Genomic DNA, 72,089 nt, shown 5'->3' on the forward strand with positions numbered 1-72,089 from the left:
AGTTAATTGTTCCAAGTCAAATCTGGTTTGCCTGCAACAGTAATGGTAATCTCCTGAATTTCCTCTTCCTTATCTTGCTCCCATTCTTCCTATTTTCCCCCTCTGTCCTGATTAGAGGGAAGTAAGTAAGCAGCTGGATGGGCCTTTGACTGCCAGCCAGTGCATATGCACCACAGAGTAAAATTTTATTTTAGAGCAGCTATAATTTAAAAAGCAGATGTGAAAAACTTCCTATTTTCATCCTTGATGAAACAAATTCAGCTATAAAACACAAAAAAAATGGACTCTGACTGGGGGGAAAGTATCTTTCCTTGGCTACTTATACTAATCAAAGCATTCTTACTAATGATAAAGAGTAGAAGTAAATGAACCAATCTAATAAATCTTTACATGATGGAGGAGAAGTGGTGCAAAACACAAATGAAATTTACTGAGATCCAACTTCTCATGAGTAAACAGCTAGTAGACTGCACAAAAACATTTATGAAGCCCCAGTATTTTTTAGCTAGACTGTGAAAAAGCTATCAGTTTCAATAACGTACTAACGGGATACAGGAAATAACGAGAACAGAAAGCACTGCAAGTATATCACCAGTTACTAATTATGAGCAGCTGGAAAACAGACATTATCATAAGTAGCCATAACATAAACATTATATATATATATGTATATATGTATACAGTGACACAGACAAAGTACAGCACTTTGCTGCCCAGCTTAAGCCTCTTCAAGTAAAAGAAATCTGAGTTTCACTCTGAAGAATATTACCATTTCCCCCATCTCTTTTATGAGCAATTCTTACAGTAAATAAGTCTTCCATGTTGTTTTAGTCTCTGAGGACCTGGCTGACTCAAGATACAAGAGGAAAGATTGTTATCAGAAGACCAAAAGAATAGCTTACGAGATCAGTGAGGATGGCACTGCCCTTAGGATGATGATGTTTTGCATTTTCCTTCAGTATTCAGAGCTGAGCTTCTTAATTTTTATTAGTACACTAGGATAGCTGAGTTTTTTTCAGTTTTCTATTCTCATTGTATCTTCACTGGATAGTGAATTTTTTTTAGTGAGGATGATGAAACACTGGAACAGGTTTCCTAGAGATATGGTAGATGCCACATCCCTGAAAATATTCAAGGTCAGACTGGACAGGGCTCTGAGCAACCTGGCTGAGTTGAAGATGTTCCTGCTCGTTGCAGGGGAATTAAGACTAGATGAAATTTAAACATCCTTTCTAAACCAAACCATTTTATGACTGTATGAAATAACTCATTAAATCCTCACTTTCTCTCAATGTATTGTTTGCACTTGCTGTATGTTCACTGTTCTACAACCTATATTACTGCTCATGTTTACAGTGTCACAATACAAACTCAATATGAGAACTAGTTCTCCAAGATAAAAGAGTGTATATAACCCCTTTTGACTGGAAGATAGCCTTCACAGATTGATGTTCTAAGGACAAAGACAGAGCACACAGATGATGTCAAAAAGCATGTTTGCAAAGCAGAAACTGTCTCCATCGTTGCTTTTCCAAGATTCCAAGCCTCAAGTAATGAATGCTAGAGAACTATGAAACATATGCCTAGACCCTAATCCTGCCAGAAGTTCTATATTAACCTAATGCTGAAATTATGCAAAGTTCTATGCGTTGATGGATACCTTTTTTAACAGAACCAAGACCTTATGTTCTTCTGCCTGCATTATTTTCACACAACGCTTTCCCTCCAATAATTGTTCCATTTTTAAATATTTACCATCTACCATTTGTCTAAACTAAGAATTAGTTTGATTGCATTTTTACATTAAATCCATTTACAACAACAGGCCTGTTGCCAACAGCTAAAGTGATCTTTAAAGATAAGGTTTGTGGAAGAGAAGGTCTTTAAGGTTACTCTTTTTTCCCAGTACAGAAATCAAATTGTCCTCCCACTTACTATTCTTTTTAATATCCCAATGAGAGAATTACTATTAATTATGAGATGCAGTGATAGAAACAATGTAAAATGTAAATGTGTAATACAAATCATTGTTATCCATAGATCAAACCCTTAGTTGAGATTTATGTTAACCAATCGATGTGCTTTATATAGTACTTCCCGGTGTAAAATTGAGCATATTGCAATACATCATTACTTAGCTAATTACAGGGTTTTAAAGTTTTCTTCTAAAGAATTCATCTCCACAGAATGCTATCTTTATCACTTTGGTATCCATTAGTGCTGCCATTTCCCATGTATCATGATGCTGTCCTAAGCCAAAATTCTTCGTAGCACTTATGAATCAGATACACAAAATCAGTTCAGGTTAAAACCAATCACCAGTCATTTGCCTGATAAGTTGTCTATCGTCCTTGTTGACTTTTGCTCAAGTTGGCTTAAAATATAAAATTCAGGAGCCAGTCCTGACTGCATTTGTGTTATCATTGTATGTAAGTTTCAACTTAACGTTTTAAAACGTAGAAGTAATTAACTCTCTTTTCAAGTGTGAAAATGACAGACACAAAACATGGTATATTCTTTGACTTTTTTATAATATCCGTATGAAGAACCTGTCCCTTTTTGTCTTCTATAAGATCTAACTTCAGTGGTAAACAGAAAGTTCCTGTCACTAGAAGCTTGTCAAGCAGACTGAACTGTCTGTATATAGAACTAAAAGGAGATGATGATATGAAAGGAATATAGCAAAAGTCTACAAACCTGTGAGGGTCATACTGGGCATGGAGGAACTGTTTAGCTGTTTATTCTCTGTTCCATTCCTCAGACGTGTGACCTTCATTTGAAGCTACTAGAACACCGATTCAGACTAATCAAGTGCAACTGAGTCTCCACATCATAGCAAGCAGATCTGCAGTACTCCTTGACAAAGAATGCTGTGGATAAAAAACCTGTCAGTTTAAGGGGAAACTGAACAAGTGTTTGAGATAAGCTGAAGCCAAGTTTAGGATGGCAAAGTGTTGCCTGTCTCATTATAGCTGTACATTTTCCAAATTTATGAAGCAAACACAATGCAAAGTCAATTGTATTGGTGTAAGTGCATTTCAAATAAATGTTCATTATATCAGAACTTCATTAGCAATATCTGTTGTTATATAATTTAAACATGGTATTTATTAGTTCTTTTTACTCTGAAATATAGTAAGAAGATACATATGACCTTTAAAAACGTTAGTGCTCTCAGAATGCGCCAGATGGCTTATCTTAAAAAAAGTTATAATTCCTTGTTTAGTATACTGACACTATTACCATAATTTGTAGTTGACTACTTTCCCTTTGAAACCTGTGACTGATTTACTATCTAATAGTTCTAAAGGAAATTCTTATCAAAGGTTAAAAAAGGTAACCTTTCAAGTCTGTAATTTTAAGTTTTTATTTTGGAAGGTGAATCACTCATTTCTGCATCATCATCCTTTGAATCATTTTCAGCTGTAAAAATGTTCATGTGGTCACCTTAACTGATTTGGAGGTCAAATTTGTTTTCCATTTCAACCTTCCACTTTTCTGCTATCCATTAATATTATTAACTCTAAATTTCATTATTTTCTGCAATGTGCTTTCTGAAATGCATAAATATAACACTCAGATTTTTTTTTTTTTTAATTTGGTAATACATACTTGAAATATATTTGTGTTAATTAATTCAGATTCATTACTCAGGTTCCTTAAATTTTTCACTTCTGGTTGTTTAATTCCCTTTGGTGTACTTCTCAGTCACCAGTTCTTATTCTGCCTTTTCTCATTGGTAGTATTCTGTAGAATGGCCAGATAAAAGCTTTTTGTACTGTTGAACCAAGACCTCTTTTTACCACATCTGAGCTTGTTTGACTCAGAATAGGGCTAGCCCATGTAATCATATAACCAGCACAAAATAAATGAACTCTATAGCCTCACCCCAAGTCTGTTTTACTTTCCTTTTTATATACCTGTGACCTAGTTCATACCTTTTCTATTACGTTTCTGCTATAAGATTATCCTTTGTTCCATATCCAGACTCATACACTAACGATTTCCTTCTGTTTCTTAGCATGAAAATGTTGTGTCCTGGGTTTCCTTTTCCTCTGGATTCCATAAACTCTTTGTTTTTTAAAATTTTTAACAAAACCATGAAAAGAAAAGATACGGCAAAGTTCATAGTAACATTTTTCCTGACATTTTTATTCATGATTAGCGAGGCATAATTAGCACAGTGTCATAAAATTATTGAGATACTTATGATCAGAATGAGCTGGGTATTTAATACATCCTAAATATAATCCTCAGGTGCTTGAAACAGCAAGAACTAGGGCTTTTGATAACCATGCCATCAGCCAAGGGACAGATTTCCTGCTATTATCTACAAATCCTAGCCTGCATTAGAATATGAAAGTGGACTAAAGGATTATATTCTTGCTATCCACTGAAGTATTCTTATCACAAGCAGTTGATACTATGCTGTTCTCCAAATCATTTCATGAGTGGCACTTTCTGAGCTCAGAGCTGTTATTATTGTATTTCATGACCATATTGTGATTTGTAGAAAAATGTAGCCCATCAAACAGTGTCAGATGTGTCAAAAAATTGATTTTCTGGACTTTTAGAAAGGTAGAGAGGCCTACTCGTGTTCTTTTAAATTCTGCAACTTCTGTCTCGCAGGATGGAAAAGATGAGGTGCGCATGAGATATAGCAAAAGCCACTAATTACAGTCAGTAGACATTTCACAAGAAAACTATAGTAGTAAAGGGAGAAAAGTTGTAGAATAAATGGTTGTTGGCCTCAGATTAAGGAAAAATAATTAGGTGACACACTCATAGGGGAAGAATCAGTAAAGCTACAGATGTGAATCCTAGATTTTGGTGCACTTAAGGTACTGAACCAAAATTAAAAATTATTGGGGAAAAAATGGTTTCCATGCATCTTGCAATGTTATATTTGACATTGTTGCACTAAAGCATTGGGGATGTATTTTGACACATGAAAAGAAAAAAGATAGATTATAAATTATTAGTTCAGGCTAGTTATATACAGAAAACTATACACAACCCCGAAAACAATACTTATTAAATAAGCAGAAAATTCTTCTTCTGAGAGGAAAAAACCCTATTTATTTATTTATTTACCATTTTACTTATACACTTACAGAATTTCTTCTGATACTGATAGCGAATATCTAGACTCTGCCTTTATTGGTAACTTATGAGTGATTACAGAAATCACATAGGGTTTTCCCCTATGTGAAATATTGATAATGATATTTCAGTCTTCTGGGAATTGTCACCTCTTTTATCCCTGGTAAAATGTCAATCCAGAGACTACACTCAAAGGGATAGAGGCACTGTGTCCTGCCCGCAGCATAGATTCACATTTGTCTTTGTCAAACCCTTCTGTTAGTGTTGAGAATAAATCATTTTCTGGCTGATCCATTCCCAGTGACTACTTCCATACAGCTCCAAATATTTTCTGAGAATACTTTGCAGCTCCTTTCAACTGCTGTGTTTGTGCTGAGCCGCCAGTCCTTGCTTTTCATACAGGCAACCCTTGCTTTCCATAAGGTAAGCAAAAATACATGTTTTGTCCTGTCCTCTCAGTTCTTTTTTGAGAGCCAAAGTGAAACAGTGATAGATATGGACATCAAAGCATTATAACAAATCTACTGATGCATCAGATCAGTATAGTCTCATATTACATACATATATAACTTCATATTGTGTCCCAGAATGCCATTACACTAATAACTAAAATTTCTTCATATGTGTCATCTATAATTCATTGCAAAGAAAGTATCTGTCACAAGCTTACTAGGATAAAAGGATGAAAAATAGAATCTGGTCACATTGGCTGGACAGTCTATTTATCTGAACTATTTTTAGCTGCCAAAATTTTCTGAGCAGTGGGAGGGATCACATTTACTGACACAGACAAAGGTTACCCCTTTTCACTGGCTGCCCTTTCTCAGCGGCACATTTTGCTCTATAGGTGTTAGGGGTATATAACAAAACATTCCAACCAAAATATTTTATATATACCATACAACTCTGTATGATACATCAGCCTGTCTCTTTCTTTCTTTACATACTCTACAGGAAACTGCAAACTATAGAATTTCTACAAAAAAACTAAGGATGTCCTTCTAATTAAGCAGTTTTAAAAGGGTGATAAGCATTACTATGTCCTGGACATGATTCTGATCTATTTTTTTACCACAATAAGATATTCTGCAGTAACATAAGTTAAGACAGAGAGGAAAAGAAATTGAAATAAGAATAACCACAACTGGCAATATCCTTTTCCCTAAGATCATGCACACAATGTAGTGTAGCTGACAAGTAACTCTTATGTTACAATAGTGAAGGTAAACATCTGAGCTTTAACTGGCAAAATGGTTCATGGTTAAAAAAGAGTCATGATGCTTAGTTTATAATATAAGAAATTAATTTGTTAAGTGATATTTCACTGCAATGAAACATGGAGCTTCAAGTGTACATATATACATACACATACATATAATCCCACAAAAAACGTTTGTCCAAAAGCTTCAGTAATAGGTCAGCTAGTTCACCCCATTGGTATGGAAAGATTAGCTAGACTATTCCTATTTTCTTTAAAAAAATATTATAGTGGATGGAGTGACTCACTTCCCTTGTAAGGAGACAAGTAAAAATATGTTCATTGTTATAAAAAAGTGATTTAACAAAGTTTGATAGGAAATGAAACAGTGGTATATCAAGATTCAATGGCAAGGTACACTTGATTATTTACTTCGTAGAGGAGAGGGTAAAACAAAGATGTCAAAGAAACACCACACACACTGAGTCATGAGGTTCAGAAATGTCCCTTTGTATTCTAAATTCCATCTCAGAGAAGAGTCTATGTGCAGCTTAGTCCCAGACATGGTCAACATTTTTGTCTAAAAGAGTGCATTCACAATCTCCCACATCACTCACCTAAACTTAATGTGCTATTAGTCACTGTTGCAGCAAGAAATTCTTGAGAGGTGTCTCTGCTCAAGAGAAAATCCTGGTGTGCAGGAAAGCTCAGCAAGCCCTGTGCTGTCCACTATTTATAAAGATGATAATCCATTTTCTTTGGTACTGGATTAGATTGCCCAGAGAAGCTGTGGATGCCCCATTCCTGGAAGTGTTCAAGGCGAGGCTGGATGGGGCATTCAGCAACCTGGTCTAGTGGGAGGTGTTGCTGCCCGTGGCAGGGGGTTGGAATTGGATGAACTTTAAGGTCCCCTCCAACTCAAACCACTCTTTGATTCTATGATTCTGTGATTGAATTATAGCCATATTTGACTACGAGCAAGATGTCTGGGTCCCCAGTCCACACAGCTCTTGCCTACCATGTTGCCATTCATGTCCCAAAGTATGTTGCTAATTAATCTCCCAAAGTCCAGAGTAAACTGGATGCAACGTCTCAACTCCCACGGGTAGTATGGATGAAGTGAGAGAGGGGTTGCAGTGGCAGAGGTCGTGCAGTTTCTCTAGCAAATGTGCTCTAATGCTTAACTATTTTTATCGTTAAAAAAAAAATCAAATATCCTGACATAAATAGTGTTCACTTCTTAACCTATTTACAGTTGACTTGGAGAAAACAGCTTATTACCTTACTCTTGGCAGGTATATTCTATATATAAATGTTATTGTTTGATCTTTCTTTCTCCTTTTTGTCTAGATAAAATAACCCAATTTCTTCAATAACTTAGGCAATTATTCTCTGTCCTCATTTCGTGCAACTGATTATTTCCACCTTGCAAATGTCCTTGTAGAATTGCATCTCTTTTTCTGAAGGTTTCTCCATTTTCTCAAAATTATTCTGAATTCAACTTCAATGTGCTTGCAGATTCCAAAAGGTTGATGTCATCTGTAAATTTAATCCGTGTACTTGCCATTCCATCATCCAGGCTGTTAATAAAACTGCTGAACATTACTGGAGCCATCACAGGCTCCCTGAGAATTCTGCTCAGTTCATTCCTCAAGTTTCACAGTAAACCTTTAATAACTGTTCTTTTTGTACAGCTTTACAATCAGGGTTTTGCTCACCTGAGAGGAATCCTATGGGGAAAATATTGTAGGCCATATCAAAAGAATTACAAAAATCAAGCTATATGGTGTCTACTACTTCTCACCTGCAACTGCTACATATTTTATCCTAGAAAATAGCCAGAGCGTGAATATGATGAAGAAAAGTTGGTGACTGCTCATTCACCTGGTCATTCTTGGAATGATTAAAAATTGTGTTTATTTTGGGATTTGCAGTCATAGGTACAATACAATACAATACAAAATATTTTTATACTAAATATATTCTTATATCCTGACATTTCAACTTCATCTTCTAACTAAATATACAGCTTCCAAGTATATATTTCAATAACATACTTCCAATACAACACCTCTCCCACTTCTTTTTTCAAAAATATTTCCTTTTAATGATATACATTACAAACGTCTTTTCCAGTTTCTTCAATCTCGCTAATCTTCCACATTTCTGGAGGTAAGCATTAAGCATCATCTTATAAAGTAGCCTGTCTACACAATATGTCATATTTGACTCTTAAAAGCATGTTGCTATAATTCTATAATTAGAATTTATACTGTCAGAATTATAAATGCAGCAAATTCACTTAGCTTACATATCATGTCATTATAAGTCATTAACTTTTCTTCATCGTTCTATGTATAAACCAGAGAAATAAAACAAAATAAATTCACTCAAATAATTAGTAGGACATATATTTCATGCAGACAGAATATTCATTCGTTCTTTTCAAAATGTGCTCTAGCAAAATTAGCCTCTTCTGGAAAATCCCAAAGTTTTCCAAGGGCATGTTACCTAAGAAAATGTTAAGGTGGTTTGTTAGTTAAAACATGTTCATTTTTTTTAAACAGATATGTTTACATTTATTTGTGTCTTCCCTTCCCTTCCCTTCCCTTCCCTTCCCTTCCCTTCCCTTCCCTTCCCTTCCCTTCCCTTCCCTTCCCTTCCCTTCCCTTCCCTTCCCTTCCCTTCCCTTCCCTAATTTCCTTAATCATGTCATGGTTTAACCCTAGCCACCAACCAACCAAGCTGCACACAGCCACTCACTCACTCACTCCCTCACCAGTGGGCTCAGGGAAAGAATTGGAAGGGTAAAAGCTGGAAAACTCATGGGCTGAGGTAAAGACCATTTAATTGGGAAAACAAACGCCATGCACACAAGTAAAGTAAAACAGGGAATTCATTCAGTGCTTCCCACAGACAGGCAGGTGTTCAACCCTCTCCAGGAGACCAGGGCACCCTCACACATAACAGTGACTTGGGAAGACAAATGCCATCATTCCAAGTGTCTCCCCCTTCCTCCTTCTTCCACCCACTCTATATACTGAGCATGATTTCATATGGTCTGTGTAGTGGTTTGGTCCAAAATACTCATTACTGTTTATCTTCTGTGAGATAAGAATTAGGAGAAATGCAAAGCAGGCACCAAACTTGAAAGAATATAAGGAAGTTTATTAACAGACCTAAAAGAAGAAAAAAAATTATACCACACCTTCAGAACTCTCCTCCTCTCCCCACCTTCTTCCCTTCTCCCACTGACAATGTAAAAAGACAAACCTTAAGATGTTCAGTCTGTTTATCACTTCCATAATAACCTTGTTCAGTCCATTTAGGAAGAGGAGTTTCTCTCTGCTCGCATGTGAGTCCCTTACCCCAACTTGCAGCTTTTCCCACAACTGCTTTCGAGGGTCCACTCTTGAAGGTTTTTGGGGTACAATTTTAAGGTTGAGCCGTTCAGAAACAAAAGTTCTCTTCACCAATCTCTGGGAGCATTTCATCTCTAAGAACAGAGGCCCTTCTCCTTCCCTGGGAGCAAAGGGTCTTCCTCATCTTCATCTTTAGGACTATCTCTGGGAGCATCTCTAGGAACTGAGGTTTTCTCCTTTCCCATTTGGAGCCAAAGTCCTCATCGCTTCCATCTCTCCCTGTCCAAACTTCTCATGAAATTACAGCTGCGTCAGCATCTGCCTATCTCAACGCAGGTGCTTTTGCTTACGAGCTGAACACTCCACCTCCCATATCTTCATGGAATTACAACGGGATACTCTGATATATCATAGCTTCACAACAGAATTTCAGGTTTAAGCATCTCCTCTCTCTCTTCCCTCAGGTTTTCAGCTCTTCACAGCACTAAAAGGGTTAATCTCACCTAGGCCTTGCAGCTGGAATGTGGCTTATCGAAGTGGAGAGGGGGAAAAGCAAAGCTGCTCCGGCTGCCCACGGCAAGGCAGTGGGGGGGGTTCCACAGGTGGAACAAGGCCCATCGGCTCCAGGATGGCCGTGGCCCGGCCCGGCCTGGCCCAAGCAGGGCCTGGCCGGGCCCACTGGCCACCACAAGGGGCCTGCAGCCACCTGTCCCAGCACCGGAAACGAGAGAGAGCTTGGGGGGGAGTTTGTCTATTCTTAAGTGTGGATCACAGAGGTGGTCACAACTTTAAGCGGCTCAAAGAATTGTCCATATTCAAAGTGGCCAGCTGATAGGTTCTATCAGGTCCCAGAGGAAGCTATAAGCGCCCCTTAGCAAGGACATCCCTTCTGGGACTATGCTTGCTAACCTGTGATATTCTGGAATACCCTTTTGATTAGTTTGAGTCACCTGTCCTGGCTGTGTCTCCTCCCAAACTCCAGTGTATCCCCAGCCTCCTCATCATCATGGCAGTTGGAAAAGCAGAAAAGGCCTTGACTGTGTTTAAGCCCTGCTCAGTAATAACAAAGCATCTCTGTATTACCAACCCTGTATTTAGTATAAATACAAAACCTAGCCCCATGCCAGCTATTGGGAAGAAAATTAACTATATGCAGAGAAACTGTAAAAAAACCAAGCACTATTGGATGACCTGCTTTTTAGTAAAAAATGGGCATTTATTTGTTAAACCCCTCAGAGACCCTCACTGTAGATTTGAGACCAGAACCAGCCCTTGAATACAGGCACAGGGAAAAAGATTAACTGAAGAGGTGAAAACCTCTGCACTGGTCTGTGGCAAGTAACAAAATGTCTGAAAAAATGCAGTGGACATGCATCATGATGGATACTACCCTTTAAATTTTCTGCATGACATCAATTCTGTGTTATAACCTAAATTAAGTTACAATAAGAAAGTTGGATTATGTCAAATTGTCAGTCACTTCAGTGCTCATTAAGGAAGCAACTAGTTACGTCATCATTCTCAGTAAAACTTGATTTTTTGGTCAGTATAATTCTTGATGGCTTACTTGTATTGAGGATTTTTATGAACCAGGGCTTCGTGGTACATTTTTTAATGTTCAAGAAGGTTATAAAACCTTTCTGAATAATATGAAAGCTCTCTTCTGGACTAACACAGAAACAAAAATTCAAAGTCTCACTTTCCCATTTTCTTGAATAATACTAATGCATTCTTGGTAACATAAATAATGTCCATCAATTGATTCTTCAAGATCTTCCTGCTTCCTAACTTTTTTCTTTAGTCACCAGCCTCTTTTAACAGTATATTTATTATTATTATAAGAAAACACAAAGACTTACAAAGTCTGAGACACTAAATGCCTGAGATTTCCAATACATGCTAAACTCTTTGCAAACAGCAAATATTAATACGATAGTTAAATCTAGTGAACCTCTTCAGGCATTCTGACATGCTCTAAAATTAAAGATGTGGAGAAGATAATGAAAGACTGAGGACTATAATGACTGGAATAGACTGTGATGAAAAGCATTTTGCAAATGAGCTGACTGAGTCAGACAACTCTGATTATATAGGATTATTCATTGTGAGCCAAAGTATCATAATGTGTTCAAAAAATAATGCACTAGATTTAAAAAGTAACATTTTAAGCACTTCATAGCTAAATATAGAGGATAGCTTGTGGATAGTAAATCACAAAGGACTAATTTTGTCATGTCTCACAGGGCATCTATTTGAGGCATTGAATATGCTCTTTAATATGCTCTTCAGAAGCCAGTACAAAAAAATAAATTAAAAGTCTGGAGTCACAAGAGATCCTATTCACTCCCTTCCCACTGGACAAAATATGTCATTGTCTGAGCATCACTGCAATTCCACTATTGCTATGCACTTGACAGAACAACTACCTGAAAATTAAAGTGTGAACTGTATTATACATAGATATTTGATATTTCCAAATCTGAATGTTCTTTTTCTGTTCAATAGTCCCTAACTTAAAAAAAAAAAAAAAACAATTAAAATAGTGAAAAAAAAAAGATTCATTTTCCTGCTATGACTTTTTTAAAAAAATTAGTATTTTAATACATGTATTTATATTTGTTGTTGTCTACTGCTGCTTATATTCCAGTTTTAATATAACTTTATTACATAAAAAACCATATTGGATAAAATCTATTTCACACACTTGCAGAATCACAGAGTCTCTGAGATTTCAGGGAACCTCTGGAGATTCTCTAGTCCAAAAGCACTGCTTAAATAGTTGGCTTCAGGAGGTTAGCCAGGGTTGTATCCAGTCATGGTTTTAGTATCTCTGAAGTGTAAACACCCCATAAATTCTCTGCGTTGTTTTTTCCAGAGTTTTACCACTCCTACAATTAAAAAACAGAGTATTTTCTTGTGTTTAGACTGAATTCCATGTGTTTTAATTTGTGCCCATTGATGAGATCCTCTCAAGCCTTGTCCAGCTTTCTCAGCCTATATTCAAACTAAAAATGCTTCAGTCCCTTCACCATTTTAGTACCCTTTTGATGGACTTACTTCAGTCAATCCATGTCTCTCTTACACTAGGGAGTCCAGACATGGACCAAGACTTTCAGATGTGTCTCAACAGTGCTGAGCAGAGGAGGAGGATCACATCTCCCAACCTTCAGGCACAGCTTACCCTCATGCAGCCCACCATGCTTTTGACCTTCTTTGCCATGAAAGGCACATTGCTCGCTCAGGACTCCCAAGTCCTTTTCTGCAGAGCTGCTTTCCAGCCAGTTAGCCTCTAATCTGTATTAGTGTCTGGGGTTATTCCTCTGCAGGCTTAGGACTTTGCATTTTCCTTTGCTGAATTTTGTGAGATTACTGTCAGCCCAACTGCCCAGCCTGTCCAGGCTGATCTGTCTGTCACATCAGTTGTATTTCCCAATTTTGTGTCGCCTCCAAACCTGCTGAGGGTGCACTTGGTCCAAACTTCTAGGTAATTCAGCAAGATGCTAAACAGTATTTCACTCAGTACCAACGCATGGAGTACACCACTGGTGAGTGGCCTCCAGACAGAGTTTGTGGAACTAATCACAACCCTCTGGACTAAGCTGGTTTTCAGTCCAGTCTCTAATGGGGACAGTGTCAAAAGCCTTATTAAAATTTAATAAACAGAATTAGATTATACTGTAGTTCTTGGATGTGTGAAAACCTGCAATTATAAATATGAATATGTTAGGCTATCATGTCATCCAAAGGTATACTGAAAAGGAAAAAAAAAAAACCACCAGGATATGCTTAAACCAGTTTTAAATACCTTCTTTGACAAACTCCTTAAATGCGATCCTAAAAAAAGATTATATAAAGTGAAATTATGTCACATTTACATGAATTAGAAGTGACTGATAAGCACTGGTACTCACTAGGCAGTGATCATCACTCATCTGAGCTTATTTTACAACCTGTACAATAATGTCTTCTAATATCTCAGAACAAAAATGTTCTATGATGTGTTCTTTTTAAAAATCAGAAAATTAGATTTAGAGCATTTATAATGTACATATCTGGGGAAATATTTGCACCTGATATTTCATATTATTATCAAATCAGATTTTGCTATAGATCTTCTTTAAATTCGGAAAAGGTATACTCCATTTCAGTGTGCCAAAAGTCTAATAAAATGAAGTCTTTGGGACATGTTCTTTTCTCAGACTCATACTGAATGAATATCTTCACTGACAGATGGTAAGTTTTTTGTCTTTTGGGGGGTTGCTATGTTTTCTTTTGTTATTGTTGTGATTCCAGTATGCTTTAAATTAAATAATTCATTTTAAAATAAATGTTTAGCTCACCTGAAATTTTAATAAACCATGTATCATGAAATGTACAGATTTTTTGATTCAATATTACTTCTGTTTTAGCAATCCTTGTTTGCATGGGATTATACTTTCAGCAGCTTTTATAAAACAGTAAGTTCCACAATTTTTGAGCAGGGATGCATTGAAACATGATATCTTGCTAAATAATTAAGTTTTGGTTGAAAGTTAAGATGGGAATTTTAGTGAAAAACAAGCATTAGGAGAAGAGAACTTTAGACACAATCTGCTTAACTTCTGATGACTTTAAATATTTAGTCTTATAGGATCGTTATCAGAAACAGGCCACTTTTTACAGATATATATTTATATATGAATAGGCTGTGAATATGTATATTTGGCTTGGTATCTGTTGTGGAATAGCCCCAGTAGGCTAAGTACCACACAGCCACTCTCTCACACCCATCCCCAGTGGGATGGGGAAGAGAATTGGAAAAGTGAGAAAATTCTTGGGTTGAGATTAATACAGTTTAATTGGAAAAATAAATAAATATTTAATTGGAAAATTAAATAAATCATGCATGCAAGCAAAGCCAAATAAAGAGTTAACTCACCCCTTCCCATGGGCAGACAGATGTTCTGCCATCTCCAGGAAAGAAGGGTTTCATCACATGTAGCAGTGACTTGGGAAGAAAAACACCATCATTCCAAATGTCCCTCCCTTCCTCCTTCTTTAACCAGCCTTTATTGCCAAGTATGGCATTATATGACATGGTCAGTTTAGGTCACCTGTCCCAGATGTGTTGTCTCCCAAATTCTTGCATAGCCCCAGTTGCTTGTTTGTGGGTTCATGTGAGGAACAGAAAAGACCTTGATGCTGTCCAATAACTGCTAAAACATCCCTGTGTTATCAACACTCTTTTGGTCACAAATATAAAACAGTATTGTAAAAACTACTATGAAGAAAATTAATTCTATTCCACCAAAACCAGTACAGCATTTTAAATTACATTTCTTTTTTAACCATTATTAGTTTTCTATATTCACTATTTAACAACCACAGGAGATCATGGTTTGAATCTCTATCAAGAGTGACATGGGAGCACACATTATCTAAATCATCCCATTTCTAAAAGCAGAAATGCTTCCTGACATTCTATGTGCTATGTGTTAATCTGATAATTCTAATCCTTATTAATAATTATAAGGCAATCTACTGCAACAAATATTATGAGGCAAAAATCTTCCCCTTTGAGAAGAATTGAAAAACCCTCAAAAACATTGACACAGTCCTCTTCAAAGACAGCTTACTGAAATCATTATTTCTCTATCTGCACCATGTGCAGAGAAGCCCATGCAGGAGCAGATTTTCTGGGAGAAACTGTGTTGCATGGAAAAGACCTGTATTGGAGCAGTTCATGAAGAACAGCATCCTGTGGGAGGAACCTGATGCTGGAGCAGGGGAAGGGTGTTAGAAGGAAGGAGCTGCAGAGTGTAGGCATTATTAACTGACTACAGCTCCATTTTCTATCCCCCTTGGCTGCATGATCAGGGGGAGGTAGAATAGTTAGGAGTGAAGCTGAAACTGGAAAAAAACAGGAGGAGAGGTGGGAGGGGAGAGGAAGGGTGTTTTTATTTCTCACTGTCTTACTGTATTACAAATAGCTGTCAATAAATTAAACGTTTTTCCCTGAGTCTAGTCTATTTGCCCATGACAGTAACTGGCAAATGATCTCCCTGTCTTTATCTCAGCTCATGAGCTCTTCCACCATATTTTTTCCCTGTGTCCTGTTGAAGGGAGTGAGAGTGAGAAAGCAGCTTGGTGGGCACCTGGCAGCCAGCTAATGTCAACCCACCACATACACTGAGGATCTATCCAGCTCTTATTATTGATGAGCAATGCAGACATTTACCAAGATATAGAGATACAAACAAATGCAAAACAATGTTGTTAATCTGCACTAAGTGAAAGGCCTTACTGAGTACAACTAGAAGGATGAACAGCAGAGATGCCATCATGTTGGGGTCCCTTCCCCCTGCCATGGAGCCCTGGGAGAGGGGCCCTGGGAGGGAGACACGGGGTTTCCCTGCCCCTGCTCAGCCTCATTTCCCATTGGTTGGTTTGGGTACCTTGAAAACGCAAAGGACCCTCGGGTCCAGTGACTGCAGAGTTCCTGAGCTGAGCCCCGGCCACGCGGCTGGAGAAATAAACATCTCTGAAACATCTACCACGAATCTGTCCATATATACTTCGCTTTCCACGGGACTCCTGGTTTGAAATATACTTGTTGCAGTAATCCCCGCTGCAACACCATCATAATTTACTTCATTTATACAGCTGTTCTGAATTTGAATGCAATGTTCACTAACCGTATTGAAGGTTTCCTTAAATATCACATACAGAAATTCTGACAGATAACAGTAAGATGGAACCTTTCTCCACACTGATATTTTTTGCGTCCCAAATATATATGTAGCAGTGTTAAATACACCATCTTCTGTTAAAACAGATGGTGTCCCCAATAATGAAAAACGTAAAACTATGTCAGACACCAAATTAAATCTTATTTAGCTTAATTCAAGACTGTGCTCACTCTGAACCTATGGCATGGTTTTCTTTTGTTTAATTTCTTCAAAAATTTATCTCTTGTTTTCCTCAGGATCTACCAGAAGGAATACTTAATTAAGAAACTCCAGATAAATTACTTAAGAATTTTATTCTTCTGGTTCAAGAAGAACGCCCTCCATTTCTCCCTCTGTCAGGAGCGATAACATGTCCAGAAAGACTGTCTCCTCAGTTATGTGCAACTGTTTTGTTCATGCTCCAAGAATTACACAAACATTTTATGATTAGATAAAAGTGATACTTTTAATGATATATTAAAGTGGAAAACACTGAATCATGCCAATTTTATTTTCTTGGGTTCCAGGAATCTCAGTAATGCTTTAAGTCATGAGGAGAGTTAAGCAAAAAGTTGTTTCCAATAAGTATAATCAATGATATTGACAATTTAACTCAAACAAAGATGATCCAAAAAAAAAGCAGACCAAAACACAAACAACAAAACTCAGAAGAAGCCAAAAAGTCAACAATTTTAAACTTGTGTAAGATTAGGCATATCACAAAAAAAAACCCAGTCATGATGGAGAAGAGCTATTGCATTCATCTTAGATATCAATTGCACAGTGAAGAACAGACATTTTCTCATAGGAGTAAAGTTGCATAGTGAGTTTTACTAGATACTACTTCTAAGTATAAATTATTATTTTTAATGGGAAAGCCTACTTTTGTTTTTGAATTTATCCCGTCTTCATCACTGATTGTTTTTCTGGCAACCTATAAATTCTGAAAAATATGATTAATGCTACAAATGCGATTTCTTTTTTTGTTGTTTGTTCATTTGAAAACTAAATCAACCCAAAGAACACCAAAACTGAGCAAAAGTAGACACATGTGAGAAGTCTGCTGATGAACCTGGGTAGTGAAACTAGTAATAAGACCAAAGTAAAATGCATACTGGTTGAGGGTCTCAACAAATGGTCAACCTTTTCTGAATATTTATTTTCATTTGAGGAAATAGGTCATATTGGACAAATGTCTGTTGTTATTGGTTTTGTCAGCTTCTCATCTGGTACCTCGTTCTGGTCTCAAAGCTCTGTTCTTTTCTCTGCTCCACTGAGTATCCAGTACAACACACCAGAGTCACTATCTAAAGCTACCAGATAGGCAGGTAGCCATCAGATGCTCTCTCTGCTCAAATGGCCATCTGGCTTGTCTGTTTCCAGATTCTGAAAAACACTTAACCTTTTATTTTCCTGAAGAAAACAGAAACAGTGGAATTGTTTAAAATCATAGCTATATTTCTCAAGAAGATGATTTGGAAAAAAGACAGGGACAGAAAGCTACATACAAGACGAGAGGGAAAAATATGAAAGGCAAAGTGACTATCCAAATAGGAACTGGGTCCAAGATCTCATGGGAACAGTAACATGATGTTTCTTTACATATTGGTTTCTTCAGAACAATTTTAATACAGACATCAGTCAAGATTTCAGATGTAGAAGTCCTTAAGTTTTTTATATAATACACGCAAAACATCTGAAAGACAACAATGCCCACAGGCAGAGCAGACAACAGAAATGATGAATAAAAAAATCACAAACACTTTTGCTGTCCAATACTGAGCTCTTTGTTTCTGTATGAGCTACATTGATTCACTGCTGTCTCTGCCCAATTTCATGGTTCATTGTCCTTGCTAAAAGAAGACTGGTTTCAACTTCATTGTCCTATACAAAAGAACAGTCCATCCTTCCAAAGATAACAAATGGCCATTAGGCCTTACTGTGAGTACAAACACTACAGACACTGGCAGGTGCACTGTTGTGGAGCAATTCAAATCTGTTACAGTCGTCCTCTAACGGGGTGGTTGTTAAATGTATATTTAGTATCACTGTCAATCCTAGCTCTCTCCAGCAGATGATGAGCAGACTTAGCCTAAAAGCAAGACAACATTTTTTTTATAGCTTCTCCTCTCTCTGTTTCTATTCTACCATTACATCTGCTATACTGTATATATTTTGCGATAGAGAAATTATTGGTTTAGAGACAGTGAAACATTTGGTTGGTTGAGATTGGGTAACCACAGCATAACCATTATTATCATCATAAAACAGAAGAGAGTCAAGCACAGAGTGTTTGAAAGAGTTCCAGATATACCAGGATGAACTGAAAATCTTGGATTATTTTAAGAAATATAAGAAAATGGATGGAATACTGTAGCCTGGAAAGTCCTTTTTCCTCTCTCATTTGTAAAAAAAATATAGGCATCATTACAGAACTGAAGGATGGTTGGAGAGAAGAAATTAGAGCAGAACCTATAATGTAGCTCTACAAGAGGTACATGAACCTGTCTCCAAATACATGTGTTCTTTCAATGAATAATCTGTTCCTTTCTGTGCAACTTGAATAGGACTTTGCAACATGACTAATCCCCTTTTGGAAGATATTCTGGTAGTTTCCTGTATCCTCAAAGAAATTCTCAGGCTGTAGAGGATAGTATCATGTCTCCCACCTTCTCATCTGTCATCTAATATAATTAAATAAATTTTAACAAAATAAGTGTCATATCATTACCTGAACAGCAGAAAAAGGAAAAGAAAGCAGAAAAGTAATGTCAGAGTATAGACATTATAATTGTATTTATTATTATTACAAAATTCTTATTGGCAAAAATGGAACAGTTTTTCAGTATCAGATTCTTATACTGAGGTATCATTTTTTATCATCATACTCTATATATTGGCTTCAAATCTTTGGTGTGCTAAGATTACACAAAGTTATTCCATCCTAAAAAATATATAGAAAATAAAGAACAATAAGGACTTCGCTTCTTCTTGACCTCTAAAGAAAACAAAATTGCAACTTTTTAAACTCAGTGATGCTAGATGTTATCACCTGGGAACAGCTTTATGTGGAAAATGCATTGTGTTTCATAGAATTCTAATTAAAAAAAAGGTTCCTGATTCTCTCATTCTGGGAAGGTATTTTTTCTGAAAAAGAAAGCAGATCCAGTCTACAGCGCATGAAAATTGAATCTCTGGTTTCAAGAAAAAAGAAACAAAGAAACTAATCTAATCATTTATTGTGTAAAAAAGGAAGAGAATGACTCCACAGCACATTTTGAAACCACCAGTTGAGAGAGATATTCTGTATTTCAGTACTGACTCCATTGCATGTTTGGTAATACCAGTAAAATCAGAAGACATTCATTCTTCTTCTGGGGAGAGCTAATAACCAGCTACTGGGATTTGAGGTGGAACTCTCAGACATGTGAATGTATTTGCTTAGGAAATGGAATGTGAACTCTGTCAAATATTCTCATGATAAGTTAGTGGAAGACTGGACCTGGGATAGAGAAAGGATCACATTCATGTACCTCTGTATTGTGTGTGATTAAGTAAGTTATTGTAAGGCTTCAGAGGTAAAATAGAAGAAGGAAATGTCCATACCTTTGAGAGAAACTTAGATGTCCCTGGAAAAATATGGGTATTTTTTTTAGGAATAATCTTTGACATATATCCTGTAGTTTGAGGAGGGGGGGGGGGAGGAAGGGAGATATGATAAAAATATGCACTCATAAACAGTGCCAAGACTATATTCTGACCCACAAGCCTAGAAACAACTTGCACCCATACTATTAATATTCCTAAACCATGCTCAGATTCCTTTGGAAGGATGCAAGTCACCCAAGACTGAAACTGCATAAGAAACGAGCCTGAAAACTGATCTCTTAGATGATTAAGATGCAGCCTTGTCCCAAGTCTTTGCAGTGCTTGACTAATTAAGATGAAAACTATGAGCTTACTTACCTTTCATCAATGTAACTCTGTCTTTTTAAAATGTGTATGTGTAACACCAGAGACAGATGATCAGAATCGAAAATAACAATGCAACACTGAGATTGCTTTTAAAATCTCACTTTAAGCAAGGAAATACTTTAAGCAGGAAGATATGAATAAGAAAGAAGACAAAGAGAAAAGAGAAAAGAGCAACAGCACAGATGAGAAGTCTCAGACTTAGAGTTAACATTAACCTAAAAATCCCCTACATGATAGTTCAAAAAATCAAGTATTTCATGGATTTTTTTCATCTCTAAGGACAAAGCAGCAAAATTATTCTAAACAGTGAGGTGTGTAATGCACTGACTTTCTACTGCATAGTACTAAACCTCATATATATTCACTCTAAAAGCAAGATCTGCTCTTAAAGAAATGAAACAGAGTTTAAAAGAATACAGTCCATGTGAGGTGGTTTCAGTGCCATAGGATAAGTGGAAGCTTCATTCAAGCCCTGCCTTAGCCTCACATTTTGGCAACAGTTTAAGTTTAAGGAATCCCTCTGGTCCTCAAGTTCTAATAACGACAGATCAGGTCTATTTATAAAAATGAACTGTTTATTAAACAAACAAGAGACCACAGATAAAAGATCTTAATCAGAATTACTTACTACACAGTATAAAACTAAAGAGCTACTAGCAGATTACAGCACAACACAAAACAGTGCACTACATCAAGGGACCTACATTAAAACTAGCAAAAGAAATAGTATTGATTAGGAGTCAAATGTAATTTACCACTGGAATGACAATAATGTGCACAGATTCCTTCACTTAATCCCTGGGGAGTAACTGTGAAGAGTCCCTACTCACAGGAGAAACTCCACACAGTTCCAGGAAAATATACAGGTTTCTCTTTGTGAAAGTTTGGAGTGGCTTTTATGGTCATAAAGTGAGGTGTCTGTCAGTCAGAAATCTGGCTTATCTTCCCAGATCTCACTTCAACAGCAAGATGTTCGTTGGCAGCTGGGAGATGCCAGACCAGCATTAACCCCATAGTGCCAAAATAACTCACGACAAGACAGCTTGCCCTGCTTGAGTTATCTGACAGGTTAAGTAACAAACAGATAAGCTCTTGTGGGGAGTGAGATTCCCTGGTCCATCTGGTCCCTGAACAGATTCAGATCTTACCTAGCAATAGAAATGAAGACTGTGTAAGGAATTCTAGAAAGACAATCTGATTCTGTAAGGAATACACAGTACAAGGAAAAGGAGCAGGTAACACAGCAATTGGTAAAGTACTGAAAAAATTTGGAAAAATGCTGTAATATGATAGCCACTTTGAATTTTTAATTGAACTACTTATTCTGACTTTGTCCTCTTTTATGTTAATTCTTTCACAAATACTTAAGGAAGATATAATTTTCTCCATGTAGTTAGTTAAACACTCCTTTTATATCAAATTTACACTACTCTTTATTAGAGTGTACCAATTACTTGCCTTAGAATCATTAATATATTATTATGCCATCAATAAAATAACGCATAAAATTTCAACTATTTTCAGCTTTGCTTTCCATTTTTTGGTCTAAAAAAGCAGACAAGCATTCCAACCCATAGGCTGGAGTGGTAAAGAAGAAAATATATCAATAAGGTTGTCCTCTTGCTGTTATTTTCATAATGTGCACATGCCTACTGAAATAATCACATCATTAAAAGACATGAGCTGTAGGTATTTCTTCAGTCTATTAACATTTTGACATCATGTATCTATGTTCAAGTATAGGATCAATTAATAAAGAAATATAAATTTCTCTAAGTTTAAAGTTTCTAGATTGGGTAGCAGCGCATGTTAACTCTGACTTACTGAGGCAGTGAAACAAGATTGCAGTTGGGTTCAAAGTACACTGTCCTGCACAAGAAGAAAAGGGAAAAAGGACCATTTTTTGGTTTAGAAATTAAAATATCCACTATAGAAGTATCATCAAAGGAACACTGCCTTAAACCGTGATTTGGGGTTATAAAAGACAAGCCATTGGTCACAGCTAGCACGAGTTCAGAAGGGGGAAGTCCTGCTTGAAAAACTCAATTTCCTTTTGCTACCTGGTAAAGGAAATACAATAAATGAGCACAAAGCAGCACTCAGTAGTGCTATACTGGATTACTTAATTCCTAAACCTAAGAATACTGCTTTTTTTTATCGAGTTTCTGTCCTAAGCTTGTTAAACTCTATTTTAAATTAATGTAGATAGTTTGCTTGTACAGTGTACTGCAGAGTACTGCTTTGTGCTCTTCTATTATATTTCCTTGACTGTTAAAGACCCAGGACAACCCACCATTATTTCCAAATAACTTATGTAGTACTGAGTCTTACACTAAATGAGGTATGTTTGTTAAAAAAGAAGTATCTCTGTACAGTCTTGATATTCATATAGAAGTTTCTGTTGCACCAAAGCCTAGTGACATTGCACTATCCACACATACTGTTTTGTTTCTTCCTGATCAAGAGGAAGACACAAAGTTTCTTCTGGATAGGTGAAATACTGAGAAATCAACATTAAAATGATGCAATATAGTCTTATGGCTGTATACATTTTACTGTGTTTCAGTAACACAAAACTTACTTCGTGTCTATGATGTACCAAAGCACAACTAGGCTCGATTTTAAATGGGAGCTATGTCATATAATCTTTAAGTATAAGCCATTAATGTTATTCAGAAAGTATCACAGTTTAGTGCTCAACACAATGTCTGTAAAATGCTATCATCTAATGAATATAAAGCCAATATTGACTTACAGCTCATTGAGCTCATTGGTATTTGACCATGGGTCATTGACGGTAAAACATTTTACATCTACTATGATTGTGTTTGGATACATATTTATACCCAACAGTTTATTGTTACAATTATATAGAAGATTAAAAATTACACTGAGTTTAAAGCAGCCATGTTAAGGAAACTCAGCTTAAAGATAAAGTGATATCCTCATCAACATCTTACCTCAGGAACCTGTTATTATCCAATTACTGCATTGCTCCACAAAATGGAAAATCCATCTTAATAAATTCTTTTTTTATTGACTAAGCAAAGCGTAAAACTGAGTGGACTGCTGTTAAAACTTCCGGATGATGGAGCATACTTTGCTGGACCAGCCTTTCACATATATTAAAGCAACTCCACAAAAGGCTAGTCTTCTGGTTTTAACTGGTTTTTCAAAGCTCTTTTATAAGCCAAATTAATGCCCTAGAATATTAGCACTTGTATGATCATTGGTGTTATATTTCTAGTTGCAAAAGACATCTCTGTAGAGGAAAACTTTGAATATTCATTTATTTATTTATTTGATAGATTTTATATCGCTACATCAGGAATAGCTATTATTTGCAGTATGGTTAGATACAAAATGCAGCCCAAACTTCAATAAGGTATAGAAAAAGACAAAGACTATCTTCAAAAGCTAATGCAGAGAAAGTGTGATGGCTTTAGGAATTGAAAATCACTTAGATATATAGAAAGAAATAATAAAGTCATTTCAAAGGTGAAAATAATTTTTTCAGTTTCATTATCTATTTTATGAATCAACAATACCCTGCTTTGCAGAGAGAGGTAGGTCTAGCCTATCAACTGCCAAATCACAGAATGAAAAATACTTTAATCTCAAAAGCTGTGTTTTCAAATTTTGGAAGGATAACAATAGGTAAAGCTTTAGCACTGAAAGGCCTCACTTTGTTACAATAAAGTGACTCATTCTGTACAAGTGGAATTGGACAGAGAAAACTGGACAATCCATTTAACTCCACAAAAAAAAAAAAAAAAGACTGCTATCTATGAAACAGCCTCACAATTCTTACCATAGAATTAATACAGAAAAGTTTGTTGCTTGAAATAAAAATTGCTTGCTCTTCCTCTAGCTGAATAATGTTATTGTGAAAGTTATATATCCTCATAATTAAAAAATATGGGACTGAATTAAATTCTCCTAAATTTAATTGCTCCACTCAGACATTAAAGCAAAATCCCTAATCTTACCTGGGTTGAATATAAGTTTGGTATACATCCTTGTGTATCTTGTTCCTTCTCCTGAGATTTAGATAAAAAGAAGATCAGCATTCTTCACAAAAGCCGTCTTTTCAAAGGTTTATTCTTACAGCAAAAATACCACTAAGCTAAAACTTGGCTTACAGGTTTTCAGTCCAGATAGGAAATTATTCTTTAGAATCTAAGCTGTCACTACTGTTTAGTCTAGAAAGAAAAGACTAAGAGGGATCTTATGACTGTGTATAAATATCTCAAAGGTGGGTGCTGAGAAGATGGTGCCAGACACTTTTCAGTGGTGCCCAGTGACAGGATGAGGAACACTGGCCATAAACTAAAACACAAGTTCCACCTCAACATGAGGAAGAACTTTACATTGAGGGTGGCACAGCACTGAACAGGCCCAGGGAGGTTGTGGAGGCTCCCTTTCTGGAGACCTGGAGGTGTTCCTGTGTAACCTGCTCCAGGTGACCCTGCCTTGGCAGTGGGGCTGGACTGGATGGTCGCTTCCAACCCTAACAATTCTGTTATTCTGTGACTGCATAATCAAAGTGATTTTTCTTTAATGCCTGAAATCCACATAACAGAAAGAAATAGTTGTTTCAATAAACTCTCTATATGCAAGGCCTCATTCTATGCTCTTGCATTTTCGGTGTTATAAAATCAATTCTAACAATGATAAGCTAATGTTGGCATAGTGGACAGTAAGGGCACATCACTGATCACCAGTTAAGAATTCTTTTTCTCGTGTCTATTTTAAAATGCACTTATATTTGCTTTAAAAGTAGATAATGAATACAATTAAACATTTAAATTAATGTTGAAACTGCATTAAAAAATCTTCATATTTTATCAGATTTGGCTCTATAGTGATATTTATATTTCTAGCCTTAAAATTTTTAAATTCAAACATTTAAATATCTTTTATATTTATCTTCCTTATGATCTATATAATTAGAAAAAATACTATCACTTCTTCTCTACTGTAAATTAGATGAAATACACAAGAAAAATAGTGATGGTTTGTACATATTTAAAGTTATAAATTGATTTATATTAGCCTGCTTTTTATGACAGATTTCGTAATTCAGCACTGTATTACACAATCCTAACAAAAGACTGAGTTAAGTAAGGAGCATTTTTTGTCTAATGAGTAACTGGAAACAAGAGATTTCACTGTGTTCGTAAGATAGAGTGATAATCTCCAAATTAGCACCATATTCACCATTTGTTGTTTGTGAAACAACTGACAATTTTCTTACTAAACTGTTGAGTGGCATAATTTGCCTATTACTTGTCATTTTGGCTTGGGTTTGGTTTGAAATAGGCAGAAACAGCTTAATTTGAATAAAGCATTTTTAATGAGTAAAATAAAATTTAGTTTAGTTTTCTTTTATTCAGATGTAAAAAAAGAAGAAAGTTCTCATATTACCTAAAAAATCTAATATTTTTTAAGTAACATGGTGTGTCATGAAGTTCTTATATTTTGACCTCCCCAAAAGTAGGAAACTTTCATTAATGGTAATTTATAAATATAGTGACACAAAGTTAAGGGACTCATGTAGAAAATGCACTCTAAATATAGAATTTGCACTCCTACTTATGGTATCCCAGGAGACTTGTACTAAATAATATCAAAATATCCAGTCAGCAGGATTGTTTTAATATGATTGAAAAGGTAATGATTTAAATAAATCGTTATTTAAATAATGATGGGCAGCTAACTCTAAACTCAAAAGTTGGTTCACTGAAATCAACAGAAAAGAAGTGCAGGCATGTTTTGCTGTTCAGACATCACAGGAAGGACACAAGACATTCAAAACCAATGAGCATTTTATTTTGTTTGTTTCTATTTGGGTGGAGTATTTTTCCTTTCTTTTTTTCACATTGACTTCAGTGTCAATTATGGAATGTGCTAACATATGGAATAATGGTGGAAAAACTGAAATCAAGAGTTTCTGATTTTTTCCACTGGACATGGTTTTGCATTGGTATAGTAATTCTTGACTCAGTAACATAACAGCTGAGGTTCCTCTCCCGTGTATCCTTTTTTAGTGTACTTTCTCATTATGGATAGTTTTCATTTGGATTATATTAGGATTGGGACTAACCAAGTAGCAGTTTTCTGGCATCTAATTATCTTTTCCATCTTTCTGATGTTACTGGTTTCTTTAAAGTGTGTGTTAAAAATGTTTTGCTCAAGTTAGCTTTTAAAAGCTCAAATATAGAATGTGTGCCTCCTGTCCACACAGGCTATTTTGCAGTCTGAAAGGCTGCCCTGTATTCTGGAATGTTTCATTGTAATCAGTCTATGCTTTCCTTTGGTTAAGATTATCTAGCTACTACCTAAACAATCTTTTCTCTTTCCCGCTGTCATGTCTATAGCCTTCAATTACACGCCAGTCTCGCTTCATCGATTATACTGAGGTTCCACAGTGGTATAATAATGTTGGAACATGTATGTACATTTCCAAACAAAACCGAGATTTCTAAACTTGAGCATATGGAGGGGGGTTTGTTGTTTGTTTTCCTTTTTTTGTCTTTTTATATTCTCACTGCATTACAGAAAGAATAACAAACGTAACTGAAATCATCTGTGGTTAGTCTGAGCTATTTTATGAACTGACTCAAAGCAAGTAAATGTAAACGTAATTTATGCATATAGACAAGATCAGGAATTGGCATTGAATTCAAGGATATCCAGATTACTCTTTACAAAGCAGAATGGAATTTTTCATTTGTCTGCAAACTAAGGTGGTTTTGTTCAACACCGTGACCCTATAGCACTTCATAAAACCATTTTGTAGTTCCTAAAAGTGAAAGGTTATGTGCAGAGAGGTATTGAGGTAATGCAGAAGAGGAAATTAAATAAACATGATCTTAATATATTACTAGTATTTTATTTGCATTATTCTTGCTGTTGTTAGGTGTATCTGGAGATCTTAACAAATCATACTATGTTATTGTGTTATATTTGACAAATACGAAACAAAAATATCCAGAATGTTGGTATGTTTTATGTCTGGATTGAAAACATGTACTTGAAGATAAAAGAAAAACAAATAAAGTACTAGTAATTACACAAAAAATCTAGCAGTCCTTACCTTGATGAAATAGAAGTCACTCTTATAAAAAAAATCATAATTGCAATCTAATCTATCAGCATCACAGTGGACACAGTTTTTCATTCCATGAGTCTGACTGATAACTGTTGAAGTCTGCATTGGTGACAGAAGTATTGAACTATTGAATTGTTTCTTCTGAATTAACAGTCATACAGGTATAGGTTGAAACTTGTGTGCCAGTCTAAGCTAGAAGAAAGACCTTAACAATAACACAAATTATTTTTCTGGACATTTTTATCCAGAAAGAAGCAAGTACTACTCCAAAGAATTTAGAAGACTTTCAATTATACAGTTTCCTGTTACCAATGACTCTGTTGCTTCAGCAGTCAAGATAATAAATAGGGTATTTTTTAACACTCAGTATATATTTTATTTTACAACATGTAAAGTAGGTAATATAAAATAAGTATTATTAAAGACAAGGATTGATGCCAGAAAACACATAAATTGGGGATGAACTCATCTGTGATGACTTGGCAGGCCACACACAGTTGTCTAATCACATTTGAGATACCTAAAACACTGTGCCTGGCCTTCAGGTTCTGCTTCACAAAGGAACAGTTCTCCCATCAATTCCAAGTCATGTTTGTTAGCTTTCCTGATATCTCTAATATCCTATAACATTCCAAATGCCTATTAACATTGACGTTTGGATAAATGAATCAAGCTTGTTCTGTAGCCTGTAGAGAAATTCTTGGGCAGAGTGCTAAGAGAACTTTTGTCTTCCTGTTAGCACTATGGGGTTATTGCGCATCAGAATCACAAGTAATACTGCCAGGGTGGGCTGTTCCCTCATGTACTCAGCTGGTCTAAGATAGATGTCATTTGTATATCTTCTTATCAATGTGTGTTAATACTTGGTGGGAGGAGGTAAAAAAAATGGCTCCAGACTGCATCCAGAGTTGTTTAGTGACAGGACAACGCACAGTGGTCACATATTGAAATACAGGTAATTGCATTTAAGCATAAGAAAAAGAAAATACTGTGAGGGGGATCAAACACAGGATCAGATTGCCCAAACAAGTTGTGGAGGCTTCATCAGTGGAGACATAGTCCTGAGCAACCTATGGTAGTCAACCATGATTGAGCAAGGATGTTTAAATAATACCCAGGGATTCTTCCCAAACTTAGAAGTTCTGCGATTTTTCTTCCATTAATAGTCAGTCTCTGTCCAACTTGTTAAACTTTTAACAGGTACAGTTTCCTAGAGTGAAGACAGCTTGACAACCCATTGCTTGAAGCACCATGTCCTTCTGTTTGAGCCAGTGTCCTCCTGGCTTGTTCTAATGTGCCTTTAATCTTGTGTTGGAAAAAAAAATGGAAAATCAATCCCTACCCTCTTTACCCTCTTGCCCATAATTTTCATGTCCCTCTTGACCCTATAAACCTCTGTCAGTTCTCCTTTGCGCATATTTTATTAATAATGAAGAGCCCAAATTTATTTAGCTGTGGCTTAGTCATTCCTTCAGAGACTGTTTTCATGCACTGCCTTTATTTCTCTTTTTCTGAAGCTTTCTATTTTAATACACTTTTTTTGAAATTTAGGAATCCAGCATGTACATTCATATTGTGACCCAATTCTTTACAGTCTAGTATAGTAGTTGTCCATTACTTTCAAATAATTCTTAACAGTATGATTGTTTGCTTGCTTTCTACTGCTACCAAATACTGAGCAGATGTTTATATGGAACAATTTACTTTAATACCTAGATTTCAGATTGAGTCACAATGATCAGCTCAGAACACATAATTTTTTATGCAATGTGATATATTTATTTATTTATGTATTTTGGTTTAATTACTTTATTGCCCACCAGTATTGTAAGAACTTTTCATGATTATTCACAGACTGTCTTTGTACTTGCTAAAATGAATAACGCGATAACATCAGAAAATTTGTCAAAGGTCACATCAGCATATCTTGCACAGTTTGTTGGGGATCTTCCCTGTGAACTCTGACCACTATGAAAATTGATCATTTATCTTTACATTCTAATTTCCATCTCTTAATCATGCAAGAACTTCTATTCTCGTCTAAAGTTTTTTTGAGTTATTTCCCTGTCAAAAGACTTTTGGTAATCTAGCAATACATGTCAATGGGATTGACCCCTATTCACAAACTTGTTGGCTGTTTGACATGGTATTTAAGGCATGAAATAATTTTCCAAAAGCCATGCTTCCAGTATTTTATATCTGTGCACAGAACAGCTGCTTCTGTTCTTTATCTACCAAATTGCCTAGTATGTATTAGTTTTACAGAACTGTATGTTATTGCATGTCTTATCAAACCTTTTCTCTACTTGTATAGTACATTTCCTACATATAAAGAAAGAAATATTCTTAATACCATAACTGGAGCAAGCAAACTGCAAAAGAGCTACAATTAAATGATGTTTAATACATAGCATGAGATTATTAGGTGAAGCAGAACCTTAATGGAACCTTCAGGAGCCTCAGTGCAGAAACATAATTTGAATGACTAGACAGAATCTAAGTTACATTTAAGATTTTATTTTGTAGTGGAGAATTGTTTCACAGATATCTTACTGGTTTCAAATGTCTAATAGCTTGCAATATGCAAGGTATTATTAATCTAAAGTTAGATGAATCATCACTAGAGCATTTAAAAATGCACATTTTCCTCTCTGATGTCAAAGTAAATCACAGACCATCACTCTTTATCAGTTTTACTCTAGTCTTTTAAAGAGCAAAGTCAAGTTAATCTGTACTCTACAAGTCAGAAGAAGGACAAAAAGGAGAACCAGTCTTGACACATAGGGTAGTATATGTTAAGTGTCTTCTGATTCATTAGAAAGAAAAACAGTGTCTCCAGGAGGTTTTAAGCTATACATGTAAATAAATCTTGGCAGGTAAAACTTTTTACAAAATGGCAGAACAAGAATTCAGCTGTCTGGTGTGTTGTTGAATTTCTTGCTAATAGAAACTTGCATTTTGAAGATGAAATTTTTGGTGGGCTATGTGGTAATTCAAAATGTAAACTTCGTTAATATTCGCTTACATTTGGTTAACCACTCTTAGAACTGTTGTTCACCATGGCCCTTATCAAGACTGAGACCTGATTCTTCCATGTACTATGTTAATATGCAATTAGGTGCATTTTGTCTCAAATAGGTAGTAGCATGAAGATGAAAGATAGTATACAGATGGACAACTGAATCTTAAATAAGTGATCCAGTATTTTGAGCTAGGTACAAACCAAGCATCTATTTATAGAATATATCCCACTTAGCTTTAGTGTCACAGAAGTAATCTAAAGTAATTGTTCAGAGTCCATGTGATGCCAGTGAAGAAAGTTAAACTTACTGCCTGTACTGCTGTTTGCCTCTGACTATTACTTGCCTGGTTATTTATTTCGGGGGTAAGCTGGATGTGCCAGAACAGCCTTTCCATCAGACTTCTCCTTTCATAGGAACTGAGGCTTGCTCATATAGAAGAAGAAGATGACCTGGAGTTTATGAATTCCAAATGTAGGGTCAGAACATGATTAGAGACCATCAGAACATGACTGGAGAACACTATTAGATTTAGCTCGGATAATATTCTATAGTTTAGATACAACCACTGCAAATTTCACCTTCAGATTACTGTAGTTCAGTGATTTGCATTAAAAACTCAATCTTCCCTTCCATAGCTTCTTAAAGTTACCATTTCCAACAAGGCAAATTCTTACCACAAATTTTCTGGTTAACATTATATGCTGTTTTGGGTTGTGGGTTTTGGGTTTTGGTTGTTTTTCTTGTTTGATGGTTTGGGGTTTTTTTAGTTTTTCTTTTGTTTTTGTTTTTAATTTTCTTGATCAACTTGAGGATAAGATTACTTCCTGTTAGTTTGCTTGTTACCCATTCAAAGTCATTCAAAGTACCAAGTGACCACTGGAAACAGGTGCAATAGTAGACATGTTCAGTTTGATAGGAGAACTGAAGTACACCATGTTACCCACTAATGGAAAGAAAAACATTAAAATATTATTTCAGTGAAATATAAATTTCTTAATAATCAGGAAAAATCTCATTTAAATTGGAGAGTATTTAAAATATATCTGCTTTGTTTGTTAGACCACTTTAAAAAGAAAATGTAAAATGAATTCAAAGGTATCTAAATGTTTTGGCACTTATTGAATGAAGCTCTATTTTGACTTCACAAAAAAGCCCAGGTAAGTACTCATTAGGTAAGCCTGTCCTTAGAAATAATGTCTTGCATGTCACAATAGAGCTGTTGACTAGAATTAGGAAAAATTTACATTTCAGTTCACAATTAAGCCAGAGCAATTCAACTGACAGTAGATCAGAATTTGGCACTTAGTTTGGGCATTTTCAAACCCTAGTGGCATTTTTATATTTTTCATTACAATTCTGATGAAAAATTTAATTTGGGAAAGTAATTAATTTGCTTGTTCCCTTGCCATCTGAATCTGTCATGGCTCAGCATATTCATCACAAGGGGTCAAGCATGGGTAATGAAGCAGTTACGAGCTCACTGGCAACTACTATGCCAGCATTGTTACTGAAATGTAACCCAATCCTCTGATTACAGTTGTCTATATTGGGACACTGAATTTTTTCAGAGCCTCTGTCTTAGCTGCATCATCATCATCTTCATCATCATCATCTTCATCATCATCATCGTAATTCTCAATACTACTATGAAGGTTTTTCCTCAAATCAAGCTATGAAACTTTACTTTGTTTACATGTCAAGAGAAGGTCTTTGCCTCAAAAAACATAGAGGTTAGGGACAGAATGAAAAATAGTTAATCTACTGCTGGCATACTGAGGCACATTCAACTTCAACTTTCTGTCATTTCAGAACCACTCCATCTCTCAATAATCAAAATTATTTGCAGATCATTTACACTTGTCTTCCTTAATAAATTAGTTAAAAGAAACTTTCATTGTGCAGAAATATTAAGCAGAGAAAGATAAAAGCAGGAGATACTTTTCTTGTCATTTGAGATTGTCTCTGTAAGAAAAAGACTAAACAATGATTGCCTCTCAGATGGGGACAGTACAATACAGGTAATGTTTTTTATTCCCTAATCCTAGTACTCTTCTGAATGTTGTTTCTTGTTGAAAATATTTTGAGAGAGGTGATATATTTACAGAGACTTTGTAGTCTAATTTTTATAAGTCCTATGTATGTAGCCATATAACAGCATTTATCAAGATTCAAATTCGTACTAGATCTTCTATCCTCCACAAACTGACATATTTTAAAATTAAGATCTTCCATCCTCCTGTATTATTATCTTTGAGGGGAAAAGACCATTTGAAAGGCAGAGGTCATATTTAGTGCCTCATCTGACATGGCATCTGACTTAGCAGTTTTACTTATCCTTTTGTGAACAGTTAAACATGCATTGTGTAAGTGCTACAATGGGACAATTCTACATTAATGATGGTTGTAATAATAATGGTTTTATTTTATTATTTGTTTATCAAGGTAAAAACTGATTTAATTTTTTATTATGCATATGGTAATGTGTCTTAATTTGGTTACAACTAGTATTCTATGCAGGCAATCAAGATGCTTAGAGTGGTTTTTTTAGTAGTTACATTATCTCTTTTTCCTTGCATAATATAAATAAAATATACCTCATTAAAAAAAAAAATTCTAATATATTTTTCTCTGAGCTATCATTTATTTCAATGAAGACAAAAAGTGTAAATCATTGCCCTTTGTTAAATTTTATACATCTCCTGCTTCAAAATCTTGCTTACTGTAGTCTAGTACCCTCCAAGAAAGCAGTTTGGTTAGGAGTTATGGTTATCAGACACGACAGTGTAGTATTTCCCTGCTCTTGATGAATATTCCTTTTTTTTTTCCTTATGCTTCGACTACACTATTAGCTTCCTCAGATGACTGAAATAAGTAGTCTCCTTCAATGAAGGATTCCTAAAGGAGACAGAATGTGAGTTTCTCTTCTTCTGGGAAACTGATTTTATAATGGTGAAGGTGTCAGACATAATTAAGATGAATGATTGTGTACCCAACTAAATGAATCTTATTGTTGTAAATTTGACATTTTTCCTATACTGTTCATGAGCCTAATAGGAACAAATCAAATGCACATCTTCTTAGCAGGAGTCAGACAGGATAAAGTACACAACACTGTTACATAACTGCTGAAATTGCAGAAGTCTGAAGCCCTTCGTCAGACATAACCCTTTCAGTATTTTCAACACAAATGTTGAAGGGGCAAATTTTATGTTTTATGACGTAAATGTGATTTATGTAAAAAATTTTGTCAGATTTCCTCATTCAGTGAAGGTAGTGAAAAGAGTACATAGGCTCTCAGTCACGATAATATACTGAGTCTCTTATGAGATATTTGGATCATTTTAGAGATTAGTGAATAAGACAGAAATAATGTCCACTACTGTTCTTTATTTTGTCTTTCTACTACCTTGTCCTAACAACCTTTAAACTCTTCTCATGGCTGGGGTTTTTTGGGGGTTTTTTGGTTTTTTTTAAGAAGTAGCAGCTAATCCAGGCCATTACAATTTTTGTCAGTAAGTCAGTTTCCAAATGAATTTCAGATTCCAATGAAGATGATGACATATTTATTTTTCAGGAAATAAAACAAAAAAACACTTTACAGCTTGCCATCAGTTAGCTTGCTATCAATTATTTACAAGCACTACAAAATCTAATTTATGTCTCAGTGCACTGTAAATAGGGAATACATCCAGATATTACTAACCACTGCCAAATTTACTGGCAAAATCTTTATTTATATTATGTATGGCTCTGGCTAATTATTTCATATTAAGAAGTGAGCAGCAACTATCAGTCCACAACATCCAGTGGTCCAAGACAAGATAGCATTGTCTTTTGATAGTCTGATTTTTGGTAACTGAGTAAAACTTGTTACAGAGAGAAGAAAGATAACAAAGAGCAAATATCCAATGCATTTAAAGCAGAACACACATAGTAAATTCAGATATGTTATCGAATTGCAAGCCAATGAAGAAAATAACAAATAAGCTAATTCTACTATCTAAAACCCATAAAAATTATGTTAATGTAATCCAAATGAGTAAGAAGAAATCATTAGCTTAAGTATAAGATGCCTCCTGACAAAGAGCTTGGGATGGTAATTTGCAGTGTCTGTCTTCTTCCTGAAGAAAATTCATTTCATCAACCCTAGGACCCAAGGAGAGGCCATATGTAACCAGTATTAACCTGCTCCACATCCCTGGTAATGTGGTTAGTATAACTTACCCTAGTTTATAAAGCAAGCAGCCATTCTCTGTGACCAAGTGGGTCACTCTTCATTTCCCGTCCTCCCACAATTAGGGCCGAAGATCCTGTTAACTAAGAAGAAAAATAAAATAAAACTTATTTCTACTTCTACTCTGTACCAGTCTCAAGATTCCTGTGTGCCAAGCCAATTACTCCCTTCCTTAGCAGCCTTGAAGGTCCTAGGCACTTGAGCAAACAGGTGTTGTTGAGGACCCCATCATAGAACAAAGAAGCGTGACAACACACTGCCTATGAAATCAAGCAGCAACTTCTTAGTCCTAAGTAGTGATCTTGGATGGATAGGGGACATATTGGGCATAGCATTCATGAAATGACAGACTTTTCAGTTCTCAGAGAAGTAAGGAGGGGAGTCAGCATAACTGCTACCTTGGACTTCCAAAGGGCAACCTTTGACTTGTTTAGGAACCTGGTCAACAGAGTCCCTGGAAGACAGTCCTGAAGGGCAAAGGAGTCCAGGAAGGATGGACATTCTTCAAAAAGAAAATCAAGAAGATGGAAGAGCAGGCCATTGCCGTGTCCCAGAAGACAAATCAGTGGGTTACAACAGCCGGGCTGAACAGAGAGCTTTGGCTGGAACTCCGGGGAAAAAAGAGTTTATGATCTTTGGAAGAAGGAGCAGGCAGCTCAGACGGATATTGTGAGGTTATGCAGGGAGGAAATAATTAGAAGGACCAATGCCCAAATAGAACTTAATCTGGCTCTGCCATAAAAGACAATAAAAATGTTTCTATAAAGACCTCAGCAAGAAAAGGAGGCCTAAGGGGAAACTCCATTCTTTACTGGATGCAGAGAGAGACAGAATGACAAAGGATGAGGAAAATGCAGAAGGACTTAATGCTTTCTGTGCCTCAGTCTGTAATAGTAAGACCAGCTGTTCTCCAGGTACTCAGCTCCCTCAGCTGGAAAACAGGGATGAGGAACAGAATGAATCCCCTATGTGAGGGGGCAAAAGGTCAGTGAGCTGCTGCTTAGAAACAAGTAAGTCTATGGGGTCAGATGGAATCCACCCAAGAGTACTGAGAGAGCTGGCGGAAGTGCTCACCAAGCCACTTCGAAATATTTATCAGCGCTCCTGACTAAGCAGGGAGGTTCAACTTGACTGGAGGTTAGCAAATATGATGTCCATCCACACAGAAAGGATTGAAAGGAGTATCTGGGGAACTATAGGCCTGTCAGCCTGACCTCAGTGCCAGGGAATGTTATGGAACAGAAATCTTGAGTGCAATCACATGGTGTGTGTGATCATAGTGTTTGGGCTGATAACCTTGCTTTTAAGACCCACCTGTTAAAATTTTAATGTAACAAATGACAATATGTCTAGCCCTCCTGTGAGCTCTGATAGGGCTCTGTTGTCCTGGGAGCATTTTTCTTAAAGTATGACAAATTATTTCCAGCATATAATTGGGAAGCATAACAATGACTTAGGCTGCAATTTGCAATGCAATGCAATGCAATACAAAGGTCAGTTACACAGACCTATACAATTCAAAGTTATAATAGGAACAACATAAGACAAAAGAGCATGTCATTCTGGTCCTCTTCTCTGGGACTTAACATAGCAAAAGACATGAACAAGTAAAAACAGGGTAAAAATTAGAAAAAGAATACTTTTATCAGCTGTCATCAGTGAAAAATGGAAAAGAAGAATTTAGTGTACATCATTCTGTATAGCTTCCTCTCCTTACCTTAACAAAGGGACATCATGATTTGCTTGCTCAGCAACCATTAGAATCTTCAATGTAAGAGGCAGAGGCAAATTTTCTAAAAGGCTAGTGTCTTTAGAAAGCGTGGAATTCCAGGGTACCATTTCTGCTATTAAAAATTGCCTTTAAAATGGTGTTTAAAATGATCACATATGACCAATACACTCAAATGTGAAGAAGTGGAGAAAAGGGTCTCCACAATCAGTACCTGAATTCTACTCTTTAACTTTTCAATGTCAAAAATCTTCATTTTGCCTAAATAAGCCCAAGCAGAAGTTCTCCAAAAAATAATCACAAAAGTTAGAGCAGAGTAATGAGTCAGCATTTACCAGATGACCCGTTGTACATGCACAGGTGTTCAGTCTTGGCCTATGGTCTCAGGGAAGTAACTGAAGTGAACCCTTGTCTCAGTATAAGATTCCATGACTGATGTTTCACATTGGATCATTATTTGATATAGACCAATAAATGATCCAGCTCATGTCTGGACCATAGAATTTTATTGCTTTGTTTTTTTTCAGTATCTAGCACTAGGCTGATGCAGTCACATCAGCATAATTTTGGGCTTCTTCCAGTGATCAGCAAGAGAAGACGTGTACAGAGATTTCCTAATCTAATAATGCTTTCAAGTGGATATAACTACAAATGTGACTCAGACAGTAACAGCCTTTTCTGTTAAATTCAAAGGCTCTAGTTTCACTTCCTGCACATGATCCAGCTAGGATCAGTGTTGCATTCATAAAAGTACCTCAGAATTAGCATACTGCTCAATGCTGAAAGCTTTTACAGCTAAAAAACATTGTTAAATGACAATATAAAGTATTTATAATCAGCTGTCATCTTGATTTCAGTGGGACAACTCACATCAAATAGATCTTGTAAGTGTTTAGGATCAGCCCCAGGCTCTGTCTCTAAACTTTTGTTAGGCTTAATCAGTGTCTCACACACAGAAACATTAAGAGGTTTTTCAACTGCTGTAATGTGTGCAGTAGCATATATTATTTTTTAATCTTGTTTCTAAGAATTATATAAAAAAATTAAGGAAAGGTTGAAAACCTCAAGTATAAACAAGCACTGAACAGATTGCTCAAGGTGGTTATGGGACCTCCATAACTGAAAGATACTAAGAGTAGAAAACACAATTTTACTCTGGGGTAGGAGGACAGACTACCTAACTTCTTGAGGTCCTTTCAAGAGAAAATCATGGTGATTGTGACATGTCTATGCAGAGAAGAAAAGTAGTTCTTGCTTCCGTGATGGTGCTGCGAACCTTCAGATTGCACGTAGTTGAGAAGAACAATCTTTCTTGGTCAGCACATTGTCATAAAGAAGCAAATAACTATCAGCTGGAATTCAGTTGCAGACTGCTTCCTCCCTACAGCAGGAAAGAAACACAAAATTAATTGAAACTCTGTATGAAAACCAATTCACTAGCCTAGTCCTGAGCTCTGGACACATCCTTATTCTTGAAAGAAACTTTCATGTTGCAATTCATCTCCTAGGAAGAGTATAAGGGGATGGAGGATACCCTATAAAATGGTTGTATAACGCCTTATAAAGGATCAGAGTAGGTATTTTACTATATCTGAAATTATATTTATGGAGATGGATGATGAGGAATTAAGATATGTACAGAGTGTGTCAAATATGGTTATTATAAGGTGAAATGGCTTCTGAAATTGATTGGGCCATGACCAAATAGGGTATGTCCAAAAGGGTTAAGGAAATAAGCAGAGAAATTGAAGAAGCTTTGGCAGACATTTTTATGTACTTCTGCTCTTCAAAATAGATCAAGTGAAATCTGAGATGACTGGAGAGCAGCCAACATAATGCCATTATTTTAAAATGGCCTAAGGAGAGACAAGGGAGGTAAAGATTCACTAACTCATTGGAATTCTCAGAGGATATGGCTGTCAACCTAGACAAAGGAGATATGAACATTACACGAACTTTCAGAAAGCATTCAGCAAAATTCTGCATTGTAGGTAGTCTCAGTTGCAAAGTCAAGAAATGAGTTAAGAGCAGACATATTAAGCTGAATGGAGTAAATCGGCTATAAAAAATGCATGCTGAAAGTAGAAAATAAAGTTAATGAGGACATTTTTTATCAAGTCAGCTGCTTAAAAAACAAATGTAAAAATGAGATGTGTCTAACAACTAGACTGCTAACTGCACTCCTCCTTCCAAAGAGTCTTCCCAAAGGAGGTGTCTTGCTTGAGATTGACTCATTAGTGTAGATCCTTTCAAGTCTGACATTTTTGTAGTGTTATTGTACTACCCTCTGCTGTCAGAGCTTCCTCCAACATACTGCCCTTCTTCGCTTTAACACAGATGAATTTTCATGCTCATGAAAACATTTTCCTGTCATCCTCAAAAAAGAATTACTCCTTATTTGCACCATGGGAAACTGCAGCATAAAGTTCCCACACTGTCCTGTGAGACTGAGGGGAAGAAACACCAATACTGTGTCTCTACCATTCAGTCCATGACAACTTTATTGATACTACTAGTAATGGAATTGTTTTATATGTGAGGGCTGTGCCATAGGCTGAGTTCACAACTAAGTGTAACAAATATTCCATTGCATATTCCATTGAATTGTTATATAGTCACAACCTTTGGTAGCAAGTCAAGATAGATTTCTATTAGTAGGAAAGCAAGAACTGGCTCTGATCCTGATTAGTAATTCCCTGAGCCATCCAGTCCTACGGTTGTTATTTGTGTTTCTATACTGCTTTTAAAGATGGAAAAGATGAATAAAAAAAGAGGGATATATCAAAAGCTTTCATACCTTGAGTTGGCATCACCATTCTTCCAGAGCAAATATACTACCAACAAAGCAAGTAATTTATTATTTATTCAACATTTTCCATAACATTAATGAAGGGTTGTATAAAATATTCCTTTTCAGTTTTTATATTAACATGGGAATTAGTTGGAGATATTTTATGAGGTTAATACAGTCCAAAAAAAGTAAGAAATATTTCTAAATAATTAAGAATTTTTTTTTTAAGTTTTGTCTTAATCAGCAAGTGGAGGACATCCTAAGCAGTGTCTTCTTTCCCACAGACACTTTATTTTTTTTTAAGTTACTTTAAATATTTTAGCTGAATTTCTGTTTTAAGATGGCTTTATACTGGAAATATCCTTCTTGAGGATGTGAGGAAACTATTTAGACAACCATCTTAGTGCAGGTCTCCTTAAACAGGCAACAGGTTATACCACAGCTTTGAATGTACTAGTCACCAAGTTTGTGATTTTTAACATTGTGCTTATATCAGAAACTCTAAAAAGGTCATGCAATATAAATATATTTATATAATAAATATATTAATTCCCTTTCTGATGATAATTTATATGGTTTTCCACTCCATTTGAAGAAACAGTATTAGTGGCACCAGATTTGCTCGTCTGCAGAGATAGAATCATAGAGTCAAATAATTATTTGGGTTGAAAGGGACCTGAAAGATCAGAGGATGTCCTCAAGTTGCACGAGATGAGGTTTAGATTAGTTATTAGGAAAAAGTGTTAAAAAGGTGTGTGACTGTGGCAGTTTGGGATATGATTTAGTGGTCAACACAGTGTTGCTAGGCTAATAGTTGGACTTGATCTTAGAGGTTTTTATTTCAACCTTAACAATTGTATGATTCTATGTTCTAGTTCCAATCCCCCTGCCATCACCAGGGACACCTTTCAGTAGATCCGATTGCTCAAAGTTCCATCCAATCTGACCTTGATCCTTTCCGCTACTCTGGGCAACCTCTTTCAGTGCCTCATCAACCTCACAGTAAAGAACTCTTTTTTTACTATATTTAATAATTCAGTTATTCATTTGACTTCCAAAAAAATCAAGTCTCTATACTAAAATTTTGTCTAATGTCTATGTTCTGGATCTTAAAAACTGAGTTCTGAGCTTCTGAAACTGACTGTTAAGCTCCTTAAACTGACTGTTTATAGTAGTAGCAATATTTAAAACAATAAATGAAAAAAAAAGAAAATAAACATCTAAACTGAATATGAACAGTCACCTACATGCAAAATAAATATATATGCCAAAATTTCTAAATTGGGTTGAATCAGTTCCTTGTGGGGCTTTGCATGTGGTATACATATGCAAGTATAGTTTTATGGTCCTTAAAACTCTCCTCCACAAAACTGGCCTATTTCCTACAATTTGAAGTATTCTATTTCGCAGAAAATTTTTCCTGTTACCTATCTTTAGCCATCAATATATTGTGTTGTATGAGGCATAGTTGGCAAGCTGCTGGCAGCAGGGGCTGCAGAGGGGCTCTGTGAGGAGAGGCCAGGGCTTCCCTGTGCCAGACACAGATGGTTCCAGCTGGATCCAACCCACCCACCGCAGGGCACATCTGATGTGGGGACATCTCAGGGAAAATGTATTCAAGAAAGGGTTTAAAACATTTAACAGAGGGAGGAAGGAACAAAAAGTGTAAAAAACAGCCCTGCAGACACCAAGGTCAGAGAAGGAAGAGGATAAGGAGACACCTACAGCCTGTGGGGAAGTCATGGTGGAGTACCTATCCATACACATGGAGCACCCTACACCAGAGAAGTTACATACTCCTGAAAGGCTGTGGACAATGGAGAGCCCAAGCTACAGTGGGGAAGCCTTGAGGATGAAGTGGCAGAGAGGAGCTGTTACTGACAGCTAGTTATATGTCAGTTGGGGTGGGACTGGAAGTAGGGGAATTGGGAATGAACAGGGTGGAAATGTTGTTCTTTGCTTGCTGCTATCCAAATCTATTTTAAGTGACAACAAATTAAATTAAATTTCCCAAATTTGAGACTACTTTGCCTATGACAGTACTTGGTAAGTGATCTCCCTATCCCACATTTTTGCATCTTATTTTCTCCTCAGTTCTCTTTAAGACAGCAGCTGGATGTAGGTTTGGCAGCCAGCCAGGGTTGGCCCACAACATACCTATGTAGCTTAACAGGATCTTCCTTTACTGAGAGAAGCAACTCTAACTACATGAATAGGCAGAAGACATTGCTCTGAAACATTTCTCTTTGCATTGTCTCTAGATGGAGCTAAGATTAAACAATCAATTTATCAAGTCTAAGGCTAGGTGAGATGAATTCTGTTGTGGCTGGCAAAATAAGAGTTAGAAAGTGAACAGAAATTACTAAAAATAAAAAGTGTTTCAGATTTACCTGATTAGATATGGTGTTATTTTCCTATATCTGACAAATGTCATCAAATTAATTAAGAGAAGTGTGATAGGTATTTCACTGAGAAGTGTTAAAAGTAATCAATCATCCCATAAGACATCTTCAGTCAGAGAACATATGCAACATATAAGACTTCTGTGAACCTTGATCAGCACCTAAAAGGTAACAGGCAGCAAGGAACTGCTTTGAAATAAGAGCAACTTCTGCTGTTTCCAATGGAGAAATGTCAAATACTGGAATTCATGTTGCAGTAAAACAGAAGATTCAGTTAAAAATAGGAAATGCAGATCTATTTTGGTCTGTCTTTGTCATTAATTTCCCTCACTAAACATGGGTATTTTAGGAGTCTCATGACACTACTCATGTAGTGATTTATGTATTGTCCATCAGTGTTCCAACAGCCAAATCTAAATGAGAAACCATAAAGTTATGTCGTTTTACTTTTTTACCCATCATTCATTTAAAATGTTTTCTCAGGGGATCATTTGTAATACTTTCTGACCTACAGTCACAATATCTACCTGCTTCCTTCTAATTAACAGAGATAGCCCTGTCTTTTGCACCCAGTCTTTCTCCTGAAGATCAATTACCCAGCCATGAATTTTACTAATAGAAAATCCTAACTCTGTTGAATTACAAGACAAAAACAAATACAGTGGAAGAAGTGAAGATGACTTTGTAAAGAAGCCCATGTTTCAGTAGAGTACTTCATCACTGATACCCACAGCTTCTAAGGTCTGACTATTAAAAAACCCATTTATATTAAAAGGATGTATTTGGGGTATTTATCCCCAAAGACCTAGAATAATAGCAACTTCCTTCTTTTCAGTTTTTCTTCAGTGTACTGATAATATTTGTTTAAAACTCTTTCATAAACATGAACTGTGCATACACAATACAGAAAAAAAAAAAAAAAAAGAAAACAGCAAAGAAAACCTTCTTTTCAGCCATATATATAGTAAATCATTAATTCCCAAATGGTAGTCTTTCACTGCTTGATGCTTGAAAATGTGTCTGAACTTCATGCACATGTACTCTACAGACTTTTCATTTTGTTAAGATATTGAATATTAAAATTAAAGTAATGGTCTAATGATGTCATCTTTATTGAAATGGAAGAATGGGACTGAAAAAAAGGAATTAGAAGAAAGTAATTACCACAGGAATTTATGTCAAGTATTGCTTTTGTTTTGCTTTCAGCTTTGAAAGAAAAAATAGATAAGTGATTGTGGTGTTGAAATGCTTAAAAAGAACCGGTAAAGGGACTCATTATAACATAAAACAAACATTGCAAATATTTAATAACTTATACATTACATTGAGACATTATAAATAAAAGCATTTTTAAGCATTGCTTTCTGCAGTTCAACCTTTTGTTTTGTTTTTCACTGTGGTAATTCTTAAAGCATAGCAATCTTAGATCTTAAAGGAAGCAGAAGATACCTAGATTCAAGGTTGGTGGGGTTTTTTCCATTTCCTTGTTTGAGTAGAATTTGAAAGCTACCCCTCAAGGTTATTGCTCACTTAGTTTTTTCCTAATAAGAAGATAGGAAGAATTTTAATGTTCCCATTTATTTTCTTTGAAGAATATTTATGAATATTAGCACAGAGTTGCCAAAAATTCTCCAGCCAGAACAATTAGAAAGACTCCTGAATAATGATAAGGTTTTAACAGCACCTTTTCCAGCTCCTTTTCAGTCCTAAAGTACAGACTTCATGTAGCCTCAGTGAGTCCCTGAGTGTTTTCAGTTGGAGTTTTAACTTTGTGGTTTATTGAATGGCAGGTATAATGGTTATTCTACAACTAAGTAAAAGGTCCATGTGCACCATAAAGAACTTCTGTATCCTAATAACCTTCATGAACTGTTAGAAGATACCAGACAACAAACCACGAGGAAATTAGGATGTCAAGGTAAATCAGAAGCCAGCTGAGCATTATGTTTTGGGGGGTGTTTTTTATTTAGGAATTATAGGAAAAGAAATTGATCTAATTCCTGTTTCAGGAAGCAATTAAAGGCCTATGGCACTCACATTGAATAAAAAACTCAAGAAAACCTATGAGATGTTCAATGAACCATTGAATATTTTGAATAATCTTGTCTCCAGTCAAGAAGTGAACCAATTCCTCCTTTATTTAGACATCCAAAAAAAATTTGAAAGCTCTAGATAGCTCACCACAAAAGACTGCACTAAAGGAAGGCTATATAACAATACATAGAAAGCAATTTATGTATAGAATCCATTGTTTCATTTGTTCAAAATGTCTAGTAAGACTAGTGATGTCCTATATTAAAAGTACATTGATATTCCTAATATTCTTACAAAATAAGTACTTTGTACATAGCTATAAAGTACAAAAACCAAACAAATAACTTCCCAAAAACTCAGTCATAGCCCATGTATAGATAGACTTAATTTTGTTCCAGAGCTTACTTAGTCTCTAATGGCTGAGTTTCAGACAACTAAAAATGTTCATGTTAGTCATTTCACTAAGGTATGATTTTTTCCGAAATTTATTTTGTTTTCTTCTTATTGCTTCTATTGCTGTCATCATCACCTCTCCTACAAACTTTCATAAATCTTATCTTCAGCATACCTTGGAATTCTGCTTTAGTAACTCTGAACACCATGTACAGGGCCAGCTCATCATCTCAATGGGAAACTGAATATCCCACAGAGAATCTTTTACATGTCAGATGTGAATGACAGAGGAAGCTAGAGATAGAGCTGTTGTCTGTTTCAAGCCTTTCCACTTTTGCTCTAGTGGAGCAATTCAAAAGTTTGGCTCGTCATCTCCTAGTCACACTTGGCTTCTCCAAACTACTTCTGCCTCTTGAAAATGTTCACACACCTTGACAGAAAACTCATTCTTTATTTAAGCAAACAATTAAAAGTATTAGCATGCAAGTAATCAAATCAAAAGATAAAAAGTTCAGTCATCCAGCAGCTTGAAACTAAAGACTATTTGCAGTGGTTTTCCTTATACATAATTAATGTCATACATATCTACTTAGATGAGATTTTTACCACAAATTTTCATCTTTTTCATCTGTCTTCCACAATATTGCTGCAGTTAATATGTGGGAAACTTCTTATCCTCATTATTATGTGTTGTTTTTAAAATTCTGGCTGCAAACACCTGGTTGGTTGAATGGATGAGGTGTATAAGGGATTCATCGTATTTGGCAATTGTGACCTACCAGCATATAAACTTCATGTTTTACAGACTGCTACAGAACACCTTTTAATTCTTTACTTTTTTTTTTTTTAACGTTGATAGAAGTTTAAAGCAGCTTTCTTGACTTCTAAGCACAGGTTTCAGTAACACAGATATTGTATTAAATATATCACTTCATAATACACCTGACCTACATTAAGAACATTTTATTTTATTTACATCAAAATGAACATTTAATTCATATTGTTGTGAGTGCTCTTTTGTGAACACAGCTATCCAACAACATTCTAAAACCAAATAAGCTTTATCATGTAAAAACATTCATGCTCACTTAAGATCAGTAGTACAGGAGAACATGATTGATCTTGATGCCTTGAGAGGCCACCTAGAAACAGAGACTAGACAGGAGTAAGGGAATAAAGGTAGGTATTTATTTGAAAGGCCTTCAGAGGTACACCCTGGTATTGCCAAAATGGACCCCAAGATGGACATCAGGTCACGAGTTCTTCACACTTTTATAGTTTTGGCTCATTTGCATATCAGGGTTAATTGTCCAATTAAAGCTTCAGTTTAATGAAGCAATTCCCCTATCTTTCCCCCCTTTCAGAGACTTTTGGTTTATACTTTTTGGGCCTAGGATGGTTGCTCAGAATAGGAGAAATGGGCAGACACAAAATACTCAATAGTATGGAAGAGAGAGAAATCCATCTGGAAAACTCTAGGAAAAGCTAGACAGATTTCCCTGATAAGCTTAATAAATTGTTTTTAAACTTAATCCTTCTTTCATTTAGCTTCAGATTGAGAAACATTTTCAATAATTGCCCAGATATTCACAGGGAAAAGAGTTTACACATTTCTTGAGCAAACCGAAGGAACAAAAACCAACTATCTTTATTTTAGGGTCAGTACAGAGTTGAAAGGCTAATAATTGAAAATAAACTTTTATTAAGAACACAAACAAATTAAAATAAGGTTAAATCCAAAGGGTTAAAACTTAAAAGATAAAATGATAACTAAAATCTTTGAGGGTGTGGAGTAACAGATCTTGAGTTTTCAGGGATGCTTGGAGTTTCCTGAAGATAAATGTTATATTATTGAGGGTCTGTATTACAGAAGGATGGATTTTTCTTATTTCTTTTTTATCAGTTTCTCTGTTCCATGATTTTAAAAGTGGAAGCTGCTAGACGAAGTGAAATTCTTCAGAGGCAGGGGGAGATTGATTCTGCTGGAGAAAAAAATATGTCCCAGGGGAAAAAGTACCAAAACTAACAAGATGTTGCCAAGTGAAAGGATCACACCAGTAGCAGAAGCAAGTCACTTGCAAACGCAGAGATTGCTAAGAGGAGAGCAAAGGCAGTTAAGTCATAAACGTGATAGAAAACTGGAATTTAAGTCTTAATAGCAGATGATTTTTGCAATTTCATTATCTCAGGAAGGTAGTATTAGGTGGAGACCCTGAAAAATTAGTATCTTCTCTTTCAATCAAGAAAATTATGATCTGAGCCTTTAGATGTCTGTATGTTTGATATTAGTAAGACTTAAACTCCTGGACTGTTAAGAAGACTTTGAAGAAGAGGATAACACAGAGGAATACAGAAGTTGGGAAAATGTGTAAAACAAGTTTGAAAATGTGAATTATGACAGATTAATATCACAACATTCTTCCACAAAGTCATTGTTACATGGGGGAATAAATAAAGGAAGGCAATAAACACAATCTACCCGAATTTCAGTATTAAATTGACCTGGCAGTGTGCCCTTGTGGCCAGGAGGGCCAATGATGTGGGATGCATCAGGAAGAGTGTGGCTAGCAGGTCAAGGGAGGTGATCCTCTCCTTCTAATTGGACCTAGTGAGGCCATATCTGGAGGCCATATCAATTCCGGACTTCACAGTCTAAGAAAAACAAGGAGCTACTGGAGAGGGTTCACTGGAGTAAACCTTACCACCTTATAAAGGTGATAAGGCATCTGGAGCATCTTTCTTATGAGGAAAGATTTTGGGTCCTGGACCTGTTTAGTCTGGATAAGAGAAGACTGAAAGCAGGTTTCATCAATACATACAAATATCTCAAAAGTGGGTGCCAAGATGAAGGTGCCAGACTCTTTTCAGTGGTGCCCAGCAACAGAATAGGAAGTATAGGTCGTAAACTAAAACACAAGAAATTCCACCATAGGCCATAAACTAAACCACAAGAAATTCCACCTCAACATGAGGCAGAACTTCTTTACATTGAATGTGGCACAGCGCTGAGGCTGCCCAGGGAGGTTGTGGAGTCTCCCTCTCTGGAGACATTCAATACCCACCTGGATGCATTCCTGTGTCACCTGCTCTAGGTGACCCTGCCTTGGCAGGAGTGTTGGACCAGATGCTGTCCAGAGACCCCTTCCAACCCTAACAGTTCTGTGATTTGGTGATTCTGTCAAGAGTTTAATGTGGCACAACATTGGAAATATTACATGGGGGAAATGGCCAGAGATGAATTCTGATGAAGAGGAATTATAAGGTGAATAGACAGCTTGCAAGAGAGAGGATGCAAATAAGAAAAACTAAAACAGAAAACTATCAGATTGGCTACCAACAAATCACAGATCAGCTCAGACATCACTGTTATTTAATAATTTCATTAGTGATGTTGGCATGGATATTAGAAACATAACAATGAAGTTTGCCAAAGACACTATGTTGGAAACATCATCAAGCAGTGCTTAGAAATAATACAGAAAGAACCTGATGACCTTGAGAATCACAGTAATAGAAATTAAATTAAATATGTGTAGTACAGATGTAAAGTCACACACTTTGTGATTAATATACAAAACTTTTTTGTCAGTAGAATTGTCAGCTGAAAATTGAAAAGCAAAAGGACAAGAGTTTGAATATGGGATGTCTAGAACTGCCAGCATTTTCTATTTGTGAAAGAGAAATACAAGTGTGAGGTGCTGCAGATGATAAATTTTTCAGTGTAATTAAGGAAATATTACTTCTATCAAGTAAATTCATCAGGATACAGTCTTGGTGAACCAGGTTTGAGAAAAAAAGAAGTCAAAAGGAATCAAGCAGAGGAAAGAGGTAATGTAATCATGAGGAGAACATAAGTAGAATATCAGAAATGCACAGGTTTTTGCCAAATCCTTAAAATTATTTCAAGTCAAACCAGGTGTATTAAATAAGCTTCTATTGAAAGAGCTTTTTAGAATATATTCTGTAAACACCTCCAAGTTTTTCACTTAGGAAAGCAACACTTTAATTTACTTCATTTTGCTTTATATTTACTATGAAAAGAAAAATAGAGAGGTATGTCAGTAAGACAGATAATGAGTTTATGAGCAGAGCCATAAAGAAGACCTGTTGGGAAAAACTCATCTCAAGTAAATTTATAGTGCTAAAATTATTCCTTTGCGAAAATTATTCAAAATGCTAAGCAATGCATTATTAACTGTATTCTGCTGGGTGCTGCATAAAAACATTTTGCTAGTAGAAATACTGTTACCCACAACACACCAGTCTATAAACTGCAACCAGCTTTGTGAATGGTTATATAATTTGGGAAACATGAATCCATGTTGCAATGAGTGAGTTATTCTTTTCTTTTTCTGGGTTTGCTAAAAAATTACTGCATTAAAAATACAGGTGGGAATAAATTGAGTTGTGATGGCTTAATCTGATGGGATCATGAAGACATCCAAAAAAACCTATGGGAGGAGAACACAAGGCCAGAATTCAGAATTTTTCTAAATCTTCCAAATGTTAGAAAAAGTCATGTAATCTTAGTGCAGGTTTTATTGGAATACCAGATAGATTGAAGTGATAGTCTCCTGGCAATGTATGGAAAACATCTAGCTCATTTAGGTTCTGTTTTATCTCCTTAGATCCTTATAACAAAGAGAAAACTGCTGAGGGAATAAGGTATCCCTGTTGGAAATTTATTTTCTGTTTAGTTTCATTCTGTCAAAATAGCTCTCTATCACCTTCCAGAATCAGGACCTTTGATCTATCCTTCTGGTCTAAACAGAACAGATATGTATAAGAGGCTCTAGCCTGAAAGAGAGCATTGAACAAAGGATTCAAGCTAAAGCTGAATGTATATTAAAGGAAAAGAAAAAAGAATGATAGACTTGTCTTGATGTCCCCAAGCACATATGTTACCAAGGAGATTTTTTTAACATACTTACTTAGAAAAAAACAAGAACCAGGAAGAGGAAGAATGTGCACAGGATTCTGTTGATTTGACCCTTTGTTTTATGTCTTCTCCATCTTCTGAGTTAAATAATAAACATAGCTTTGTTTTGAAAACACTGATACACATTTTTTAACGTATAATTTTAATGTATAAAGCAGATGACAAGAACAGTACTTGTACAAGAACAGTACTTTGACCAATAAATAAGAGCTGGCCTGAGGGAGATCAATATAAGGTAAAATCTGGGACACGGAAACTCCTGTGCCATGGACTTGTAAGACCGAGTTTGAGTTGTTTGAGAAGTGGAAGAACAGAGGAGGAGGAATAAGCATGTTAGATTTTTTTTTTTTAACAGTCTTACTGTCCAAGATGAAATCATGTCCAGTAGTTATGATTCTGCACTTACATATAGTAACATATGTATTTTAAATATGTTCATCTGATTGCAAGTACATGGTTCATCTCTGTAATAGTCAGGATAGTCTCCTTTCTGTACATACAGTGATATTTCTACCGGAAAGCAGAGACCTAAATTGTATTAATCCAATCTTAAAACCAGTTATTTTTTACTTGACTACAAAAAGACTGTAGAGTGCTGAACTCCAATATATGTATTTATATTTAATCATATCAGTCCCACTGCTTTGTGTTCAAATTATGAAAAGTTCAATTCAAACCTTTATTCAATCATATTTCTCAGTTATTACTGTGAAGGGTTTTGCTCTTAAATTTAAGAATCCCTGCCTGAGCTCTTTATATAAAACAGTATAATTGACATTTTATTTGGTAATTCTGGTGTGGCAATTAAAAAAAACCCCAAAAACTAGTCATATTTTTATTGTCTGCCAATATTGGAATGAATTTAGCAGTGCAATGGTCATAACCTTGGAATAAGCCTATGCCTGCTGTTGCACTTAACATATTTGCATGAATATAAATAGAAACAATAACAAAGCTTACACATTTTTATATGTTGATGGTTCTTGTATTTAAAACATTACAGAAAGCTGAAAAATATTTCTATGCATTTTTGATTTTTTCCATTATTTCAACATGATGCACACTGCCTTTACTTGTAGTAGCACTTACTTGAAACAGCTCATGATATTGTTTTTTATTCTTTTGCTTGTTCACCTGAAACACTGCTGGTGCCAGTATTGCTTCAAGCTCTTTAAAAGTAATAGTTAAGGGCCAGAAGTGCAAAGACAAGGACAAAACACCATTGCTTCAGGGTTCTATTCAATTCTCTTTAATCAGGCAGAGTTGCCATTGAAATCAGTGACAGCTCTGCTTGAATAAGAAGGGCTGGATAGGGATTTCAGTACTATGAGCATGTAACTTAAAAATCTGCCCTACATGGCAGAGAAGGACTACCAAAGGAAGAACAGTTTCTCTCAGTTAAAAAATACTCCTTATATTCCTTTTCTGTAGAATTGAAATAAAGCTGTAAATTTTTTAAGAAACACATTCTTTTCTCTCTTACTCCTCTGTAAGTATATAAACATCCCATGCATTGTAACTCAGCCAAAATCCCTCATCCCTATCCCTATACATCACTTCCAGTATCATGCCCCCTTTTGTACAGTGAGCTTTCCCATCTAAGAAATTTTCCTATCATGGCCAAAAGAGAATAAGGAAGAACCTAAGTGCACTAACAACATGACCTAATGTAACCTAAGTACCCTGATAATGTAACTCATAGTTTAAAAATCTTTAAAAGTCTTTCTTCTTTGCAGAAAAGTAAAAAAAAAACCCTAAAATATATTTTGAAATCAGAAGATATCCCCCAGCAAACTGCTTTGAGAGCCACTGAGTCATGACTTAATTCACTTCTTTAGAACACTCTTAATTAGTACCATGGGAATAAAATGCCAATGATTTATTGTCAGAAAATAAAGATAAATGGCAACGTGGTGCTCTCCTGACTTTAAAATATACATTTTTGGTATCTTTTTATTTTCTCAGATATAATAAGTTTTGGTGAAAAATATGGTAACTGTAAAACACTGAGAAACAGCCTCAAGTGGGAATTTCCATGCTGCTAAATACATTGTCCTCATTTACTGACATGAAGAGTCACTTGGCAGTCTCTGGTGCAATAGAATTATAGATTATGCAATTCTTAATCAGCTGTGTAATACACAAGCCTTCCTCACCCAATTGTACCAGTTCAATTTAGGTCATTAAAACTTCCACAAGGCAGCTTTCCTCCTCTGGCATTGACTGCCTGGAAAGACATGATTTTCCAGTAGTACAAGTCAGCAGTCACCTGCTGAGAGAGCTGGTGTGGCTTTTAAAAGCTGCTTCAGCACAAGAAGAAAAAGAGAGCTGACACTAACTACAGTTGTCAGAAATTCAAATATTGGGCTTTTAAACATTTCAGAAAACCAAACTGGAATGGAGAAGAAAAAAAAAAAAAGAAGAGGAGAATTAAATGAATTAAACAAATGGAAGAAAAATAATCCTAGCAAAGACAACAGAAGGGAGAAAAATTAAAAGAACACAAACAGAAAAGAAAGGTCAAACATTAACTCCCTGTAGGAAGGTATTGGAAAATAAATAAACAAACAAAAAAATATCTGCTCATACTTTAAAAAGAGTTCCAAAACCTTAAGTAATGGGTAATATTTCTCAATTAAAATGGAGATTTTAGGTTTCACACTGTATGGAATTGATCTCTATCCATTGAAGTCATATTAATTTCTCTGTTAACCTCAGTCCATATTGGGTGTAGTCTCAAGAAAGCACAGAACCAGAATAGTTTGACAAAAAAAAAAAAAAAACCAAATGAAAAACCCCCCAGAACAATAGATGAGTAAATGTATGTAAATATTAATTATTTATATATACCTGCATGAATTTTCCAAGGATGTATCTGCCCTATTCACATGCAGTTTCACAGGTGATATGCACTCTTGTTAAACCAATGTATGGTGGCAAAAAGTAACTTAACACTGTACAAATAGATAGAACCTATTTTACCAAAGAACCTACACACAATATGCTAGTACTGTGCTTGAAAGCACATCTACAAAACAAAGTACATGATAATATCCAGGAGTACTGGGCATTAATTTGAGCTGACATTTGCTTGCCTAGGCAGGCTAAAAATATTAGTAAATATGAACAGCTTATTTGGGATGAAAAGAGGAGGAACTGGTTACCATGGAGGGTGGCAGCAGGGAGAGGAAGAGAGATTCATGTTTCAAAATTCAACCTCTGAATTTAAAGCAAAACCCCTAAATATCAAAGGTAGTGGATGAATTAATAATTGGTCTGGATTTCACTTTTTACTAATTCTTTCATAATAAGCACTAGAAAAAACATCTTGCAAATCAATCTACTAGAATTATTTTTTAAAACAGGAACTGGGTCAAATGAATGGTTTGTGGGACATTGGTTTTCAATGAACGAATTGTCCTGCCTCAAGGCTGGTATCTTAATTGCATCTGAGCATTGCAGTAGTTTTCCAAGATGGAAAAAAGTATGCAGCTCTTGAGATCTCCTCTGAAATACAACAAACTAGAACAATGTTAATTAGTAAAGGTAAAATAGATCTAAAGAGAGAATGGAATATTTTATCCGAAGATTTGCGTTAAACAGAAATAGGCAAAGATGGAATGAAGGTAGCAAAATTGTAATCATCAGCTCTAGTGATAGCTGTTTTAGAGGAAGAAAGGGTGAAAAATCAGATGATTCTCAGTTTCTGTGTAATTCTCATGTACAGGTTTGAATATATAAATAATAGCTTATTCAATACTCTGGCTTTAGAACAAGGGCATTCAGAAGAAGCATGGTATGGGTAAAGAGTAAATTATCTAAGAAAAAAACATTGCATTTATAAGTAAGCCTACATTTGAAGTCAGAAATATAGCAAAAAGAGGAAGTTCAAGGAGGAAATTTGTTAAAGAAAAAATGATGATGGTAAAATTTCTGCTGGCAAGACAAGCCTTCAGATTGTGAAAGTTCCTCCCTCAACTGCCCTATTTTCCAACTTTGTTTTAGACTTGGCACACACCTAGGTCTAACAAAGGACTTCAGAGGATTGTGGCTAGTTGCTGAGAAGTGTTTATGTTCCAAAGTCAAGTTTCACTATCCAAAGGGAAACTCTAACAAGAACAGCCATCCTGTGTCAGAACAAAGACCCTTCTTGACATTGTTTTATGCACTGGCTGATACAAACGGTCACACTAGGAATGATCTCTTTGGTGCCAGATTTGTCTTTCCTATATTTGCCATCTTCAGTAGTGCAACACGCACTCTCTTCCCTTTCTTTTCAGTTACTGTCCCTTGAGATGATTTTGTTTCCCCCAAGTCTATTTTTATGCTCTTCATTAGGGAACAGAAGATATTTCAATATTTTTCAGTGAGATTATTGTGTGTTGCTGATTGGCATGAGTGAGCACTCTGGCCATTGGTAGTCAGACTGTCCAGGGTGCTCTGCCTAATCCCCAGTCTGTTTTATGGCGGAGGGATGATAGCTTATCTTTGTCCTCCTGTACTCATTGTTTGCTCAGCCCAAAGGGGAAAACCAACAGAAACAATGGCAGATGAAGTTGTCTAAGTGAATAAAACAGCACTATAATAAAGAAGACTCTTCTGGTCCTGTCCTGCCTCTTTAAACTATTTGTGACCCACCACCATAATATCCAAAATTATGATTAACATCTTTATCAGACTTCTATTCTATCACCTTCCAAAAGTTTAGGATCTAGAGACTGTCTGCATCCAGCCTTTGTGGAGGAAAACTTCTGAAAATCTATATTAGCTTTTTCATTCAGGAATACTGAAGGCCAACATGCAAGCAAAACTGTAAAGTTACAATTCCCTAATCATCCAGCAGACTTGGAAACGTAAAGCACCTCTTTGATATTTGCAGACAATGTGCTAAACTGAAGAGAATGGACCAACGTACCCAAAGGAATTCAGTGTATTTATGGAGTGTTCTCTTTGCTCTCCTATTTGTAATTCATCCTGCTTCATCTAGGGAATTAGTAAACATAGATTTGCTTCCATGGCCTAAAGAGAACAGAAGCTTCCCAAAGACTAGGTCTTTTATTTAGAATAAAGTGCAATTGTAAGATCTATGTACTGTCGCATCTCACAGAATCCCCATAAAAGCATTTTGATTGCAATAGAAAAAAAAAAAATAATTGCAAAGTAGAAAATATTAAACCCAAACTTTGTTAAGTAACAGTGTTTAATGCAAGGGGATTCTCAGGTGATGCCATTTCTCATTACATTCAACTGTTTCAAGTTTATAAAATGACTGCGAATTTTTCTTGACAATTAGATATTGACAATACAAATACACAGAAAAATTTATCCATAGCAGTATCTTGTGTAACTAACAGACTGCATTAAAGTCTATACATTTCAACTTTTTGCCTGAGAAAACAGCAGTCAACATCTATTGTAGTCGAAGTTGTTGTTTCACAAAACAGCCTGAAGTTTGCTTAGCAGTCATATCAATAGCAGGAGTTTATCAGATGAAGTCTTCACCAGTTATGGGTTGTGACATAAGGAGAAATTTGGAGTGAAAGGAGTTCATTTGGATTATAAAAAGCAATAAACTTACACTATTCATGAGGTAAAAATATTTAGCTTGGTGCCATGGTTTAATCCATTTGGCAGCTAAATACCACCCAGCTGCTTATTCACTCTCCCATAGAGCGATGGGGAAGAGAATTAGAAGGGTAAAATGAGAAAAGTCATGGGTTGAGATAAAGACATTTTAGCAGGGAAAGTAAAAGCTGTATGCCCAAGCAAAGCAAAACAAGGAATTCACTCACCATTTCCCATGGGCAGGCAGATGTTCAGCCATCTCCAGGAAAGCAGGGCTTCATCACACACAACTGTGAATTGGGTAGAAAAATGACTTGACTCCAAGGGTTCCCCATTCTTCTAAGCATGACTCCTTAGGGTGTGGAATACCCCTTTGGTCAATCGGGTTCAGGTGTCCCTGCTGCCTCCCCTCTCTGGGGACTGTAAGGGCTGACACCCTACACAACACATGATTAAGGCAAACTGTCACAAGACAGGGTTATGATCGTAAGGCATACAGTTCTGTCTGATTATATCTAAGAATATTAAAAGCAAAAAGCAACCAGCAAGGCAGGAGAAGCAATCCTGACTGCAGTACAGAAAAAAATGGCAGTGATTCAATGGCCACAAGGAATAATTGTTTTGTTTTGGTTTAATTACTCAAAAAATTTGAACTTAAACTTTCTAAAGTTCAAATCAGGCACACAACTTTATATATGCAATATAGAATGATAAAACTTGCTGACAGTTGGATATGCTCATTAGGAATTGTAAGTCAGCAGCACCACTTTCAAAACCCGAAAACTGTTAATATGCGGACTTCAGCCAAAGGAATAAATCAAATAAATCAAATATTTAGCTTGATACATGTTGTCATTTTTCTACCTATGCAATATATTTTCAGATCACTGCTTCTTTGGATTTATTAATTATTCCAGTATATTCCCCAAATGCCTTATGAAATTGTATATTATATGAAATACAAATAAAGAATCAGAAGCCAGGCATATCTGGTTAATAGCTAGTCTATACATCTGAAATCTTTTGTCAAGAGAGCTGTACCAACTCATTAATTCAAAAAGAGTTTAATAGGGAAACCAGCATCAATAAGCCAGCAAAATCCCTTTTACACTTTTCTAGAATGATCAACACCTCTGAACAATGTAATTCATTGTGGACAAAGATTGTCAGCCTACTGATATCAAAGGCTAGGCTAAGAGAGGAAAATATCCATAAAACAACCAATGGATTAGAAACTTATATTAATATCTGGGCACATAGTAATAATCCAGTGAAACAGATTTAATGCTTTGTGTTTAAATTATCCTATTGAAAATAATATAATTTAGAATAATATTAAAGAGATGGTAGCTGGGAAGGTAACAAAGTTAGAACTCCTATCTGTGTAATTTACTTGCATTTACAGAGCTCTCAGTCTGCACTTTACTTATAATTGGTCACTCACGTTTGCTATCTAGGACACTTTCCCTGTGCTTCCTCTAAAATTATCTACTGATAAGTCAAGCTTTCAGAAGCTTAATGCTGTGACAGCCAGGCTTGTATTTGCTGTTTTGCATAAGGCATTGCAGACTCCTGTGTTCAGAGATTTCCAAAATTCAAAGTGCAGTCATTTGAAATTGTAAATAAATCCACCTTTAATCCACAGGTAAATTTAACCTGGTAACTACCCTGAAGTATCAAGCAAGAGCAGGTTGCCCCATCGTGATACATAGTTTGAAGCAGGATTATCTGTCAAGTTATTTCATTAGGATGTTCTGTGAAAAAATAAGCAGTGCCAAACATTTCAAAGTGGTCTCAGCAGGGAAGTTTGAGATTGTTGCATTAAGTGTTTGTAAAGTAATTCCATTATTTCCATGTAAATTGACTAATGTTAATTAATTAGGGAATGTGCTCCAGCCTCCCTTCTGCACCTTGTTTCTCCCCAGTATGATGAGTAAAACTGCTGTAGCAAGTTTAGGTTTCATGATGGATCAAAATCTTTCACAGAAACCAAATTCTTAAACTGTAAGTATTCTGTTATTCAACCACTGGGCCTCAACAAAATTACTTCCTGCATATCACCGCCTACACAAACTGATCTGTTGTGACTGCCTTTTCTTATTAGTAATCTACATTTAAGTATTATGTTCTCTCAACACCTGGAAAAATGTAAATTACCCTATTAAGAAAGGGAGAACAGAGACCAAGCCAGCCTGGATTAAAACAAAAGACCTCTCCTACTTACATTTCTTTGATAATTGTTTTTACTTAAAGGTATTAGTTTAATCTTTAATAATCTCCTGTTTTCTTTTACTAAAGAAAAGTTTAATTACTGTGTCCTACCTACTTGTCAAATACAGATTTAGTGTTCTAACCGTTAAGAGGACGTAAGAAAATGTTGAACAATTGCATATAATTTTTAATTTCATAATGCTAATTTCATACAGGAACATTATCCTTAGCAGACATTAGTACAAATATAAAGATGTTTTTACGCTACATTAAAATTTTAAGTGTTTATCTATGTCCTTGGTAAGAGAGAAAGCTTCTTTATGAACAGACTGCTTTGCACTAATTAAGGCACTTATAGATAATACAGAAAACACTTCTTCTTTGGAAGAAGAAATTGTCTTCCAAAAAATTTGGCTCTATTTACTGAAAAAAAAAAATCAAAATTTTATTTAAAAGAAACAAAACCAACTCTTCTCTTTACAGACATTGTAGGGTAGTAAGCATAAACCATAATAAAAGGGTATTTTGTACAGATGTCCTTGTTGGTGCACTGAAACAAATCAAAAGGAGCCTAAAAAATACATTCCAAATGGATAGTTTTTGTGTAAAGAAACACCGACAATTGAAATACAGATTAAACAAAAGAAATTAGCTGTAACACTTGCAAAACGCTCCCCAGCTGAGTGTTCTTCAGGACAAATGCTGTAGCCATCCTATGATATGGGGAAGACCCTTGATTCGGAGAAATTACTTTGAAAATGGAGATTGCTGGGGGTGTGGACTTCAAGGTCTGCATTTTACATACCTTTCAAGTTTCATTTAACTACTATGGTGACAGGCTGTCTTGGAGTAAAAAATACAGGTCTGGAACCAGAGGCCCCCTTTCTAGTACTAGGACAGACAGAAACTGAAAAGAAACTGCAGACTCCACAGCAAATCTGTGACCTGGAAGCACTCTGAGAACATCCTGTACCAAGCACTTCTGAAATTATTAACCACTTCTCTGCACATGGACATGTTTGAGTCATCCTAGATATATTTTGTGATACATCATGAACTGCCTTTGGTCAGAAGTGTAAGTTTTAAAACACCTCTGAAAGAGAAACCTCCTTCACAGACTGTAATCATGAGTCTTAACTGCCTTGGTTTTGTTCCCTGACCGCATGACTTTGAACCTGCAACAACATTTCGGTTACACTCTACAGAAGCTCTGCCAGTAGAGTTGAAAATGGTAGATCCATGAGTAGACTGCTGCACTGAAATCAGGTATCTGTACATGGTTGCTATGTTGTCAGAACTTTTCAGTGGGTAAACAAACACACACAAAAATAATGAATTATATTTGATTATGCAAATAATTGTGCCTGATTTCTACACTGCTGTTTCATCTAAATTAGATCCTTCTGGGTTTTGTGATCATTACATTTTCAAACTGAAATGCATATCTGTGTTTAAATGACAAAGTTAGCATCTGAAAAGATTTACCAACATTAAATTACAAACGTGCACAACACTGCAAAGCAGCAAGTTTGAGCAAGCAAAAAAATTAGAATGGTTCTGAATTAAAACATATTTATGTAAAAATTTGAAACTGTGACATCCTTTAAGAAGATACACACTTATGGTGCCTTAGCTTTATTAAAAAAAACCCGGTTTGTTATAAGTCTCAAGTTTCAGATTTCTAAAATAATTATTCATTTCATCCTTTTTTTGATTTTTAAAAAACCCCACAGAACAGTTACAGTAAGAGAGCTTTGCAAGCAGTTCTTCTTCAGTCCCTATTAAAAATATATCTGAGATCAGAAATCCTCAGATATTATCAGCTTTATAGCCTAGAATCAAATGAGCCTCCACTAATTTTTTATGAAGGATCCTCTTCTGTGATGCCAAGTCCCTCATGATTTCAGAAGCTTCTGAAACACACAGTACTAGTCCAAAAGGCATCACAGGCACAAAGCTAAAAACAAGGACCTTAAGACTCCCCTTGGGAGTCTCAGCCTTATTGACTGTATTATATGGATCAAGAGGCTTCTCTAGTATCCATGAATTTCCCTGGTGGTTTTGTGGTGTCTTAAGCCAAAGCCTTTTAACTGATTCTTTTCCACTTAACAATTACAAAAGTTTGACAACAAGAAAAACCCCAGAATCTTTGGAAAGTTGGTGAGGAAAGCACCTCTTTCTTCTGTTCCCTCTGTGTTGAACTAGACCCAAACTAAGTCAAATAGCAGTTATATAGATTTTATTAATAGTTTCTATTAAAAACAGCAACATAGACATTAAAAGCATTAAACATATACTCATTACATTTTTGTTGGGTATAATCCTCAACCTTACTGTCAAGATTGTTAAAAGATTGTAATTTAAACATGTATGTTTAAGAAACAATCCAGGTCTGTAGGTTTGGAATCAATGCATAAGTTTATTTAGTTAGTTTATTTCACAGAAGATGTTTTTTCAATAATCATAACAGGTCTTATTCTTATAATCATACCTTCAAGTAAGTTGCCAACATGTAATTCAATAGCCACTCATTATTTGCTAAAATTTAATTGACTGGACTAATGAAGAACCAGTAGTCCAACAATGTTTTTTATCTGTATGATTCCTTTTAATATCTATTCTTCCATTTCTCGCCTTTTTATTGTGTATTTGTTTCCTATGACTTGTGAGAGTCAGACTAATCTTTTCAAGATATAAACTATTGTTGAATAACAAATAACTTATTACTGTATCCTGCAGCCGTAGGGAGGAGAGAAGATCCAACAGCAGGAATTGTGCAGCAAGATTGATTTATTTAATTATTTTACAAACTCTTTTCTAGACTTTTTTCTTCATAGTCTAATTGGACAAAGGATCAGTCACCCCCTGGGTGGATTGGCTAAAATCCTAAACATCCATTGTCAAAATATTTTTCTACTGTACCATAAACGTAGTTGTACAAGGTTGCAAGTGTTCATCGTTTATAGAAGTTCTGCTATTATCTTCCGTGAGAGAGAAAAGTATCCCACGGGTTAGAAAGAAGCAAGAAAGTTCTTGCTAGCAGCAATATTGTATCCACACAAACTTCTTTATTTTACCTTCTAAATTGAGATGATGCCATTATTTGAGGTTATTTTCTGTGTTAGAGGTATCAAATACGTCATTAATGTCTCCAGCATGCTGTTTGTTTATCTGTGAAAAAGTCTGGGAATTCATTTTCACTTAATGGCTTGTTCTCTCAGTCATAGCAATATATTACATACATATTTGGTTCATATAGCAACAGTTCACACGTGTGACTGGACAATGGGCATAAAGGCCTGCCCATCTGGAAGCTGAACAAAACCTCTACATAGTGATGGAGTAACAACACTCAAGGTCTTGTTGCAATCTGAACAGTCTGCAAACGGCTGAAGAAATTAACCTTCTGCTTATAAATTTATCAAACCATTCTCTCACTATGCCTTATTCTTTCCTTCTATGCAGTTACAAAGCAATCTCTTCTATTCATAGCACTCATGATGGGCCTCAGTCCTTTTCACAAATAATTACTTCTATATACTAAAAATGGATGAATTGCATTCTTTTTTTGATAAAAAAAATCACAACCAAAACAACAACAACAAAAAGCAACCAAAAAAAAAAAAAAACACCAAACCAAAACCTTTGCAAACTTAGTGCTCCCTAGAGTAATAATTACAATTAAACATGTACGCCAAAAGAGCAATGTAACTTTGGGAATAAAGCCTGCCATTTTCTTATCAATTTTTACTTATGTTAACAGAAAGGTACATAAGGCCTTGAGATGGAAAATGTACAAAATTGAAAGTATAGTTATAATAAACTACAGCATTTGAAAAATTCTTGCCACCATGTGAGTTTGTTCCCTAACTCATTCTACACACAATAACTGCTTGATTAATGGAAATACAAAAGTTTCAAACAAGCACAAAATTTCAGAATTTCAAAATGTGAACTAGGCACTTAATTTTGTGTTGACAAAATTGTAAGTGCTTAAACACTTGTGTGGATCTGAGTCTTATTTTTTACATAGCACTCTATATGTTCAGAAAGTATACCTCAGAATTTTCACATAATTAATCCACAAAATACATGTACAATTCCTACTTGATACAAAGCACAAAAAAAAATTACTTTCGCAGGTAGGTAGCAGGTAGAGAATTAGAACTTAAGACCTCTTTATGCTTCACCAAGCCTTTATTTCCCCATTTCACCCTAATTTCTTGTAATTGAAAGATAAACTGATAAAAGTTACAAACAATATGAGGATATCAACCAATATTTAAACACACGACACTTCCACATTAACATATTTCATAATGTGTCTAATGAACCTTATGAGTTAGAAGACATATGGAGTGTTTTATTCTTAACTGGATTATCTTTAGTTTGGTTTTTGTTTTGTTTACTTTTCTGGCACTCAGTTTTAAAAGCCTCCCTTTTTGTTTTTTTTTCTCTTGTGTGTGTGATTATAATTGCAGCCAGGTTTTTTTATCTGAAGCTTTATATTTTATATTCTGTATAGCAATTCAATTTACAGTTCCTGACAGCAAGGGGTGAGTTTTCTCAGTGACTAAGTAAAAAGGCTGATAGATATGATTACTTCTGACGAGAAGGAGAGAAGTGATTCTGGGAATATAGCTTTGTTTGTTTCTAAACAAGGGCAGTTATGATCAAGAAAGCTCATCAGATGAACTATAGTTATGAATAAAATAGTTTTGATCATGTTTATGAGGAATTTTCTCTAAGACTTAGAGCACCAACAGAGAGACTCTCATAAAGGAGGAAACCAAGTTAATTGCAACAAAGAGAATAAAAGTCTTCCTTGAACAACAAACACTAGGAACTGGAAGTGGCCTTTCCAGACACCAAGAGATTTGCCTGCCCTGCAGTTCAGAGCAGAAAGGTAGTAGACTACCTAGCAGAGATATCGGGGTTTCTTTCTACAGCTGTAACTAAACTGAGATCAGTAAAGGTTGCAAAACCTGACTGAATAGTGTGTAAATCACACCCAGTCCCCTAATGCTGTATGCATATTTTTAGAGGTCACCAAGATATGCGGCTTCAGTTCAGCACTGTTAAGTTGGTGTTACATTGATTTTATTGCTATGACTGTAGTAAGGGTATGCATGACCGTTTTTGTCATATGAACATCCTTGTTTTCTGGTAGTTACTGTGTTCAAACCATGCAGTATGTACAGCATCATTAAATGACTGAGCAAAAAACTTACTGAGAAAACATCAGCCAAATCATCCACGCTTTTTATATCATTCTGAATATTGAATCAGTTATGCTAAGAATTTAGAATTAGAGTGTTTTATTTTTCACAACCATAACAGCAATGCTGATCTAAAGAAGGATAAGGGGTAGTCTGTGCATGACAAAAACTTTTATCAAAGATAAAGTCATATCACCAAATTGCACTTCACAAAGAGAGCTTTTTTTATTTGAAGTGGTACAATTAACAATTACAAGGCAAAGTGCAGGTTTTCTGCTAGAGTTTTATCCATATTAAGAGACTACTTTTCTTGTATCACACACTAGTGTTTTACAATGTATTCCTAGTGTAGGGCTGTCCAACAACAGCGCAGTTTCTGAAGGAAGAAGTGACAGCAAGTGTGAGAACAGGGCAAAAATTAATGTTTTCAGTCTTGCAGCCTACTATTTCACAGTTTAAACAAACTGTGAAATCTTTGAGCAGTAAAAATGAGCATATTTAAAAGGTTATAAAAGTAATCCAATAGTTTTCTTAAATGGATTAAAGGTAATTTAAATACTCCCTCAATGCTGAAGAAGAGTATGTTTACCCAAAGTCTTCTGCCTGGCAGTGACCAGGAACAGATGCCATGGGGAAAAAAATGATGGAGCACAAATACAAAAATTTCCTCAAATTTCAAATGTCTAAAATATGAAAATCATAACATCCTGTGGTTAGAAATTGCATTAACTAATTAAATTTTGAACTGCAAAACTCCCTGAGCTCCTAGCCTATGTATGTAAAAACTTTATCAAACTGGTCATGTAGTCATCTAGTGCTTGCCTAACTTCTCTTATAGTTCAGATATAACACTGTAAAACACACAAAGTGTCCCAATCCCAATGGCAGACAATTTGTAACATATTCTGAGTTTATAGCAAATCCACTCCAGTAGGACAGAGCAACTCACAGAGGAAATTTTTTCTAGGCATTGGTTTTGAAAGCACATTGCCTGTGAAGTCACCAAGACTTTTGGACATAACAGCACAATTTTGCAATAATTATGTAGTGTATTTTGAAGTTGTAAGAGATTGAAGGGCTGCAGAACAGTGTTTTTCCTCATCATACGCAGGTTTTTAACTTGGCAACTAAGTAAACCAAACAAGTCAAATAATATTTATTGCAAGACAATAATAGGAATGGTGTTTCTTTCTATGTCAATTATACTTCAAACACACACTGATGTTAGAACATTGATCAGCATGTGCTTGTGAGTACTTTAAGTTCATCCTTTATGGTTTTACCAAATGTGCCAATTGGAACTTTATAATGCTGAAAGTCCAAGGCGCTGAATACCTGTGTAAAGTAATGAGTATGTCTACCCATCTTCAATCCATCACTGAAAATCTCTATTTTATGTCAAAATCTTCTGCAAAATATTTACTAAATTAGGGACCATATGTCTTTCTGTCAATGGTTAAGATATCTTAATTTAAAAAAATAAACTCCTTAGTTCTACTTTTTCATATTTTATTCAAAAAATAAAATAAAACATGATATGCTCAGTACAAGCTGCATATTATAAATCAGCACCTATTATGTAATATACGGGAAAGATTAGATCAAAATAGAAAAAATGGTTCGATGAGGTGACCTTTCAGTCATTTGAATTACCATCCTTCTTCCAGAAAAGCTAATATTTCTTGCATTGGAAATTAATGGGGAAAGCAAATGATCAGCCCACCTCTATTCATGTATACAGCAGTTTAGAAAGAACCCAGTGTTCCCTGGGGCAAATTAGTTGTTGCTGGCAGTATGTGCTTCTGCTGTTGGTACAAAGGGCAAGGTAATGCAGTAATATTTTACTAGTGTCAGATGGTGCTGTGCAGTAAGAGGCTAGGGCAATTTAATGCAATGCCATTTATTTATAATGGAAGCTCGAATCTCCATCCACTGAGCTATAAACTTGTATTTTTTGGATATAGTCTATTTCCCTAGATCACTGAAGCTATTAAAATCTGAAGACTAAGTTATTGATATGGAAACCTGTTGCTGAGCTGTTTAGATCTATCTAGTATTCTAGCACATATATTTTGGAGGTCCTAGATATTTGTTTCTTTTTCAGGCTTTATGGTATACTTAAGCCTGTCACATAGTCACTATTTATCTTACAGTTGATGTAATAGGAAATACAGCTTTAATAGCCAAATGGAACAGAAGTTCTTACATAGTATAAACTGATTTATCTTCAAAATCAGCATATTGTCACTAACCCTTAATATTTTAAGAAAATAGTCAGATATAATTTTATAAGAAAAATCTTCACTGTCAGACTCGTACTTGTATTCTTGTCTTGGACATTGACATATAATTGTCATCACTGAATTGAAAGTTTCATATAAAGTAATATCTAGAAACAATGAAGAAAGACAGTCAAAAATTGTTCTTGCACTTTGTAATAATTTAAGCTATGCAACACATGTATTGTAGTGTTCTCTCTCTCTTCAATACGCTTTGCTACAGAACATTATCCAAGCACCATAGAAGAAAAGAAGATGAATTCAGATTTCTGTTTTTGATAGCTCTAATATACTCATGGACACTGGATGATAAACTATGACTACAATAAATCATATCCCGATATGTCTGACTATCGGAGTTCTTTTATGTCTCACCAGAACCTTAGCATTACCTACTACTTTATAGTGTTCTTTCTCACTGTCAAGGATACTCCTCTATCAGGTCAATTCTTGAGCATTTTTTTTTAATTCAAGGCAGGGTACATTTTTTAAAAACTGCCTGTATGAAACAGAATTTATACCTCAGTATCTAACAGGTAATGCTTTTTTTTTACTGAAGCAGGTTTAATTTGCAAAGATATTAAATGTACCAAGGACCCCAACTTTCAAAGAATTGAAGTAGTAACATATACATGTATGATAGGAGAACAAAAGAGTCCAAGATGCTTTTCCTAAGTGTCATACGAAGGTTACTCCCACAGTCCCAGACATGTGACAGAAAACATTTTGATTGTTCTCTCACTAGTGCTGCTAACAGCTAGATATAATTCGTTCAAAATCTGCCCACAAACTTAAATTTTAAAAATCTGGTTAAAATTCCATCTTGGAAAAATCAGAAAATATACTGAAAACTGAGCTAAAACTATCATTATGACTATTACAAATCATCCATGTGGCAGATAGTCCTCAGATCCCACTGGAGTATACATTACTTTTCTGCATAGAGAAAGTGTAGATAAGAAGAGTAGAAAAATACATACAGTGTATATTCATGCTCTTTTTCTATCTTCAAACTTTCTTAGTGAAACTTAGTAAACTTGTTGGGTGTGTTGGGTAAAACTAATTTTTGGTCTAGGACCACTAAAATCAATACAATGAGAAAAAAAATCTGATGAAAGGTTGGGAGCTTCTTAATGTTATGCCTAAGGCTGAATAACAGTCACTTATTACAGGAGAAAACAGAGTTCCTGCATTTATCATCAGGAGTCCTTAGTTTTCAGCCAACATTAAACATTGTTCCCCCAAATATTGGTTAATGAGCTTTGGTTTTCACCAGGTCTTTCACATCTGCATATCACGTGTTTATAGTTACAGCTCAGACACTTTTCCTAGAAGAAGGCAACATATATTTCTGAGTAATATGAAACTATGGAGACTATGGACAAGAGCATTATGAAATATAAAATCTATCTGTGGAACTACATCTGTTTATATCAGGTTAGACCTAGTCTAACATGCAGTGATATTTCCAAGGATGATTACCAACCTTGAATTAAGAATATATATTCCATTCATGCAGCACTGTGTTCCTGCAAGGAGAATTTGGGGTAACTACGCTTTAAATACTCTTTTATTTGCTCATGACAATTACAGTAACAATGGTATTGACAAAAAACAAAACCAAATAGAAATGTTATTATACCCAACAGGGAAGTAAAGGTACTAGAGACTTTTCCTCTACTAGTTATTAACAATCAATTCAATATTAGTGGTCTCTGAAAAGTATTGTGTCTGTACTAACCAAGTTTTTCAGCTTTCCTCTTCTTTTCTCATATATATTTTAACTCCCTGTGCCGTATTATAAATCATAAGAATCAAAAGTCACAGCGATGCCACCTAATGAGTACACAGACTTCAATCCAGTAACATCCAAGCTGTGAATTTGACTGCATGGTCATCATGCCCTGCAATTTCCCAATACTAACAAAGCTTAAAGACTTTCTGGTTTTAGTCTGGCAGTTTACTTGGTGTCTGAATTTAAACTCAACTCTCCAAAAGGGATAGTGGTGAAACTGCTGGGTTTCGTACTTGATTAGCTGTAGAAAAAAGATATGACATCTCCCTATCAATAGAGCAGAGATGGCAGATCCCATACCTTTGACAGAAGGAGGATGAAGTCAGCATCACCGAGGGTCTGTTAAAATGTAGTTGTTACAACTACTTTGATTAATTTAGGCCAGCAGGTGATCATATATGCAGAGAGCATAGGGCAAGATGGAGAAAAGGCACAAAGCAGCAGGGCTCATCCCTGTGAGTTAATTCCTCCAGCTGAATGATGAAGGCTCCAGTATTTTCTACCATTATGAGAAGGATGTCTCAGTGGCAACAGCAAAAAGTCCAGGATTCTTGTCTCTGAAGTCTCTAGACATACTGAAAGACATGACTTCGTATGAATATTGTATCACATGGGGCAGACCTACTTTGTATTCAGACCTCTAAAAATTGAAGGAGCTTTATCTCTGAGAGGAAGACTATAGGATAAGACATAAATGATGCAAGTAAGAATTATTCAGCATTACACATTCATTCAGAAAAATAAAAACCCCTGTCATGTTCACACATATTTATTTGAGACATTTCCACAGATGAAGGCCTTTAGGTAGCATATTCTCAGAGGATCAAGAAGCCAAAACCATTTCAGTTCATGCTTAACTGAAAATAAATCACTACATGCATTCTTAATTTTATTGGCAGAATGTAATAACTCTGTAATCTTAAAATATACAACATGTAATAATGTCAACTATTTAATAATAAACATCTCAATTGGCATTATAATTTTAAAGACCAGAGACCAGAGTATTCCATCAAATTTCCTTTAGTATACAAAGAAAGATGTTAGTAAAGAAGAAAAAAACCTCCCAGTTTAAAATCAATGCCTGTCTAATTTTGTGAAACTATTGGGATCTCTCAGTACTTTGTTATCTTATGCATTAAGTCACTCTAAAATATTACAATATTTTTGAGAAGTTTCAAGGACATAGTGAAGAAGAATTAAATTATCAAGTAATGTTACTGCTTGCTCTTGTATTTACATTTATCCTGGATGAAGTTAATTTATTGTGGGGGAGGGGGCAAAGAGAACTATACATCACACTAATGCAAAGTCCATGAAAAATTTGTCCTTCATGCTGTGACTGGACACTGTCAAGCAAGGTTTACAGCCTTTTTATCTGTAGCTAAGAGAAGCTGCAGTATTTAGCTACCTCGGTTGCCACTAGATAAATATTTTCCCTTGATTATATTTATGAGGAAAAGGTGGAAAACAATTAATCTGTTAAAAAGAAATAACCTCTGAAGCATAACCTCCAGAATCTGACGTACTGATTCGCTCATGTTTCCCCAGATGGCAAAGTGGTGAAACAGAACCAAGAACACCCAGAGGCAGTTGCTGCAGCTTCTCTCTACAGGAATTGAGGAAAATTAAGATTATGTTTTCATTGTCCATAATATTGCTTTGGTTCCTTTTACATTGCGTGCATACAAATTCCCATGTGAAATCTGTGAAAAATGAGATTTAAAATAGACTGCAGTCGTGACTAAAGAGCTGTCAGTGAAAGCCTGTAAATTGGTACCCACACTGAGACTGAAGTCTCACCACGATAGAAGAGAACAACACTGTAGAACAGACAATTGGACAATAAGATCATGACAAATCCATGATGCTTTATGCTTGCAACAAAGAGTTAATTTAAATTCAATTTCAAGTAAATTTCCTGTATGAAAACTTAATCTTATTTTCACTCATTTTCTAAGTATTGTAAAAAAAGCCTAGAGTAGAAGCTCTGTTCAGGAGAATTTACATTGGATTCTAAAACACATGAATAATCATCATTATTTGTCTTCTTGAAATTAAAGAAGTATTTTAAAGATAATATTTATACACCCCAGTATTCCGAAAAGAACCAAATCAAAACGAAACTACAGGTGAAAAAAAAAAAACAACATAATCAACCCTTTGCATAGATAATAAAGTGCACAGTTGTAGTCTACTCTTCCTCTAGCCACAGTATTTCCCACTGTTTTTTTTTTTTTTTCAGCAGTATTTCCATCTCTGTCATTTCATCTCAATAGCTCTGTCTGTTTCAAAGGCAGGGATGCTGTTTTATGCCTGCTGCAACACAGAACTCACAGCCATATGGATTGTCCCACAGAGACCCCTATGGGCTCCTAGAAAGGCTTTACAACCCTCATGTGGTCCTTTTAAAGGTATTTTGCTTCTTTCTAGATTCATAAACCCCATAGGTAATATGAGAAGACTCAAAAAAAAAAAAAATTCCCAGTGCTTCCACAGATCATAAATTAATATAAACAGACTGACTTCATGAACAACCTGTTTATTAAGAAATACAGAATCAGTAGGACCAGTGCATCTGCTAATGAGTCTGGAAGCTCTTTTTTCCCCTCTAACAGGGCAAAGAGGATAGTAGCAGTAGTGAAAAAATTTAGCTATTATGCACTGGATAATTTTTTCTGGCCAGAATTATGACACGGCTCTAAGCAAAACCTATTAAAATGTGGGAAAAGGACCAAAACTATTCAATATATCTTGTGAAAACACTCTGAAAACACATACTTTTAAAAGGTTTTTTTCATTAAGATAGGATCAGCTTCTATTGAAGTATCGATGTGTAGTGCATTTTTATATCTAAATTTTATTATTAACATCACCTTTGAAAAAGCAGCATGTAAATGCAGGGAAATATTGAAATGGGCAGTAGAGGGAATTGCTCAAGAAGTTAGTAATTAGTGTTAGAACTTGACAGAACCTGGGACATCTGAAGTTTAGCTGTTCTTCTCTTACCTGTACTTACCTTACTGGCGAGAGAGAATTGCTACCATCTTTTCAGGAACTGCATACTTCTCTTGCTAATTCCTTTCAGATTGCTTCTCAAGTCAGCATTTGGCTTCCTACTCTGTGATGTATGCAATAACTTTTATCCCTGTTTAATAAATTTTGGTAACAGACTGTAGATGTTCTGTGTGCAATTATGCTTTTCAAAACCAAAACCAATCAAAGTTGTACCATTATATTTCATGCTGCAAAGGCTTTCACAAGTATTTCAATAAACTATGCAAAATAATACACTATTGATTTTTATCACTTTAAATAATAGTTATCTACCTGTAGATTACCGGTAACCTAACTATAAAAGTTAAAGTAACAATTTTATTGTTCCAAACTGATATGTAGGAGTCTTGTTTAAGAGATGCTGGGGCAATTCTGTGGGAAGCAACAATCATCCATTGTCCTTCTGAACAGAAACAGCACACACACGCAAATGTACATCACAGTTTTGGTCTTTCTCATCCTGAAGGAGTAGTAAAACCATAGTTGTATTAGAGGAGTACAGACTTCTCAAAGAACAGCCACTTTCTCATTCCTCCTTGACCAATTTTTTTACTCTAAGTGTAAGCAGTGGCATCAAGAAATTCTGTTGCTGCAAAAGCAAATTCACCATACCTTGAAATCTTTAGACCTACTATAAATTCAGAACATTCAGTCCAGGTTCTGCGTTTACTTTAAATATAACACTAACAATGAAATTTTAGCTTGATATTTTTGCTGTCAAACACCTTCCAACAAAGTCCTGATTTTATCACTTTATGCAGAGCAGTGTTCTTTTATGACTTATGTACAGAATTAGTTAATGGACTGTACTCACTACTATCAAGAGAACGTCCCCTTAGAGAAGTGAATAATTAAAGAGTTGTGTCATCAAAATACTGGATAGATCATGCAGCAGTGTATTGCAATACTGCAAAAACTACATCATATGCAAGCAATGTTTTCCATACTTAGCTGCCATAAAATTTGGATGTTTACATGTTATTTCTCTACTGTCTTGGATTTTAAACTTATGCTCTTGTGTGGGCTTCTTCAGATGTGTTGAGAAGGGAATAAATAAGTAGGTCTTATTATTCCACACCAGAAAAGTGTTCTAAACCTAAACCAAGGCAGTTTTTCTACACTCCCATTCTGTAACACCAAGTTATCCTCCATCTCTGCAATTTGAGACCTCAAATTTCAAGCAGCCTATGCATTAATTTATTAGCTGAAAAAAAAATGCCTCTGAATCTCAGTTTGTGGCTTGAATTCTTCACTAATTACTAATTACCCTTTAGAAAGGGGTATGTTCAGATTAAATTTCAATTTTTTTAACAGATTGTTTTGTTGTGTTAATAATGCAAGAATGGTCTCTGAAAATAGGATATAAACAATGATTGCATTGCAATATAATTGTAAAAAACTTGTAAATATACTGCAATGTATCCAAAGTATGACAGGGAGATCATATAGGGATACAACACAGGATTTCAGACACTGTATCAGCAACTGAAACAAAAATAGGATCTTATTTTTCTCATAAACATATGGTGGAATCCCATCTGGTATATCTAACCAGTCTGAGAATTATAACATGTCCTGGATTGTTTTTCAAATCTGTTAAGTCTTTACTAGCAACACTGGTAAATTTTTTATATTCGCGTTGCAGTAGATAAGTCTGAATTTATGTGTGAATCATGCAAAGAGTCATGCAAAGTGATTTTTACAGAGGTTTGTAGGTGACATTTTGAAAATATAGTTTCTACTTCTCTGTAAAAACAAAGGAGATAGATGCTTGATTATAAAAATCCATATGAGATTATACAGTCAAGGTGAATTCTTATGTATTGATGTAAAATGCCAAAAAACCTGCAGAATTTTTTTTCTTGCTCATTCTTTATGGAGAAAGGTTAACTGCAGCCAAAAAAATATAAATTCTTCACTTTTGCACATTGTGCATTTCCATCAGAAATGAGAAAGCACATGTTAGCACATGTTTCAGGGCAGCGTCATTGGGTCTTATACTGATGAGTGGTAAATTGTCCCACGTATCTTTCTTCTCCACTAAATTAAAACATTTTTAATCCCTTCTGATGTATTTTTAATCATTAAATTGTGTAAATAAACAGATTTCTGGATTTCCACCAACCATACTGACACTAAATACTATCAGAGTAACAATGCAATAATTCTGTATGGGTTTTTGCTGTGCATAATGCTATATATAGAAAGGTTGCACAAATTAGATCAGGTAAAAGGAAGAAAACTTCAGAACTGTCAGCTTGACCTCATCATTTCTTCTGAATTTCATGCATTCTCATTATTTTCTACATCTGAATAGGACTTACAATATATAAGTTCTTTGATATATAATCTTAATATATTGTTCAGAAATATATATAGCTAAATAATTTCTACTCTTGCCATTGAATGAGAATATAAACCAAGTAGAGCAAACACCTCCTCACTGTTTTACCACTGTACATCAAATAATGCTGATGAATTTAATGGAAAGCATGAAAATCATTATTAAAAAAATTACCATGAGGAAATATAACTTGATCTGAGGCAGCTATACTGTGTGCCTGTTACAGCCACACAGCTCTAGAATGTCAAAATCCCCTGGACTCCATTGTGACAAAAATACAAGCTGCAGGACCACGCATGCAGCAAGGACAGGATTTATTTGTAAAAGATAGATGCATAAAGCTTTAAGGAAGCCCCTAGGTATCCAAAGTATCCATATTGATGCAATAAGAGATACAATATTGGAGCTTTGGATGACCCATACCTTTTTAAGAATGGCTGCTGAAAGTGACCTGTGTTTCCCTGGGCATTAGATATCCACATGTAAACAGCTGAATGATTCACAAGGTATGTGCAATGCCCAGACAAGCTCCTGTACTCATAAATTCTGTTATATATATACCAGTTTTAAAATTTGTAATAATTCTGTACAATTGCCTGAAATGTGTCTTTATAG

The 72,089-nt window shown here is 35.5% G+C and overlaps 1 long non-coding RNA gene across 1 annotated transcript; it reads right to left on the reverse strand.

The window, feature by feature from the left end:
• Positions 1 to 26,876: 26,876 nt before the first annotated feature.
• Positions 26,877 to 54,997, reverse strand: LOC116442118. Its single transcript, XR_004239408.1, has 3 exons — positions 54,797 to 54,997; positions 34,707 to 34,799; positions 26,877 to 31,425 (listed from the first exon to the last, which is right to left on the reverse strand). It is a non-coding gene; the product is annotated as an uncharacterized LOC116442118 (long non-coding RNA).
• Positions 54,998 to 72,089: the final 17,092 nt, after the last annotated feature.

This window comes from Corvus moneduloides, chromosome 3 (genome assembly GCF_009650955.1).
Source record: "Corvus moneduloides isolate bCorMon1 chromosome 3, bCorMon1.pri, whole genome shotgun sequence".
Classification (NCBI taxonomy): domain Eukaryota; kingdom Metazoa; phylum Chordata; class Aves; order Passeriformes; family Corvidae; genus Corvus; species Corvus moneduloides.